Below are 70,455 nucleotides of genomic sequence, written 5' to 3'. Positions count from 1 at the left end.
GCTTTGTAAAACTGTTAAGAACCTATTGTTTGCTGGCATGAATCTCTGTTTAAAACAATGTGTGTAATGTAAACTGGACTTAAGCATGAACTGGGATGTACTAGGAGTGGGTTACAGTCTCCGGAAATCATGGCGTGAGGTAGCAGAGGCGTAAAAACGAAGATGGAGGGCGAAGAGACGAGACAGAGAGGGAGAGAGCCGGCTCTCCCTTGGAGGGAGCCGGCTCCCTTTTTAGGTGGAGCCGGCTCCAAGGTCTAAAGGAGGCGGCTCCACTTTTTGGAGACGTCTCCTTTGGTGAATTTTTTTTTTTTTTTTTTTTTTTCGTTCTCCAGTAAGTTTTGTATGCTGTAGTTGTTTCTGGAGTATTCAGTTGAGTGGAGGGTGATTATGGTGGGTCTAATTGATATATTTGGTTAGATTAAAGTTTCTGTTGTGGTGTTAATTAAGTCTACTTGCTTAGATTAGCTTGGACAGTAGGGACTTAATCAGGTATTTAAACTATGTTTAATTCTGTGAAGCTAGTAGTGTTTAACTCTCTCTGCAATTGAAATCTTGTGAGACAGATGTTATAACTGGAACTTATTAAACTCTATAACCTGAGCATGTATCTGGATTATACTTTTCTGGGATGTGTTAGAGTTGAATGAGATTAAGTCTTAAACTTGGCACTAAAGGGAATTTTGTAAAATAACTTAAATTAAGCATGTTATATAGATATTGTGGGTTCTGTTGTTGATGCTTATCTTACCACTGCTAGTATCACTTAGTGGAGGAATGGACATAGTTAATGGTTATCTTAAATGTCTGTGATATCAACTACTGGATGTGGACTCTACTGAGTCTGTGAAACATTAGAGATTAAGCATGCCTATGTATTTGCTAAAGTTTTGTTTTGATGCTTTCATTAGTACTGCTAGTATCAATTTTTGGAGCATGGACCTTGTTGATATTTAACCCAAATGTATGTGATATCAACTACTGGATGTGGAATACTATTAATATTTAAATTTAGTATTATATCAGATTTTGTGTAACCGTATGTACTGACTATGTTTACTCTACTTATTGATGCTCACATCACTACTGTTGTTATCAATTATTGGATGTATGGAATTAGTTGATATTTGCTTCAGTTGCCGATATTATCAACTGCTGGATGGTTGGATAGTATACACCGGTATGGGACGGTGGTATACTAGGGACAGTTTGGTTTCAAAATACCAAAACCTACCTATTCTGGATTAATGAATGGATTAACTAAAAGTTAAATCTTATGGATTTGTAGTGTCATGGCAACAACTAGTTGAGCGGCACTACTATCGATTTTGAATGGATTTTAAATATATTACTATTATGGTACCTTGATATGAGCTTGAGTCTCAGGATCGACAGTTAGGGAGCGTATATGCATTGGGATGCATAGCTGGATACGATGGTTAGAGGTGTACCCTGTTTAGGTTTAGGTACACATGCCCACTTCGTGTGTGTTTTTAGCATGTTACCTCTATTCAGGTTAAGACCGGTCTATAGTCCAGTGAGAGTCCTTTAGTGTGACTATATATATATACACTTACGGACTATTAACTATTGTTAAATTGTTTAGGATGTACATGCGTATCGGGCCTCTGTTTGGATTGTAGTAGTATAGAACTTGCGCGTAGGCCTGACCCACTTCTATTTTTTAGGTACACGACAGTTCCAGGCTTAGACGTGTTCATGCTGAGCAGAGGTCTCTATTCACTCTTCCGACGATGTAGGGTTCTCTCCATTGTTTTATTTCTGGACGTTTATTACAATTGTTTTATCTTCCATTTGGATGTTTAATAGTGGTCCACTAAAGATGGATTCCCGAGTTGTAAACTGAGGGAGTTTTGGAGTTTGGGGTTTGATGGATTTTAATAATTATAATATTTTTGTGGATTCTATTTTTAGTTCCTTTCAGCTTTAATTTCATTTCTTAATTCATTTTGTATTCCGTGTTCATTATAAAATATTAATTGTTTGATATTCCCTCGGGTTTGGGCCTGGGTCTGATCAACCCGTGTCTCGGATCCGAGGGGTATCACAGTTGGTATCAGAGCACTCCAGGTTTAAGTGTCTCTAGGATGTTTTCGTATTGAGTCTTCCGCGTAGCGTTCTCTTGAATAGAGCTTAAGTGAGGATTCATTATATTCCTTATAGTTTTTATAGAAATGGTACTGAAGTCTGTCTTTTCGTGTTAACAGATGGTTAACGCTAAAAATGGACAGAACATGCAAGGAACTAGGAAGGAAAGGAGAGCGGCACATAGGCAACAATATCTCCTACGGCGTCAGCAAATGGAGGAAGAGCAGCAAAGGTTTGGGTTTCAGGATAACATGGGTCAGTTTCAGGAGGAACAGGAGAATGTTCAACAGACTCTGGACCAGGTCAGAGATCCAGAGATTCTTTCTCACCTCAATGACCTCGTTGCTCGGGCTATAGAAGCTGGGGTAATAGCTGCACTTCAGAATCAACCTCAGGTACAGCCGGCACCACTACCAGCACCAGTGGTTCAGACGGATTCTTGGGGAAAGGTTAGGAGCTCTTTCACAAAGGGGAGTCCACCTGTGTTCTCAGGCTCAACCAATACGAGAGCAGCTCACCAGTGGAAACAGGACATTGAGTGTCATTTTCGTTTGGTTCAGTGCACGAAGGTTCAGAAGCAGATGCTTACTACTTTCAAGTTTGTTGGGGATGTACTACAGTGGTGGGAGTCAGTTACCACCTCAGAGGAGAGGATGACATTGTCTTATGATGAGTTCAGTGTTCGCTTTGATGAGAAATATTTTCCCTATGCAGTCAGGGCAGCTATGAAGACCGAGTTTCTAAGTCTGCAGCAGGGAAACATGACAGTGGCGGAGTATGAGCAGCAGTTCACCCGCTTGTCTCTCTTTACACCGGAGGAGGTGGATACAGAGGAGAAGAAGCGTAACAGTTTCGTCAAGGGACTGATGTGGTCTATCAAGAGAGCTATTACAGGTAGTCCAGCCTATACTACCTATGCTCAGGTGGTAGACGCCGCTCTACAACAGTATCAGTTGACTGTGGACATCAGACAGGCTCGTGGTGAGAAACAAGGTGATAAAGACTCTACTAATCAGTCAGCTGAAAAGGGGAACGGCAATGGTCAACGGTAGAATGACAAAGGCAAGTTCCAAAGACAACAGCCTTGGAAGAAGCACAAGGGTGGTTCAGATGCTCACCGGAATGGGGCACCTATTCAGAGGCAACAGAATGGGGGACCACAGGCAGGACAGGGTCAGCCACAGGCTAACCGACAGAGGAGGCCATTTGGTACTTTCCAGGGTAGTTGTTACACTTGTGGAGAGTATGGTCATACCACCAGGCAGTGTCCTAAAGCAGGACAGGGACAGTATGTGCAGCAGGGACAGAGGGTGCCAGTGCCTCTACCAACTCCACAGGTTCCACAGATTCAGGGACAGACACATCTGGCTTTACCGGCACCGCCGCAGACTCAGGGACAGGCACCACAGCAGTTGCACTATGGCAGGGTGTATAACCCCATGCCACAGAATGTTCAGGCACCTCAGACTATTGAGGGTAAGTTTCTTATTCATGGCTTACATGGACGTGTTTTATTTGGTACAGGTGCTACACACTCATTTGTAGCTAGGACTTTTGTTGCTTTATCTGGGATGAGGACGAGGGTATGCACTAGACCTCAGGGTATTTCTACACCATTGGGTGATACAGCTATTATACATGAGAGTGATGGGCCTGTGACACTAGATATTGGCAGACTCAGATTTTTAGCCAATCTATTGGTCCTGGACATGCACACTTATGATGTGATACTTGGGATGGATTGGTTGTCTCACTACCATGCCCAAGTTGATTGTTTTGATAGATCTATTTTTTTTACCATACCTGGTCAGGACATGTATGTAGTAGCTATGCTACGTTCTAAAGGGGGCGGTAGCACCTATTTGTTCCATGTGGAGGAGGAAAATAAGGAGGGGATTACTGTGCCATTGGATAACATACCGATTGTACAGGATTTCCCGGATGTATTTCAGGAGATTCCAGGGTTGCCACCTAGTCGCGAGATCAATTTTGTGATAGACTTAGCTCCAGGCACTGCGCCTATTACTAGGGCACCCTATAGGATGGCACCGGTAGAGATGAGAGAGCTGAGGGATCAGATTCAGCAGTTACTCAGCCAGGGTTTTATTCGTAGGAGTACATCACCTTGGGGAGCACCGGTTCTGTTTGTGAAGAAGAAGGATGGTTCGCTTCGTCTGTGTATAGATTACAGGGAGTTGAACAAGGTTATGATTCGTAACAAGTATCCTTTGCCCAGGATTGATGACTTGTTTGATCAGTTAAGGGGAGCCACATACTTCTCCAAGATTGATCTGCGTTCTGGGTATCATCAGCTGAGGGTTAGGGAGCAGGATGTTCCTAAGACAGCATTTCTCACGAGATATGGTTCTTATGAGTTTCGAGTTATTCCGTTTGGGACGACTAATGCACCTGCAGTATTCATGGACTTAATGAATAGAGTCTTACGGGCTTATTTAGATCAGTTTGTTATTGTCTTTATTGATGACATCTTGATTTATTCTCGGTCGGAGGACGATTATACTAGACATCTTCGCATAGTCTTGCAGACGCTTCGTGAGCACCAGTTATATGCCAAGTTCGAGAAGTGTGAATTTTGGCAGCGGGAGGTGAAATTTCTGGGTCACGTGGTGTCAGAAAAGGGGATAGCAGTGGATTCGGCCAAGGTTTCAGCGGTGGTTGAGTGGGGACAGCCTACATCACCTATTGAGATTCGGAGTTTTCTCGGTCTGGCAGGATATTACAGGAGATTCATCCAGGGGTTCTCCAAGATAGCAGGACCACTCACTCATCTGACCAAGAAGGGTGTACAGTTCGTGTGGGATGAACACTGTCAGCGAGCTTTTGATGAGCTGAAAAGGAAGCTGACTTCTGCACCTGTTCTGGCTACTCCGCAGAGCGGGATAGAGTATCTTGTTTACATGGATGCTTCGTTGCAGGGACTTGGATGTGTAATGATGCAGGAGGAGCGACCGATTTCTTATGGATCTCGGAAACTTAAGCCTCATGAGCTTAATTATCCAACACAAGATTTGGAGTTGGCAGCAGTAGTCTTTGCCTTGCGTATTTGGAGGCATTATCTGTTGGGTGAGTCCTTTAGATTATTCTGTGATCACAAGAGTCTGCAGTACTTGTTCACTCAGTGGGAGCTGAATATGAGACAGCGCAGATGGTTGGAGTTTGTAAAAGACTATCATTTTTCTATACAGTACCATCCAGGAAAAGCGAATGTAGTGGTGGATGCACTCAGTCGCCGACCTGTTGGTAGTCTTTCTGCTCTATTCACTACTGAGTGGTATGCTTTGAAGAGTGTGGATGAGTTATCGGATGCTTTTATGGCTTGCATGGTGGTTACACCTTCCATCATTCATAAGGTTTTACAAGCACAACTCGCCGATCAGCAGTGTGTCGACAAGGTCGCAGAGATAGCTTCCGGAGAGGTTCCATTCTATTATGTTGGGGCTGATGGAGGTTTAAGGTACAAAGGACGGTTAGTGGTACCTTCTGCTGATGGTTTGAGGAAGGATGTGATGACTGAGACTCACCACTCTGAGTTCTCTGTTCATCTAGGAGGCGATAAGATGTATCAAGATATGAAGCGGCAGTTTTGGTGGGCAGGTATGAAGAGGGACATTGCTCTTTTTGTTTCTCAGTATAGTACTTGTCAGATGGTTAAGATTGATCATCAGAGGCCGCCAGGAGCTCTACAGCCACTACCAATTCTGGAGTGGAAATGGGAGAGCATTTCTATGGATTTTGTGGAAGGATTGCCAAATTCTTTCAAGGGGCATAATTCCATATGGGTCATTGTGGATAGGTTGACCAAGTCAGCTCATTTTTTGCCTATTTGCACTGACTACACTTCGGAGCAATTGGCGAGGCTTTACATTTCAGAGATTGTGAAGCTACATGGCATTCCATTGTCTATTATATCGGACAGGGATTCGAGCTTTGTATCTGGATTTTGGAAGAGCTTTCAGTAGGCTTTAGGTACGGAGTTACACCTTAGTACTGCTTATCATCCTCAGCCTGACGGACAGACTAAAAGGGTGAATCAGATTATGGAAGATATGCTTCGGTCGTGTGTTCTGGATTTCAAGGGCCACTGGGATGAATATTTGCCACTTGTGGAGTTTGCTTATAACAATAGTTTCCAGAAGACTATTGGGATGGCACCTTTTGAGGCCTTATACGGTCGACCGTGTCAGTCACCTGTTTGTTGGATGGAGGTTGGAGAAAATTGATTCTTAGGTCATGAGTTTATCGCGGATACTTCTGAGAAGATAGCTCTTATTCGAGATCGCATGCGTACTGCCCAAAGTAGGCAGAAGAGCTATGCTGATCGTCGTACTCGGGCATTGGAGTTTCAGGTTGGGGATCAGGTTCTACTCAAAGTGTCTCCTATGAAGGGTGTTATGCGCTTTGGGAAGAAAGGGAAGTTGTCTCCGCGGTTTGTCGGTCTATTCATGATTACGGATCGAGTGGGAGCTGTGGCTTATCGGTTGGCACTTCCGGATACTTTGGATCGCGTTCACAACGTGTTTCATGTTTCCATATTGCGGAAATTTCTGCGAGATGAGGATCGGTATCAGCATATCGATGTTGGGGAGATTGAGTTACAGCCGGATGCAACTTATTTAGAGCCACCGTGTCGTATTGTCGATCGACGAGATCAGATTCTTCGTAATAAGGTTATTCCTTTGGTTCGTGTTCAGTGGAGTCATCACAATGAAGCTGAGTCTACTTGGGAACGGGAGGATGTCATTCGCTCGCAGTTTCCTGAAATATTGGAAGAAGGTAAGAGCGAATTCCGAGGACGAAATTCCTTTTGTTAGGGGGGAAGAATGTAATACCCCTAATTTTCAAAAGGATAGTCTCGGTATTTTGTTTAATTATTTTCTTTTCATTAATTGTTTTATTTAATGTTTTAATTGGTTTAATTATGTTCTGTAAATTCTTTGATTATTATTTTATTTTAATTTTCAATTTAAGGTTTTAATTGGTTTAATTGTGTTCTGTAAATTCTTTGATTATTGTTTTATTTTAATTTTCAAAAGGATAGTCCTGGAATTTCATTAATTATTTAGTTAAATTTTTAATGGTTAATTGTGATTATTTGCTTTATTTGAATTATTTGCTTTATTTGAATTAATTGCTTAAGTTAATTATTTAATTGTTTTACTTAAAGTTATTTAATTCAATTTCCTTCTTTATTCTATCTTAACGTGTCAGTATAGAAGGTTGCACACAGATAGTATTACATTAGGGTTATAGTTTATATAGCCGTCAATGTTTTAAACCTAGGTTGTTTAATGGGCCGAGTGATTTGTATTAGAGTTTAATTGAGCCTAGGGTTATAGTGGTTTATAAATACTCATCTAAGGGGTTTGTCTAAGGTTTTAGCATAATACTACGACATAGTAAGTCTGTGAGCAGTTCTAGAGACGGCAGGAAACAGAGAGCAAACGAAAGATTCGACGGCAAATTAAGGCGAACGTCGGCGTAAGGCAAGTTCTATCCTCACTCTCTCCCTTAGGTTTCGTGTTTTTTGCATTCTTGAACAATTTTAGGATTAATCAGATCAATTAAAACATTCTTTGTTTGTGCTTAAACCGAAACTGGTCTGTAAGTTTTCACGCTTTGTAAAACTGTTAAGAACCTATTGTTTGCTTGCATGAATCTCTGTTTAAAACAATGTGTATAATGTTAACTGGACTTAAGCACGAACTAGGATGTATTGGGAGTGGGTTACAGTCTCCGAAAATCATGGCGTGAGGTAGCAGAAGTGTAAAAACGAAGATGGAGGGCGAAGAGATGAGACAGAGAGGAAGAGAGCCGGCTCTCCCTTGGAGGGAGCCGGCTCCCTTTTTAGGTGGAGCCAGCTCCAAGGTCTAAAGGAGGTGGCTCCACTTTTTGGAGACGTCTCCTTTGGTGAAATTTTTTTTTTTTTTTTCATTCTCCAGCAAGTTTTGCATGCTGTAGTTGTTTCTGGAGTATTCAGTTGAGTGCAGGGTGATTATGGAGGGTCTAATTGATATATTTGGTTAGATTAATGTTTCTGTTGTGGTGTTAATTAAGTCTACTTGCTTAGATTAGCTTGGACAGTAGAGACTTAATCAGGTATTTAAACTATATTTAATTCTGTGAAGCTAGTAGTGTTTCTGTGAAGCTAGTAGTGTTTAACTCCCTCTGCAATTGAAAACTTGTGAGACAGATGTTATAACTGGAACTTGTTAAACTCTATAACCTGAGCATGTATCTGGATTATACTCTTCTGGGATGTGTTAGAGTTGAATGAGATTAAGTCTTAAACTTGGCACTAAAGGGAATTTTGTAAAATAACTTAAATTAAGTATGTTATATTGATACTGTGGGTTCTGTTGTTGATGCTTATCTTACCATTGCTAGTATCACTTAGTGGAGGAATGGACATAGTTAATGGTTATCTTAAATGTATGTGATATCAACTACTGGATGTGGACTCTACTGAGTCTGTGAAACACTAGAGATTAAGCATGCCTATGTATTTGCTAAAGTTTTGTTTTGATACTTTCATTAGCACTGCTAGTATCAATTTTTGGAGCATGGACCTTGTTGATATTTACCCCAAATGTATATGATATCAACTACTGGATGTGGAATACTATTAATATTTAAACTTAGTATTATATCGGATTTTGTGTAACCGTATGTACTGACTATGTTTACTCTACTTATTGATGCTCACATCACTACTGTTGTTATCAATTATTAGATGTATGGAATTAGTTGATATTCGCTTCAGTTGCCGATATTATCAACTGTTGGATGGTTGGATAGTATACACCGGTATGGGACGGTGGTATACTAGGGACAGTTTGGTTTCAAAATACCAAAACCTACCTATTCTGGATTAATGAATGGATTAACTAAAAGTTAAATCCTATGGATTTGTAATGTCATGACAACAACTAGTTGAGTGGCACTACTATGGATTTTGAATGGATTTTAAATATATTACTATTATGGTACCTCGATATGAGCTTGAGTCTCAGGATCGATGATTAGGGAGCGTATATGCATTGGGATGCATAGCTGGATACGATAGTTAGAGGTGTACCCTGTTTAGGTTTTGGTACACATGCCCACTTCGTGTGCGTTTTTAGCATGTTACCTCTATTCAGGTTGAGACCGGCCTGTAGTCCAGTGAGAGTCCTTTAGTGTGACTATATATATATACACTTACGGACTATTAGCTATTGTTAAATTGTTTAGGATGTACATGCTTATCGGGCCTCTGTTTGGATTGTAGTAGTGTAGAACTTGCGCGTGGGCCTGACCCACTTCTATTTTTCAGGTACACGACAGTTCCAGGCTTAGACGTGTTCGTGCTGAGCAGAGGTCTCTATTCACTCTTCCGACGATGTAGGGTTCTCTCCATAGTTTTATTTCTGGACGTTTATTACAATTATTTTATCTTCCGTTTGGATGTTTAATAGGGGTCCCCTAGAGATGGATTCCCGAGTTGTAAACTGAGGGAGTTTTGGAGTTTGGGGTTTGATGGATTTTAATAATTATAATATTTTTGCGGATTCTATTTTTAGTTCCTTTCAGCTTTAATTTCATTTCTTAATTCATTTTGTATTCTGTGTTCATTATAAAATATTAATTGTTTGATATTCCCTCGGGTTTGGGCCTAAGCCTGATCAATCCGTGTCTCGGATCTGAGGGGTATCACAAGCAGGCTCTAACCTGCCTAGAGCCGGCTCCCACAACCCTTGGAGCCGGCTCTAATTGAGTGGGAGCCGGATCTTTGCTCCCCGAGCCGGGTCTCCCTCTCTGAGAGCTTTCTCCGCTCACTTTTCTTGCTCTGTTGCTCCGTTTTGATTATTAGCTTCGTCTCCGGCTATTCCCAACCTTCGGTTTATCTTTAATACTGAGTTTAAGAATCCTATTTACACCCAATATCATCCCCATGACTTGTTCATAATAGTCCAATTCAATTACAGTGTTTAAAACCTTAACAGATCAAGCACGCTTCCACTCCAAACTGTAAACCAGAGGCACAAGAACTTTAACAGAATAATTCCACACATACAGACATCTGATTTAGCATATAACAAGCATGTATAATTTAATTAATGATCAATTAAAACCCTAGAGAAAGTATAAGGATGCACAGAACACAGGCAACGGGAGAGAGAAAGGAAAGAACTTGCCTCTGTAGTTTTGGTTTGAAACCTTTAATCGTCCTCTGTCCAGACTTTCCGGTGACCTCTCGACTGTCGTCCACTCCTTTGTTGCCCTAGGTTCAACCCACGAGCAACACCTCTTCTTCCTCTCCTTGGTTCAACCATGGTTCTTGGCCAAAACTGTGATACCCCTCGATTCTAGAGCCACTGGTGATCAAGTCCGAGCACAGATCCGAGGGATATCAAACAATTAATATTTAAACAAGCATTGGAATACAAGATGAATTAAAAATAAATAAATAATAAGCTGAAGGAAACTAAATAATAAATCACTATTTTAAAATTCTCAAATAAATAATAATTAAAAATCCAATAATAAAATCCTCCAATCATCGGATACTAGTAATTAATTAAACTACAACTCGGGAATCCATATTGTGGACCCCTAACAATATCCTAACTGAAATACTGAACTGAAATAAAACTAATAATTAAACCATGAAGAAGAGTCCTACGTAGAGTCGGAAGAGTGAATGACTGTCTCTGCTTGGCACGAACAATCTCTAAGACTGGAACTGACGAACACCTGAAAAATAATGGTGGGTCAGGCCCACATACAAGTTCTAATCTACTACATCCCAAACAGAGACCCGATACACGTACACATCCTAATTAATTCAACAATTACTAAATAGTCCATAAATAGATATATACACACTAAAGGAACCTCACTAGACTATAGAGTTGTCTCAACCTGAATAGTAGGTAACATGCAAAACGCACATATAGTGGGCATGAGTACCTAGACCTACCAGGGTACACAACTACGCTATATCTAGCTACACATCCCTGGCAATATACGCACCCTAACCACTGATCCTGAGACTTAAGCTCATATCATGGCGTATAATTATCTATATAAAATCCGTCCTATCCAATCATCAAAATAAACTATCCAATTATTATTTTAATAATATGTCATCCAACTATTCCGTTAACCTGACACGAATAAGTAGGACTTAACACTATGGTTACTCCGTTCCCTTATTTAAAATAGGTAGGACTTAACTCTTAAGTTAATCCGTCCCTAATATGCCCTCATCCCATAATGGTGCACTAATCCATATCATAATCAAATAAAAATTTCAAATCCAAGGATAATGTCAATAATGTTTCCATATAACAATCCAAATAAATATGATAAAAATCATATACACATCCTTTACATTTACTTGAGCAAAATATCAACTCTAAGTGGCATGCATTTAATTTACATCACAAGAAATTAACATGCAACTCCACTAAATTGTACATCTCCATGCCTTGTTTAAATTAATTTAAATCTAAACAATTGATTAACATAATTTAACCCAACCATGTTTAATTAATTTATCCTTTTACAATTAAACCCATACTTAACATGTAAACTTAAATTATGCACTTCAATTCTTAATGAATCTATTAAATAAATAAATATTTAATACAAAATTCCTTAATAACAAAACAATAGCCTCAGTTTAATATCCAACATTAATTAGTCTAACTTTTAAAATATTTAATGCATAACTGATTTTTGTAATATACCAGATTTCTTGTCTAACAATTTCTCACAATATCAAATTGTTCTAAGCTGACCTTTCCATCCTCGTGCCGCGTGTATGTATTAGAAAGGAAGTGAAATTTCAATTGCAAATACAATGAGATGAACTGAAACATTCCTAAACTGTTCTTCCTCGTTCGGCGTGCATGACAAAACACAAAGTCTCATTATCCTTTAAATCGTAGTCTGATTTTTTTATTTAAATCCCTTATCAATGGTTTCCTCGTTCGGCGCGCACAAATTATGCAAAAACACCTTATGACTTTACCTATATATGCATACACCGATTAATATATAAACTGGTTCATTAATTTTCCCTCGTTTCGTGTGCATTCTTTAAGCATGAACAAATTTTGATTTCATATATATATACACAATACTGACACATGCGAGTATTAATTCAAGTAAAATAAAATAAAATAAATTAAATTAAATTAAAAATCAAGGCCACCAATAATGCCAATTCGGCATAACAGATTAATTAAAACCCATTATTAAAACATGAAATACAATTTCCAAATAAATTCATGTAATTAGATTCAATTAATTTATTTAAAGAACTTAGAATTAATCTAGCATGCATAGGGTACGAATCAAAGGAGAAGAGAAGAATTAGAACTTGCCTTTAGGGATTTGATAAAAACCCTAACCTCCTTCTTCCTTTTCCTCTTCCTTCTTTCTCTCTCTAAAATATTGTACGTGATATATTTTCTAACCTCTTTCCCAATCCTATAGTTATATATTTATAGGCAACTAATATAACCCTAATCTTTTTCTCATTCCAAGACAAACTAAAATAAAATAAAAATAAAATAAAATAAAATTTAAATACTAAAAAGGTAACTTAAATATATGTTACGTATAATCTATGTGTAATCCTTTTTATATGTAATATATAAATATATATGACTTTCCTTATATATATATATATATTTATTTATTTATTTATTTATTAAATATACATATACATGGGTAATTATCCGTCCCCATTAAACCCCTTATCCAAGTAGTCCATGGAGCCCAATTGGTTGGTCCATTACTACTATTCATATCCAATTCCTTAAAAATATGAAAATAAAAATAAAATAAAACAATTAAATTCCTAAATAAATACACATCATCACACACAATTTCATTTAAACAATTAAATCAATTAACACATTTAACAAATAATTAAATCAATTAAACAAGTAAACAATTTGCCAAGAAATCAACAAAAAAATTAAATGCAATTAAATTAAATGCAATTAAAATAATTTTTTTTTTTTTAAATTACCGAGACTATCATTTTAAAATTAGGGGTATTACAAAAACCCTAATCCTCATTCTCTCTGTTTTCTCTCAAAAACTCACTGTTCGTGAAATAGAGTTCTACCACCCTCATACAGAATTATAAGAATATATATATAGGAAATACTAAAACCTAGGTCCAATTGTAATTAGAGACAGAAACCCTAATTAACCCCAGTCGGCCAAACCGTAATTCCTAAAAGAAAATAACCCTAAGTTCACATTACAATCAATAACTTCTAATTTAATCCAATTAAATCATTTTTAAAAAAAAACTAATAAACCAATAAACAATTTAAAACAATTAAAACAAGAAATTCAATTAAAATAAATAAAAATACTCTTAAATAACCTCACTAAACAAACCACCCAATTTAAATACAATAATTAAAACAAAATTTTAATTGAAACAAATTAGTTAAATATACCTTTAATTAAATTCAACACAAACCATAAAATCATCTAAACACATAACCACATAAGCACCTCAAATTCAAAAATATAAAAATTAAATCCCAATTATATCCTTTTGAAACTAGGGGTATTACATTCTTCCCCCCTAACAAAAAGGAATTCCATCCTCGGAATTCACAAAACTCTGAATTATTTTCATGAAAATTCATTTCCGTTCTCGTGTGGACTTAGATTTATCAGTATGAACAGATTGAGTCAGAACTTGGCAATTGACCCATGCCTTCCTAAGTATAGTTATTTATACTTTGGCAAATAAACCATGCCCTCTTGTTATATATTGTGATAACCATTGCAAACCAACCATGCCGACAATTCAACCATGTCGGTGGCAAATCACCCATACCACTTTAAGTATATTTAGTTATACTTGACAAATCAACCATGCCGACCATTCAACCATGCCTTTGGCAAATAAACCATGCCACCTTAAGTCTATTTAGTTAAACTTTAGCAAATCAACCATGCCTTAATTTAATCATATACCAATTTGAAACTAAACAAAGAACCAAATTACCCATAGTCCGAGCCTACATATCAAACGTATAACATTAATCTAAAACCAACCCATCCAGATAGACAAATTTTTTTATATATCCAACATTATCCGGTTCACTTAACCAGAAATTTGATATCCTGATGTACCTTATAATCATCCGAGTGCATTGAAAAGAAGTGCCGATTTTAAATCGCAACCCATCTTGACAGCACTAGCACAAACCACTAAACCCCCGTCAGCACCTTAAGCTCGAGTGGAGTAAAGTAACACTTCCACGAAGATCAACCCCAACATTTACAGTTGACTTCCTTATTTCTGTGATAAAAGCCAGTGTCAATATTATACAGGCTAAGCTTCAACTGCGAACTCAACAAAGAATCGCAATTTCTTAGCGGTTATTGAAAACGTCCACTTCCCATTTCCCTTCAACCGGACAGAACTTAATGCAAAATGTGAATCATCACATTGAGGCATCTAAGTCGTCTTGTAATCCCCTCTATTCATACGAACTGATGACCCACCAGTTCGCAATAAACCAGAATTTAACTGACTTAATAAAGAAACGAACCAACATCCTAACCAAATCCGAATCCAAATCCGTGAAAAGGGTCTATCAGTTGAACATAGAAAATGTCTACAAGGGTCTCGTAATCTCGAATGGTCCATCACGATCATATGAGAAATGGTATCCAAATCACCACGTCCCTCTACTTGCCAATCCGCCAAACAACTGCTTCATACCATGAAGCATTTTATGATGCACCGGGATGAATAAAGAACTAAGAGATTTGAATCTCAATTTTTATATCCTCCTTCCCGTTTGTCTATAGAAAGTACCAACTGGTCTGGTACCACCAGCTTCCGTATGCACCCATTGCTTACACCGAAGCATTGTCAAAAGCTAACCCAGAAACTGTATCTATGCATCACCAGTTAGTGATAAACTTTCCGATAATAAAATTAACCGGTAATTCCATTTATCGAAGGTCAACTCATTATGACTTTTTCACACACACCGTGCATCGCTTCCTTATATAGGTGTTCAGTCTCACCTTCCTATCCTTAACACACCCTACTTCTCTATTATGGGTAAGTGTCAAGTTAACTCCTTGTCTCGTTTTAATTGAATTTGAAACCTTTCACATCCTCCATTTAGTCATCAATGTCAGAGCAACAGCTAATTGTTGCGAAAGATAACCCTAAAAATTTTTTCCACTTTTTTGTACAGTGTAGAAACTTTGGTTCCTCCTCTAAGTGTAACACCAGCAACTCCTCCAAATGACACCCTCGTAAAATAATGTCTTAATTACGAATAGACTGCTAAAGATTTTATCAGCCCACTATCCTCTCTCAGCGTCATTCTAATAAGTACCTACCAGTACAAAATCCTCCGTCTGAACCATAGTGGCATTACAGTGATCTTTACCTACCACAACCTCACGAATCCCCAAGACACTAACAACCACCATTATTATAGCGTTGTAAAAACGAATCCCCACCTAGCATTGAGCATATCAAACTAATCATTTTTGATTATTTGACTCATTTTGATAGTTTAACTATCCCATCCTAACTAGCATACCATATTGATGCATACCCAGATCCATTAGATTGGCTAGAAGTTTGTATTTTTACCTATGACCATACTGTCACAAATCCTAGCGTACATAGCGCTATTATCCATGTCATCAACATAATAGTTGGTTGATCACGTACTTGTGTCCCCAACCACTCCATACTCCCAATCCGGACAAATTAACAAAAATGAAACACGTAACAACAAAACGAAACACATAATATCAAAATGCAACACATAGATACACACAATGCAACAAAACAACCAAAATATAATTCCACTTAAGACATATTCCATTCCAGAGAAGAAAACCTCCTTTGAACTCAAGTTCGCAAAAGTTCATTTGATAGTTTCATTGGTAATTATCCAACCTTGAAACTTATCCATTAACCGTAGCTTAACTGCACAATTGTTTGCTTAAACAAATATCCAAAGGCTTAACCCTCATCCTCATAATATGCGGAATATAAACTGTCTATCGTGGCTTTACAAAACAACATAGAATGTCACAACCTAATCCCCATACTCTCCGGAATGTGATATAAATCACGTCTTTGTTCTGGTAAGAACTCCATTCAATTCCCAAACTCCTAAAGAGTACTTTTCAATTGACTCTCTGAGAGACGACATGAAAATTCATCCATATATAGATTGGTTCACACCATCGTTACTAGTATCATGCACTGTATTACTGGTGAACGAGAGCACCCTCGTGCGATCCTTCATCTTCAAGCTTCAATATCCCCTTTCTTGGAGACGCTGATATCTCCTCCCTTAGGATCCTCTTCAGAATCCTACTCTTCATTTGTCTCCTTTTTGAGATCATCCGAAGTTATGTTGGCCCCGACATGCGGTGACCTAACACCTACATTCTGATCCGTTCATGGCGTATACTTCCTAATTAATGCCAACCTTGGAACTAAACTTCCGATCCCAAGTTCTACTTCTGGCAAAGAACTCGATAACCTACTCATTTACTCCTTTGGGTTTATATCGCTTTCGCCTTAAACCCCATCCTCCTCCTAATGTCAACCATTTATGGAATATAATTGACATCAACTTCTCCGAACGAACCGTAAAGAGAGTATAACGAATCCTAATATGGCTCTAAGTTTTAAGAGACGCAACGCGGAAGTCTTGTAACGAAAACACTCCTAAGGACACTAAAACCTGGAGTGCTCTGATACCAACTGTGATACCCCCGAATTTTCGGATGCGGGTTTGCCAGGCCCACACCCGACTATTCAAGGATATCAAAACAATTAGCAATAATCGAACACAGGATATAATTAAGATAAATATGAGTAAATAAAATTCGCTGGAAAGAAACTAAATGAAAATCCTTTATTGAAAACTTCAGAATAAATCTTATAAATAAGAACTAGTCTGTTACATCCAACTTCTCCAATTATAATACAACTTGGGAATCCATCTGGTGGACCCCTAATCAAAAGCCAATACTGGAAAGCGAACAACTAAAAAGAAGTCCACTGCTAAACCATGAAGAACCCCCTACATCGTCGGTAGAATGAGTAGTCGTCTCTACTCAGCACGAACAAGCTCTAAGACCTGGAACCGTCCGTTACCTGAAAAATAATAGTGGGTCAGGCCCACGAACAAGTTCTATCCTAACTACAATCCAAACAGAGACCCGATACGCAGATACCTCCTAGACGTCTCAATCATATCTATATAGTCCGTAATAGATAAATATATATCCACACTACAGGACTCTCACTGAACTATGCTGAGTGTCTCAACCTGAATAGAAGGCAATATACAATACGTACCAGAGTGGGCATGACTACCTAAGCCTAACAGGGTATACCTCAACCAACATAGCTAGCTACGCATCCTACTGCATATATGCTCCCTAACCGTCGACTATGAGACTCAAGCTCATGTCACGGTACCATAACAATATATATAAAATCCGTTCACATTCATCCATAAGAAATCCAGTAAGTCGTTCGGCGTATTCAACCGCACTGACTCATATATATAAGGAGGATTTTATTTAACAACCCGTACCCTTATTCCAAAATAGGTAGGACTGAGTATTTTGAATCAGTCTGTCCCTAGTATGCCACCGTCCCATACCGGTGCATACAATCCACAAAATCCATATAATTGGTTGAATAGGTAAAACTGTTCACCAATTAAAATCCATAAGGTAGGAATTAGCGTTTTGAGCTAAACCATACTTAGTATGTCACCGTCCCATACCGGTGCATACAATCCTCCATATCCGTGTAAATTACAACAATTAAATAATATTTTAGCAATTTACAGTCCATAACCATTCCAAATAATTGCACAAGAGTATTTCAGCAATTTAAATCCAAAACTATGTAAATTACAGACTATGAATAATAGTACAACAATTTTAATATCCAAAACTATAATCCAGATTAATTGCGGAATAATTTATATAATATTTCAGCAATTAAGGTTCGAAACCATACTCCAGTTAATTGTAGAATAATATATCAAATTTCAACAATGAACATCCAAAACATGATCTAGTTTAAAAACCATAATCCAAATAATTACAGAGTAGTGTTTAATGTTACGGCAATTAAAATCCCTAACTCAAATCCATGTATTGCAGGGAAATACTATATATTTCAACAACTAACATCTAGGAAATGTATAGATCACACTTGTTAATTAATTGATCCTAGCATGCACCTACAACCAAATTTATAAATATATACATACTCCATTAAATTGCTAAAACTAAATTAAGCAAATTAACCTCTTCCCTCCGTTAACAACCTACACTGCTGTATACATTCCTACAGTTAAATCCATGAGTTCAGAGACATTAATTTATCAAGTTTGGCTCTAATGTAGCATGGTACAATGATTAGAATCCATTTTCTATCCCTTTTTAATTTCTAAACACCGTTTGCACCATTAAATCCTTCCGGTCCGTCAAGTCCGTAAACTGTTGCGACTTGCCCTAGATTTTTCCTACAGTTTAAAACCTTAGCATATAAATAAGTTTATACACCCTAGGGCATTAACATTCCATGGTTTAGTGTTTAAAACCATCTCAGTAGCCTAAACACAGTTCTGAAACCCACAGTTGAACAAAACAAGCCCCAAACTGCTTTAGAACTCCTAAAGGACCATAGAGCCTTCTCCAAATAATTGGAGCAGGCTCTAACCTGCCTAGAGCCGGCTCTAATTGAGTGGGAGCCGGCTCTTTGCTCCCAGAGCCGGCTCTCCCTCTCTGAGAGCCTTCTCCGCTCACTTTTCTTGCTCTGTTGCTCCGTTTTGATTATTAGCTTCGTCTCCGGCTATTCCCAACCTTCGGTTCATCTTTAATACTGAGTTTAAGAATCCTATTTACACCCAATATCATCCCCATGACTTGTTCATAATAGTCCAATTCAATTACAGTGTTTAAAACCTTAACCGATCAAGCATGCTTCCACTCCAAACTGTAAACCAGAGGCACAAGAACTTTAACAGAATAATTCCACACATACAGACATCTGATTTAGCATATAACAAGCATGTATAATTTAATTAATGATCAATTAAAACCCTAGAGACAGTCTAAGGATGCACAGAACACAGGCAACGGGAGAGAGAAAGGAAAGAACTTGCCTCTGTAGTTTTGGTTTGAAACCTTTAATCGTCCTCTGTCCAGACTTTCCGGCGACCTCTCGACTGTCGTCCACTCCTTTGTTGCCCTAGGTTCAACCCACGAGCAACACCTCTTCTTCCTCTCCTTGGTTCAACCATGGTTCTTGGCCAAAACCCTAATGCTCATTCTCTCTGTTTTCTCTCAAAAACTCACTGTTCATGAAACAGAGTTCTACCACCCTCATACAGAATTATAACAGTATATATATAGGAAATACTAAAACCTAGGTCCAATTGTGATTAGAGACAGAAACCCTAATTAACCCCAGTCGGCCAAACCGTAATTCCTAAAAGAAAATAACCCTAAGTTCACATTACAATCAATAACTTCTAATTTAATCCAATTAAATCATTTAAAAAAAAACTAATAAACCAATAAACAATTTAAAACAATTAAAACAAGAAATTCAATTAAAATAAATAAAAATACTCTTAAATAACCTCACTAAACAAACCACCCAATTTAAATACAATAATTAACAAAATTTTAATTTAAACAAATTAGTTAAACACACCTTTAATTAAATTCAACACAAACCATAAAATCATCTAAACACATAACCACATAAGCACCTCAAATTCAAAAATATAAAAATTAAATCCCAATTATATCCTTTTGAAACTAGGGGTATTACAGATCATGGAGGATATGCTTTGGTCATGTGTTCTTGACTTCAAAGGCAATTGGGAGGATTATTTGCCACTTGTGGAGTTTGCATATAACAATAGTTTCCAGAAGACTATTGGGATGGCACCATTTGAGGCATTGTATGGCCGACCGTGTCGATCACCTGTTTGTTGGATAGAAGTTGGTGAGAGCAGGTTCTTGGGTCCTGAGTTCATAAAGGATACTTATGAGAATATAGCTCTTATTAGGGATCGCATGTGTACTGCCCAGAGTAGGCAGAGAGCTATACTGATCGTCGCACTAGTGTTTTGGAGTTTCAGGTTGGGGATCAGGTTCTACTCAAAGTGTCTCCTATGAAAGGAGTCATGCGCTTTGGGAAGAAAGGGAAGTTGTCACCATGATTTGTCGGTCCATTTATGATTACAGATCGAGTTGGAGCTGTTGCTTATCGGTTGGCACTTCCGGATAAATTGGATCGTGTACACAACGTATTCCACGTTTCTATGTTGTGAAAATTTCTGCGAGATGAGGATCGATATCAGCATATCGATGTTGGGGAGATTAAGTTGCAGCCAGATACAACTTATTTGGAGCCACCGTGTCGTATTGTCGATCGTCGGGATCAGATCCTTCGTAACAAGGTTATCCATTTAGTTCGTGTCCAGTGGAGTCATCACAATGAGGCTGAGTCTACTTGGGAACGGGAGGACGTCATTCGCTCGCAATTTCCTAAAATTTTGGAATAAGGTAAGAGCGAATTCCGAGGACGGAATTCCTTTTGTTAGGGGGAAAGAATGTAATACCCCTAATTTTAAAAGGATAGTCCTGGTATTTATTTAATTATTTAATTGTATTTTTAATTTATTTGATTGGTTATTTGTTTGTGTGTTTGGTTGCGTTAATTGTGTGTTTATTTAATGGTTATTTAAATTGGATTTTGTTTTGCTTTAATTAATTAATTATTTTATTTTAATTGATTAATTGTTTTAAGTTCATGGTTTATTTTAATTGGCTTAAGTTAAATGTTTTATTTGTTAAATTAGGTTATAGTTTGAGTTGTGTAATGGAATTCACGTGTGTAGCCGACACTGTTTTAAAACGTAAGTTTTGTTATGGGCCGACAAGGATTAAGATTAGGGCTCTGTCTCTACACATACGAGGAATAGGGTTTATTTACATCTCTCTATATATATAGAACAATGTGTTGATTTAGGGTTTTAGAATACAAAAGCTCAGTTCACGTTTCAAGGTTACAGAGTGAAAACAGAGAGGGGTTTTATAAGAACAGAGCATTGTAGGGTCTGTCAAGGGAAGAATAGGGAGGACCAAGGAGGTGTGGTGGTGGACTACCTAGAACTAGAGGAGGCTGGACAGTGGTTCGTGTTGCCGGAACAAGCAAGTTCTTTTCTTCCTCCTTCCCTTTACCTATGTTATATGCACCTGGATAGTCTCTAGGGTTTAATTAAGCATTTACTAAATTTCACATGTATAATAGATGCTATGTCGATGATCTATATGTGTTAAAATTTGTTCAATTACAGTTTGTGTATATTTGATCTCAGTGTGTTTCTTAAAGCATATAAAATCTGTAGAACTTGTAGCCTCTGTTTCTAGTTTCAATTGTTATAAACACATCTTAGGGATTATAACGGACATAGTTAGGACTCTTAGGGATAGTTTAAAGCCAAATAGACAGGTTGCGAATGGCTGAAAGCATTGCAGAAAGTCGCAGGAGTAACAAGGTTGAAGAAGGCTCTCGAAGGAGGAGAGAGCCGGCTCTGGAATGCAAAAAGCCGGCTCCCCCCATTATAGAGCCGGCTCTACCCTCCTAGGAGGCGGCTCAAAGTGTTTCTAGAGCCTGCTCCAAAATCTGGAGAAGGTTCTCTCTCACATATAGTTTCTGAACTTTGTTTTTACGAATAATTTTGAAACTATAGGAGTTGGGGACTGTTTGGACTGAGTCTGGGACTTCACATTATGATTAAAAAGTTAATCTTAGGTATTATTAATACCTTTAATTGATTAAAGTTTACTTCTAGTTAATGGGACAAACGGTATAAAATTACTAATTTTCTATACTGTTAACGGATGAAAGATGGATTAATTGCCTAACTAAATTTTAGCAATGTAATGGGATGTAGGAAGTTTATAAAAACCTATTTTAAATGCATGATAGGGTCCTCTATATGTATATTTTGATCATACATGCTTTGGGATGTTAATTGTCAAAATAGTAAACCTTTTCTACAATTACATGGATTACTGTTGAATTTCAATTACTAGAATAATGAAACCATTTATGAAATTATTTGGATACTAGTTGGGACTGTAAATTACTCAGTTATAATTTATATGTTGTAATTTACATGGATATGGAGGATTGTATGCACCGGTATGGGTCGGTGGCATACTGGGGACTGTTTAGCTCAAAACGCTAAGACCTAACCTACCGGATGGAAAGGATGGATTGTAAAATATTGAATCCATCAATGTGTTTACTTTAAATCAACTGACTAAGTTGAATGACTTCCTGAGTTAATTGGTTGTAGTTAAGTCAGATCAGCTGAATAAGTTGAGTGCTTATCTGGACGGTGTTTTGTATGTCTTCTCAATAAATAATTGAATGATATACTATGGTTTTGGACGGATTTTAGATATATGATTATGGTACCACGATATGAGCTTGAGTCTCAGAGTCATTGGTTAGGGTGCATATATGCAATGGATGCGTAGCTGGATATAGTAGGTAGGTGTATCTTATTAGGTCTAAGTACTCATGCCCACCTTTGCGTGCGTTTTCGCATGATGCCTTCTATTCAGGTTGAGACCCCTATTGTAGTCCAGTGAATGTCCTTAGTGTGGATATATATATACTTATGGACTAAATAGATATGTTGAGGGTATCTAGGGTGTATCTGCGTATCGAGTCACTGTATGGATTGTAGTTAGATTAGGACTTGCATGTGGGCTTGACCCACTCTCTTATTTTTCAGGTGCTCGCCAGTTCCAGGGTTAGAGCTTGGTCGTGTTGGTCGTGCAAAGCAGATACAGACTTCCATTCCACCGACTACGTAGGACTCTCTCCGTAACTTGTTGCTGGATGTTTTTTTCAATTGTTTTTATTTCAGTTTGGATTATTATTAGGGGTCCACTAGAAATGGATTCCCAAGTTGTTTAATCTATTGGAGGTTTTGAATTATTGGGATTTTATTAAGTTTTATCAGTTGAGGATTCTATATTAGTATTCATTTCAGCTTTTAATATTTACTTTTATTTCATTTTGTTATCTGTGTTCATTTGAAAATATTAATTATTTGATATTCCCTCGGGTTTGGGCCTGGGCCTGATCAACCCGTGTCTCGGATCCAAGGGGTATCACACAAACATAATCTCAACAACCAATATGATTAGTGTGAGTCGTACGTAGCGGAATGTATTTAGGAAAGTTTTACATTTTGTAAAACAGATCTGTGCCGTTTCCAACTTTACTTATTTTAGCAATTAAACAGTTAATTACAAGCAGATAAAATAAAACAAAGTATAAAGTTAGAGATGACACAAGGATTTTAGCGAGGAAATCCCAATTGATAAAATACGTCAACTGTTATAGGAAAAACCTCGTGGACTGTACAGTCCAAAGTAAACTAATCCACTATGCTTAAAACAAAGTATACCGAATTTTTAACTCTGTCTCATGCCCTATCGTTCTACCCAACATCAACTGCTGACAATCCTCTCGCTTTGCGACTCTCCGTCCAATAGCAACTTAACCTCAGGCTTATGCTTGATATTTATAGAAAAGTAGCAAGTAGATCAGGTTACATTCCACGAATGCTCCAATCCTTTCAAAGTGTGATTGCTTTTACTTTTGTTCTTCAATCGTCTGAATAATATAGAAGAAGATCTGCTTTTATCTGATCAATGTAGATACAACTGTATGATCACGATCAGGATTCGAATTCCACAACTCTAACTTAACTAGGTGAATATGTGTATGTTCTAGGAAGACAACAAAAAAATCAACTTTGATTTTCTGAGAGGGATAAACTTCCTAAGGCTTTATATGATATATGAATATTTAATAAAAGCTATAAATAAACCAATGTATATGACATAGTTTATATAGAGGCTTACAAAGTCCTATTCCTTTTGAAAATAAAGGAAATTTTGTGCATAGGACTTGAAAGGAAAGTTGGATCAAAAAGGTAATCAACAGAACAAGGTAACTAGAAAACCTGTTGCATTCAGGACTTGTGGAACAGGTTCCCAAACTTGGTACCGGCCGTTTCCCAAAGGACAAAGAGTTATTCTCAAAGTTTAGCTTTTGGAACCGGTTCCCAAATCTTGGTACCGGTTCCCACATGACAAAATTCATCCTGAACTTGAAAATTCTGTATATTTGGAACTCTGAAAATATACCATGTATATCATTGTGTCCTAAAAGGAAAACGATGTCTTAATGTATTGTTCTTTCCTTTTCGAATCAATAGTACTTTTCTCTTCTGATCAACCTCTGAATTCCGCAGTCGACGTCAAGTCTGATATGGTAACTGAAATTACAACTCGACTAGGACTTGTTTTGTTACAGAAATTTGCCAATTAAAAAAATATATCTCACAATTAGGACAACACATACCCTATCACAATCACCACCACTTTTATCAATTTAGTGCAAAACACCGTTTTACACTACTCATCTACAGAGCACTCTCTTTCTATGCTCTTACTCTGTACGCTCTCATTATTCGGCAGTGGATGATTTCGCCGACCAACCGCAACCTCCAGCAATTGACTTTGCCGATTATCACCAAGCGACAATCAAATTACCTGATTAAATTAATCACGTTCTTGTTTTGACAATTCAAAAGTTGGAGAAGGTTTTTTTTATATAAAAAAAAAAAAGAAAAAAAAGAAAAGAAAAGAAAAGAAAAAAAATCAACATCAATTAAATCACTGAAGAAATCGACTGCTCGTTGAGAAAGAAGACATTAAAGCGAGCGAGTTTAAGCATGCAGTTGGTTGCTCATTATAGTGGAGTCTAACTGATCATTTTGTGTGTTGCGCCATCTGGAGTTGGTCAATTTTGAGTGGGTTGCAGAGAATGAGAATGGTGAGATATGGAGACGACGATGATGATTTGTGAAGAAAAATTAGGGTTAATGACGGTGGCCATTTTGTTAACAAAAATTAAGGTTAACAACAAACGAAAATTTGGGGTTTAATCTAGAGCTTTTATTCATTTATTTTCCTAACATTTATATAGGTAATTTGTCATTTGAAATTATATCCTATGGAACGTGATAATCTTTTAGGGGTTTACCGTAAAAATAAAAGTTCAAAAAAATGGAATAGTTTAGAAAATTTATTGTAAAAATAAATATTCAGGAAATTTGTTGGTAAAGAAAGTAAAGTTTCGTTTTTGTTTTTTTTTTTAGCACTTTACTTTATATTATATTATTTTTATATAGATTGTAAGTTTCTAGCACAAATAACCATTCCAAACTGAAGCAATAAAAACAGTTAACTTTCATAATTAATCCTTTTAACCAGGATGCAATATCAATACATATATAATATGAACAAGATTTGCAACCTAATGCTGGAGGAGAAACTCCCCGTCATGATATGATTGGACAATAATATTAATATATTATAAAAGGGCACGATGATCTAGTAATATCATGACACATCATTCGCAGCAGTAAGAACGATGTCCCCCTCTCCATACAACTAGGAAAATTATACTATCACACTTTCTTAATGTAAAGGTGTAGCATAGGGATTCACCATGACTTGTGTCTTCTGTTTTGGTGCCACAGACATGAATGCCCTAATAGCAGGCTTAACCTTCTCAGCCATCTTCACCATAATGAAGAAAATCAACCTATAGAGAACCAGCATTCCTAACAAAATGGCAAGGTCAATCCACTTGGAGTAACCTATTTCCACTTGAAATCTCTCTCTCAGAATATATTCACCAGTGATTTTATGTGTCGCTCCGGTTTCACTACTATGAAATTTGAGTCCTTCAAACTCGTTTTTATACAATCCTTGATATGCATACTTGTGGAAGGCAATGTAGTATAAAGGGTATCTCCAGAATGTGTTAGGAAGATCATTTGGTAACCTAAAAAACCCTCCACCCAATATTAGTAGCCCTTGTAACCCTGCACCAGTTATTATGCCCATAAGGAAATTAGGCACTACACTTGCCACAATCATCATTAGGCTCTCTACCAACATCATACAAGCGAAAATCACCAAAGCAAAGTAGGTGAATTGTTCGTATCCTCTTTGAAGTCCGGTGAGGAAATAAGCAATAGATCCGGGAATCAGTGATATAAGTAACAAGTATGGCATAGAAGAAAGTGTGTTGCCGATAGCAAATGCACCTGAACCATAATGCCCATTTAATCTTTCTCTTTCAAATACCTGTAGGTTAGTGTCAAATAGATTTTAGGCATATATTCAACTAGTTTGAAGCATTTCACAAAGCTGAAATTAAAAGTTTTTAGGATTAAAGGATTTTGATGATTTTCACCTTCATATCCTCCACAAATGAAGGGAATCCACCAATGGCCATGAAAGTTAAGAATGAAGCACAAAACATAAGCATTGCACCTCTAGCCTGTAACAATGGAAACCATATACAATGATTAATTCAATGTAAAATTGATGATTAAATTGCATTGTGATCATCTAATGTTTTTACCTGTATTGAACTATAATTTAAGCCAACATTGTAGTAGATGGTGCCAAGACCTGCGGCCACTATGACATAGATACCAAGTCGAAGCCAGTAGTAGCCAATATCACGAAACATGTTCACGAAAGACCTCCTTGTAAGAACCAGGCATTGGGTAAGGAAATTAGCATGACTTCTTTTCATCAAAGCTCCACCTCCCTGAAAATGAATAATGTTTAATTAATTTAGTTAAGTACTTTTCTATTTATTTGTAAAATTGAAAAAATAAGATGTAATATGATTTGTGAATTGTTTGCTGACCTGTTTGCATATTTCAGCTACTTGCCTTCTAACTTCTGGATAACTATTTGATGATTTATATGAGTTTATAAGAGCATTAATTGCTTCCTCAGTCCATATCTTCCCGGCGGAACCTTGTTCAATGTCCTGTGTCAAAATTGTAGGTCATTGAAGCTTAAAACTTATGAAATAAACTATTAAGACTTATTATAGCGTGCTAAAAAAATACAAAATATATAATTACCTTATCGAAATCCTTGTTGATTGTTTTAAGAAAGTGATCGGCTGGATTCACAAGCGTTGGGCAAGGGAAGCCATTCAATGCAAAGAACTACATCACAAAGAATGCAAGAGGGATTAGTTGCATATGCATGCAAATTATACAGCAATGCATTATTGGACGGTCCAGATAATTTCACACACTACTGTATGTGAAATGATTATAAAACGCGTGCTATACTGCAGAGGATTCTGATTCATATAAATAAACGCTTGCAATTACCTCATTTGCTGCGCTAGCAGGGCCAAAGTAGACGGTTTTGCCGGAAGAGAGAAGACACAGATTGTGGAAGAAAGCGAAGACTTCACTGCTCGGCTGATGAATGGAAGTGATGACAGTCCTTCCATCCTGCTGATCGAGCTCTGCAATTCGTTTCATGACATAGTATGACGCGGCGCTGTCAAGCCCGCTCGTTGGTTCATCAAGGAAGAGAAGCTTAGGGTGTGTTAGGATCTCTATGCATATGCTAACTCTCCTCTTTTGCCCACCACTAATACCCTTAGCACCCCATCCTCCAATCCTTGTGTTTACACAGTCTTGCAATCCCATCTCTCTTATGGTCATTTCTGCTCTGTCCCTCTTCTCAGATTTGGACATGGAGTTTGGTAGTTGGAGCTGAGCAGAGTAGTACACTGCTTCTCTAACGGTTAAGGTTGTTATTAAGGTATCATCTTGTGTAACATAAGCCTGTATGGGTAAAAAGCAAATGAAAAATAATTAGTCTAGATATTTAGGGGAGTTATTCATAAACAATTTGTGATCGATTTGTGGAAAGACGGTCTCCAGTGGATCAAAATATTCATAAATATAGACTTGTCTATTAATACGAGTCAAGTTTGTGCTATGTTTTTCAAGCTAGTAACGACAAATGAGCCAAGCCTAAGTTCATTTGCCACACTGTTAAGATTTGTATAACCATATTGATTATTCTTTATGGTCTACAAATCAATCAAGAAAATGTTTAGATCTTAATCTTTTTCCTTACCGAGGTTCCATAAGCCAATGCTTGTTTGCAACCATTAATCAAAATCTGGCCAGCTTGCCTTATGTTCGAGCCTAATCTCCCTGCAATATGAGTTAAAGTCATGGTGTTTTTAGATACCGTAGAACCATCAACATACTGTAACACTTGTCTAAAAATAGCTCATAATTTTATTTTATTAGGTAAATACATTTCACACCCACTAATGTCTATTATGGACTCGAATATCTCACTATTTCTTTGTAGAATGAGAAATTACACTAAGTTGAATTAATGACCTATTGAGAAAAATATCTCATAACTGGTAGATCAAAGTTATATATTTTTAACAAATACACATGTTTACTCATATATTACATCATATGACTGTTTATAAATCAGTAAATCACTGTCTCTTTCGGTCTATATTCGAAGTAACAAAAAAACAAGTCATTTGTAAAGAAAAACTAGAGATAAAATTCGTCAAAACACCAAAAAAGTAATATACTAATCAATCTCTGATGATGAAAGTTTTTTGTTTTCATAGAATGTAAATTTGTGGCTATCATTGGATACGTTGGTGATTTTTCTTTTTTTCCAATTTCGTCATGTTAGCATGAAGCGCTCAATAATTTTATTGAAGCTCGATAGCAAGTCAATTTTTTTTTAAAAAAAAAAAAAACCTTGAAGTGATTATGAAACAAAATGTATGAGTGAGAGAAAAAGTTGGTCCATTTGAATTTAAAATTGATCAACAATACCTGCTTTAACCTAAAGTGCCATGTTTTTAAAACTGTGACACATGTCTATTAGTATAATATTAAAAACTAATAAACAAAAATAGCAAAGCTTATTTAATTTTTGATCGTCATGCTGGTAAATCAACCATAAAAATTTTAAAGTTGAAGCGTTTGAATGAAATAAAAAATTTATATCTTCCATTCCATAGTGTATCCATTTATCCATTGAATGTAAAATCTACGGTTTTTCATTTTGTTCAAACTCTTACTCATGCAAAAATACTAAAAATAGAAGAAAATTGGAATGTATACCAGCTAAGGCATCAAGAAGGGTTGATTTGCCACAGCCAGATGGACCCATGATAGCCAAGACCTCCCCGGGGCGAGCGTAGCCGGTGAGACCTTGAAGGATGGATCTGCTGCCATTTTTTCCGTCGGCAACCGTAACCCACAAGTCCTCCCATGTCAAGAAAACCCCATCATCCTCCATCTTGGTTTCAACTCTAGGGTTTTGCACTAAAACAGTACTACTGCTTTCTACCTCCAGTGGGTTCCTCCTAATTTCTGAGCTAGTTTTCATAGATCTCGAGCTCATGCACTGCAGTTCACTGTTGCTAACATGAGCCTGCATGGTGATATATATTTTTTGTATTTTGGCTGTAGAGAGAGAGAGAGAGGGGTAAATATTTTGGGCATGCTGCTTGTGAAGATTGGCAAGTGCATGTATATATAGACTTTCTGAGTTCAATTTGAAAAGTGAAGTGTCACAAAAATAAAAAATAAGAGTGCAACATGTGAATCAACAGGACGCAGTTAAGAGTAATGTGTATGGACAAGAAATTAACTAAACTGATGGGGATACGAAGCCAATTACATAGTGACACATTGAAGAAGATGACTGGTATATATCATCTTGGTCTAATGGGGCTCAAACGTGATTCACGTTGTTTAGGTACGATATTTAATACGTTCGGTACTAGGCAGATTCAACTCATTTCACATCAGTGTGACCGAGGAAACATTTTTCACACATACATACACACACATAATTAATTTACATATTGCATTTTTACAATATTTGCGGTTTACATGCATGCAAGTGTCATATCAAATCCTCTTCACTATATTTGAAGTGATTAAAATTGTCAATGCAGAGAATCCAAACTCAATCGGTTTAGTGTAGTATGACAATTTCTATAATTATTAAGCACAATACATATTGTTGGGTATGATTGGTCACAATTAAGAAAGTTTAAATTACATAATTGCCAAGGACAAATGTATTAATAGTTACAAACAAGCATTTTGATAACTCAAACTTGAGCTAACAATTAAAGTTAAATTGAATTTCAAACTTAATGAGAAAATTTTGAGTTGACAACTTTAAATTTGATGAATAATTGTTTAAATTCGTTAATTAAAATACTTTTATCTGGGTTCAAATGGAGCTCAATGTCTTGTTCAACAAATTTCAAGCTTGAAAAATAATGATAATAATAATAATAATAATAATCTTGTACGAAGAACTAAAAAATAAATAAATAAAGGGTTCGATATCAATGAATTTCATCAAAATTAAGGATCAGTTATTCGAAAAAAGAAGTATGATGGAATTGCAATATTTATTTGATTTTAAATTTTCTTTGAAAATTCTATAACTTCCATAGTTATAATACAATTAATTATTTTCTTTTTCTTTTTCTTTTTTTTAATTTTATTTTACCACATTAACTATTTCAAAGCCTTCCCTTTGCTAGGCCTTTTGAAATAAATGCGTGCCGCACTTTCACTAAAATGCGTATAGTCTTTTGCTATTCCGTATAAGTTTAATGTTATTTTTGAGCCATCACAAAGTATCACAAATTCTACTATGATGACGACAATAGGAGCCATTAGTTTACACAGTTGAATATTAAAATTTAAAACCTACTTTCACCGAATGCATGCATTAGTTGGTGGAAGTTAAGAATACATGAGTTTCTTGTTTTAAATTTAAACATTTTTTTTTTAAGAAAAATGTTTTGCAAAACATGACTAAGAACATTTAAAAAAAGAGGTATATTGTCAACATTGAATGTAGACTTAGATGAATAAATTTTTCTATATTACTTTTCAAAATTAACAAAGATTTGCATATTTAATTATTAATTTGTCTTTGTTAGTAAATATTCATTCCGTCTTAAATTAAGTGTCGTTTTTTAGAACGGTTGTGAGTCACAGTTCCCAAAAATAATACTTAATTTGAGACGGAGGGAGTAACACTTATTGTCCTTGTCTAGTGGTTAGGATGAATAAATTTTTCTATACTATCTCCGTCTCATATTAGTTGTCCATTTAAAAAATTTTGACTCACTATCACTTTTTATTTTGGTTATTTTTAATCATATTTTTTATATATACTTATATACTATCTATATTTCATATTAGGTGTCTATTTCGATAACCTTGACTTAAAAAAATTATGAATCAAAATTTTTGAAGTAGACAATTAATATGAGACTGAGATAATATTACTTTTCAAAATTAATAAAGATTTTCATATCTATTAATTTGTCTTTGTTAGTAAATAGCACTTATTGTCCTTGTCCAATAATTGGGTCTTACAAGCATGACTGTACATAATAACTGCAATCGTACTATACACAGTATTTGTGATGTGTCCTTCTGTAACAACTTATGGGCCTAAGCTTAAATGCACCATTTTGACTTCATCCAGATGCCCACCCACCAAAAAATAGAAAATAAAAATTAATAATATTCGTGTTTGAATTCTCTTTCTTTAATTTGTTAGAAAAAAATTAGCCTATTTGATCAAATAAGTAAATTAAAAAATAATAATAATAATTACGAACACATTTATTGAGAAAGCTGAACGCTCAACTTACGTTACCAAATAATGCCTACTAACCATTATCATACTGAAAATGTGATGTATAAGAACTTGAGACCTACAGGCACAAGATTCATGACATGATTGTAATACTAGAATAAATTTATATTGAACTTTGCAACCCTTGAAAGGTCGTGGCCCCTACTGAATGTGGACTAAATACCTTTTTTTTGTACATACATGATTTTCTATTTTTTAAATTAAACTCCCTCGACTGCTACCAAGTATGAATAATTTTCCTTATCTCAAACGCTTCATTGACACATTTTGAACATTTGACTAATGTATTTGAAATATTTGATCAACATATTCTACACACTTTACATAGAGAGCAACAAAGTAGTTTGGACTGGTGAATACCTTCTCCATACTATCCTTTTTTAAAATAACTATTCTCATCCTAGTCGAAAACCAATTTATTAAATGAGACGGAGGTGGGACACGACATAATGAGTTTTGTAAAGTTTTTTCCTAATTGTACTATAAATTTAACGAAAGTAAATAATGAAAATAAAATTTTAACTATGGTAATAATTCTTTTTGTGCTATATGAATAAAAACAAGGGAAAATTACATATAAATGGAGTCAAAGTTTCATATTTACTTAGAGACTGAGTCAAAGTTCCATATTTCTCTAAAATGGATTGCTGAGGTGGCACATGGTTTTTTACTGTTTAAAAAATTGTGATGCCTAAAATGCCCTTCCCTAATAAAAAAGTAGTACCTTCAGTTCAAAAAAGTAGTACCTTCGGAGAAAAAATAGTACCTTCGCGAGTGTTTAAAAAACATGGAACCTGGACGCCAAAAAGTAGTACCTTCAGTTCAAAAAAGTAGTACCTTCGAAGAAAAAGTAGTACCTTCGCGGAAGGGTATTTTAGGCATCACAATTTCTAAACAGTAAAAAACCATGTGCCACCTCAGCAATCCATTTTAGAGAAATATGGAATTTTGACTCAGCCTCTAAGTAAATATGGAACTTTAACTCCATTTATATGTAATTTTCCCTAAAAACAAGATCTAACTTTTTAAATAGAACTTGAGACTTAATATTATTATCCCAACATCAATATAATACATGAAAGATTTCAAATAATAATAATATTTCGTATAAAAGAATATTTAGTGATTGGAATATAAAAAACTAGAACTTGTTTAATATGTAACTAATATTATTGAATATAATATATATATATATAAAGATAAAATTATAATTTATTATTATAAATAAGATGAGAACTGTATAATCTTTTCTCGTTCTTACAAGTTTTTAATCCTACCTACACCAAGACCATTTTAATTACCACCCTACCAACCATTTAATTACACCGAAATTATTTATTTATTTTATGCGACATGGAAAAGATGTACCATGTCATATAGTGGTTGGACTTTCCTCAATAAGTTAAATAGTATGGAAAAAATGTTTGTGGTCCTTAAAGAGTTGTTGGTCTTCAATCGGTGTGTCCTTGCGTTGATGTGTTCCGACTTTACCAATACGTCTACGTCCTACAATATTAGAGACCTTGTTACCATTATACTCCGAATGCGTGGCATACAAGGGTTTAAGGCCCACCTGCCCATATTCATGGAGATCATCACCCATATTAGTGTAATTGTGTGGTGGCGTTGCTCGTTATAAAAGGCCACACCTTTAGAGCAATAGACTTTTCAAATTTATTATATTAGTATTTTTTAATAGTTACTCTAATATTTTTTATAATCACGTCAATATTTTATAGTTTTCAAATTTTAGTTATCGGGTATACTTCAATGGTACATTTTCGCTTTTCAAAAATATTAATATTTTAATATTTTTTAAATTATTAACAAAATTAATTTTTTAACTTTTTCGTAACGACTATATCATACAAAAAATTTAAACAATATAATATTTATTATTAAAAATAATACTATACAACATGAATTTAAACAATACAATAAAAATAAAAAAAACAATACAATACGACATGAATTTAAAAATAATAATAATAATACAATACCATTATTAAAATCAAGTAGGAAAAACATAACAACTAGGAAAAATAGAACAATCATATGGAATGCTTAAGATAATCCTATGGAAAGCTTGAGTTATCGCGTGAGTGTATAGATGTTAATATTTCATTTTGGCGTTCAATTAGCCATACCTTCCCGACTTGTGTTGGCATCGATTCTGGATCTTTTTGCATGATTAACATCTCTTCAGCAGTTTGTATGTTTTCAATCTCTCTTAGTTTGCTTTGAAGTTCGAGTTGTCTGATCTTTTCTTTATCTGCTTTGCGCGCCTCTCGTGCTATTTGAGCGGTTTCATGACTTTTAGATTTAGATTGATCAAAGGCTATTACATGATCAAATTTGCTAATAAAATCATTTTGAATTTGATTAGAAGATGGGTTGGATATGAGGTGAATAATAGTAGGGGTTGATATATTTATAAAGGAAAAATGAAAGGTTTTTTTTTTTTTTAAAATAAAAATAAAAATATATATATATAATTATTTTAAAAAATTCAAAAAATAGGCTTTTGTGCCAATATAGTTGTTAAGGCACTGTTTGGGTCAGCCAAACAGTGCTTAAAACGGCTACATGTAATATTTTAAAAAGTAATTTTTTTATAAAAAAAAAAAAAAAAAAGGCACTTTTCTCTATTTTTTTAAACATTTTTTGCCCAAAAAAGTCTTTAAAGTACTATTTGTGTCAGGCAAACAGTGACTTAATGGCTCTTTAGTTCAATTATTTTGAGGAAAAAGTTAAAATTTATTTATTTTATTTTTTTCTCAAGGCAAACATACCCTTCGAAATAGTATTCTGAACTAAAACACAGTTATAGACCAGAATAAAAAAATAGAAACAAAATTGATGTAGGCCCAAGAGGGTCGCGATTTTCAACGACCCATTCCACAACCCATTGTGAGGCCTAATTTTTGACAATGCTTTTGGAGAAGTCAAATATAGAAATTCGGCCCAAAATCACTGAATTTGAGGGCATTAGACCTGCTCTTAGTGATCTTCCACCTTGTTTGATTCCGAACTAGTAACGTACTAACCATTGGCAGAATAAGACAATTTTTGCTTTCTTTTTTAATGCACTGTAAGAAAAAAATTTACATTACTTATTAAACATTTGGATAGTCCAAATATCAGTGCTTTTCAAGATTTTTCTACTTCTTAAATTAAATAACATACATTATTTTCTCATTGGCCCTATAATAGTCACAATTTTTCTCCCACCAGAGATTGGTGCCATTTTTCTTTACCGTGACTCAAACTTTCAACCTCCAACCTTTATGTCAGATTTAAACCTAAATAAAATTCTGACCATTTGTCAAAAAAGAAAGAATGTTGTAAGATATCTTATAGTTATAGTAAATAATTCACTAGCTGTAAAAGAGACACACTAGCTTTTTCTCGGTAACTATATAAATAAATATTAAAGAAGGGATCATACTATTGAACTACTGGACCTTTGGTGATTGATGACATGTTCTTCTTTAAACTTAATAAAAAATGAATTTATTGAAAAAAAAAAAAATGGATTTATTTTCTTCGATCAACAAAATGGTGGGATGTTTGATCCTTTGAATAACTTTGTAATAATTGAGAATGTTCCTAAAACAAATGTCACAGCTTCCATGAAATCAAATTTGCATGCTCAGGTCACATGGATTTAACAACTAGTTAGCCACCAAATCTGACTTAAAAACTCATTCATGGTAAACAAGAGTTATTCAAAAGTTTCACTAGTAACCTATGTAGTACGGATACGGGCATGATATGACACGAATACATCACGATAAATTTTAAAAAAGTAAGACACGGCATAGATACGACTACATAATAATATATTTTTATTTTTATTTTTATACATTTATTCTAGTATTATAAAACTTTAATAATTTATCATTTCTATACTAAGAGTTGCTATGAAATGAATTAGAAAATGAAATTATATCAATATTGTAATGATTTTCATATCATATATACCATTATTTCACTACTTTGTCATGATAGTATTCATATTATTTTCAATATTATTGGGTAAGCTTGTGTTAAAAATGTCCAAAAAGTGTAAGTAAAGTATCGAAAAAGTGTCCGGAAAATGTCGACGAGGTGTCTGAAATAATAAAATTAATTTTTATTTATAGACACGTATATGAAGTGTCAGACACGTATTCGAAGAGTGTCCAAAAAGTATCGGTGTCTAACACAAGTACGACTCTTTCGTAAAAATGTCCATACTTTCTAATTAGCAACACATTGAATTCATATAAACACGAGTTATAAGATAATTAATTGAAATAGAAACAAAAAAAAAAAAAAAATCACACAATATCAAAGTTTAGCTAATTCTAACCCATACATATTAACAATTCAATAACAAAAAAAAAAAAAATTAATTAATTACATTATAATTCAACTATTTTGCTTCATGTAGAGGTGTGGAATGTGGATTCACCACCACTAGTTCTGTTTTGTGAGAAAAACAGGCATCACATTTCAATGACCTTTTCAACATGATTAATTTAGGAGCCACACGCTCCACAATCACGCCATACTATATATCCTCTAACACGTCTCTTCAGGGGTGTCTCTGATACTGTCATAATTACCCCACAAGTATTTAACTTTTTCTTTTTTTAGTCCCTCCACGTGGGTATGTGTTATCATTATATTGAGAGCATTTAAATTATACAAATAATAAAACTAATGACTCGAAAATTATACTAGAGACTTCCTTCATGTAGAGGGTTGAGGTGTAGTTGTAGGATTCACCATGACTTGTTTCTTCTGTTTTGGTGCCATAGACATGAATGCCCTAATAATAGGCTTAACCTTCTCCACCATAATGAAAAAAACCAACCTATAGAGAACCAACATCCCAAACAAAACAGCAAGGTCAATCCACTTGGAGTAACCTATTTTCACTTGAAATGTCTTTCTCAGAATATATTCACTAGTGATGGTGTGTGTTGCTCTGCCTTCACTACTACGAAATTTGAGTCCTTCAGACTCATTTTTTTACAATCCTTGATATGCATACTTATGGTACGCAATGTAGTATAAAAGGTATCTCCAGAATATGTTAAGAAAATCATTTGGTAACCTAAAGAACCCTCCACCTAAAATAAGTAGCCCTTGTAACCCTGCACCAATTATTATACCCATTAGGAAATTGGGCACTACACTTGCCACAATCATCATTAGGCTCTCAACCAACATCATAAAAGCGAAAAACACCAAAGCAAAGTAGGTGAATTGTTCGTATCCTCTTTTAAGTCCGGTGAGGAAATAAGTAATTGATCCGGGAATCAGTAATATAAGCAACAAGTATGGGGTAGAAGAAAGTGTTTTGCCAATAGCAAATGCACCTGAACCATAATGCCCATTTAATCTATCTCGTTCGAATACCTGCAGGTTATTATCAAATAGATTTTAGGCATTGCATCTAACTAGTTTGAAGCATTTCACTAAAAATTAAAAGTTTTTAGGATTAAAGAATTATGACGATTTTCACCTTCGTATCCTCCACACAAATGAAGGAAATCCACCAATTGCCATGAATGTTAAGAATGAAGCACAAAACATAAGCATTGCACCTCTAGCCTGAAACAATGGAAATCATATACAATGATTAATTTAGGCTTATGTTACTATACAATTAATAATCAAATTACATTGTGATCATCTCATGTTCTTACCTGTATTGAAGCATAACTTGAGCCAACATTGTAGTAGATTGTGCCAAGACATAAGGGTATTATGACATAGATACCAAGTTGCAGCCAGTAGTAGCCAAGATCGCAATACATGTTCACAAAAGACCTTCTCGTGAGAACGAGACATTGGATAAGGAAATTAGCATGGCTTCTTTTCATCAAAGCTCCACCTCCCTGAAAATGCACTTATATATACTATAATTCTATGGCAGTGGTATGTACACTTGAACATAAGCAATGTTTGATTAATTTAGTTATGTAATTGTCTATGTATTTGACAATTTGAAAGAAATAATAATATCTTATGATCAATGAATTGTTTGCTGACCTGTTTGTATATTTCAACTACCTGCCTTTGAATTTCTGGAAAACTATTAGATGATTTATATGAGTTTATAAGAGCAATAATTGCTTCCTCTGTGCATATGTTTCCTACTGAACCTTGTTCAATGTCCTGTATCAATGATAACTAACAATTTATCAAAATTCTTGGTCATTGAAGTTTTAAACTTAAATAATTTAGTATCAAGACTCGTTAAATTGTGCTAAGAAAATACAAAATATATAATTACCTCATCAAAATCCTTGTTGATTGTTTTAAGAAAGTGATCAGCAGGGTTCACAAAGGTCGGGCAAGGGAAGCCATTCAATGCAAAAAACTACCTCATGAAGAATGCAAGTGTGATTAATTAGTTGTGTGTGTGTGTGTGTGTGTGTGTGTGTGTGTGTATATATATATATATATATATATATATATATATATATATATATGCAAACTATACAATACTGCATTGGACAGTCTAGATAATTTCACACACTACTATGTCTGAAACGATTATAACACGCCTGTCTGTTGTACAGCAGAGGATCCTGACTCAGCTACTAAACGCTTACAATTACCTCATTTGCCTCGCTAGCAAGGCCAAAGTATACTGTTCTGCCTGAAGAAAGAAGACACAAATTGTGGAAGAGTGCGAAGATTTCGCTGTTTGGCTGATGAATGGAAGTGATGACAGTCATTCCAACCTTCTAATCGAGCTCTGCAATTTGTTTCATGACATAATATGACGCGGCGCTGTCAAGGCCACTTGTTGGTTCATCAAGGAAGAGAAGCTTTGGGCGTGTTAGGATCTCTATGCATATGTTAACTCTTCTCTTTTGTCCACCACAAATGCCCTTAGCACCCCATCCTCCGATCCTTATGCTTCCACAGTCCTGCAAGCCCATCTTTCTAATGGTCATTTCTGCCTTCTCCCTCTTCTCAGATTTGGACACGGAGTTTGGTAATTGGAGCTGATCAGAGTAGTATACTGCTTCTCTAACCGTTAGGGTTGTTATTAAAATATCATCTTGTGTTACATAAGCCTGTTTGAATAAAAGGCAAATGAAAAATAAATTCAGTATAAATAAGTAATCTAGACATTTAGGGCTGAAAATGAAACGAGTTGTTACAGTTTGGGATCGACTAGTTTGAAGACTGATTGGAATTCATTCGTTTAAGTAAACAAGTTTTTGAGCTCCATTTGTAAACGAGCCGATCTAAACATTCATAAATATAGGTTTGTTGTATATAATTATGAACTTTTTGAGCTAATGACAATCCCAAACGGAATCACAAACAAACGAGTCTGAGCTTGAATAGACTAAAACTCGACTTAACTTGATTCATTTACAACTTTATGAAGACATTTATAACCATATTGATTACTCTTTATGCTATGTTTGGTGTACAGGAATGGAATGGAATAGAATGCCCATTCCAACCATTTATTCGTTTGGTATGCAATTTAAAGTGGGAATGCCATTACATTGGAATGAAAATTCATTCCACAACTAAACCTATGGAATGGCCATTCCATTCCCAAGTAATTTTTTTTAAAAAAAATCAACTTTCCAAAAAACCCTCATGTTCCAAGTTCAAAAACCACCATTACCTTCCACTATTGTAATACTCTTAATTTTAAAAGGATAGTCTCGATATTTATTTATTTGTTTTAATTACATTTTTAATTGTTTAATTGATTATTTGACTATTTGCTTATGTGTTTAATTGAATCAAGTGTTACTTGATTAATTAACTATTTGTCTAGGTGTTATTTGTTTTATTTGTTTATTTGATTGTGTGCTTAAATGTTGTGCTTGATTAATTGTAAATTAAATGATTAAATGTTTTGTTTTATTTTATTTTATGGTTATGGTTGGTAGTAATGGGCCAACCAATTAGGTCTCATGGACAACTTGGATAGGAGGTTTGATGGGAATGGATAATTACCCATGGATTGTTGTATATGTATATATATAGATATATATGTATATACATATATAAAAAAGGGAAAGTAATTTATTAATTACTTTTATATATTTTATATATTTATATAATAAGGATATACATAGATTTTATACATATCATGTTCTAAGTTACCATTTAATATTATGGTAACTTAAGTGTTATTAAATAATTTGTTAATAAATAATGGGATGTATATAATTTATTTATTTAATAAAGATATACATAAATTATATACATAACATATTTTACATTACCTTTTTAATATTTTATTTTCTTTATTAAGTTGACTTGGATTGGGAAAAGGAATAGGGTTATTATTTAGCCTATAAATATATAACTATAGGTTGAAAAAAGGGGTTAAAATATATCACGTAATATATTTTAGAGAAAGAGAGTTAGAGAGAGAAGGAGGAAGAGAAATGAATGAGGGGAAGAATCTTTAGAGAAGAAAATCAAGGAAGAAGAAGTTTAACTTTTGATCTGAAAATTTAAGGCAAGTTCTTCTTCTATCTCTTTCTTTTTGATTCGTGTTTCTATACATACCTAGGAAATTTCAGGATGCTTAAATATTAAAACTAAATAATTATTCATGTTTAATTGGATTAGAATATAGGTTTTATGAATTTGTTTCTTAGTTGCTCTTATTGCATGAATTGATAAATTTATAAATTTGATCTAGTTTCTTTATGAATTTTTTTTTTCATATCTGTGTATTGATGGAATTTAGAAACATGCCTTAAAATCCTAAAACTAATAAAGAATAAGTTCACAGTAGAATTCTGGGTTGATTCGCGTAACAGTGCTCGAACCGCTGTTACAGTGCTCGAGCTTTGGGATCAAAGCTCGAGCCATGGATGAAAAGCTCGAGCAATTGGATGAAAAGCTCGAGCTATGGTTAGAAAGCTCGAGCCTGGAAGGAAAAGCTCGAGCAATTAGATGAAAAGCTCGAGTTATGGTTAGGAAGCTCGAGCCTTGGATGTAAAGCTCGAGCCTTGGGATATAAAGCTTGAGCCTGAAATAGGATGCTCGAGCCTTACTTGAGAAATTTTCGTAAACAGCGTTAAATAGATCTTATTTGACTTTGAAGGGTCCTGAACATAAAATAGGGACTAGGTATGAGTTTAAATAAATTTTAAATAAACTTGATCATAACGATGCTTGCTATTTGAATGTTTTAAACAAACAAATGGATTTAATCTTTTAAATTGTTCTAACAATTGAAATTAAATGTGTAGGATGAATTGGATATGAAGAATGCTTACTTGACTGTATAATAAAATATCAGCATGTTTAAGATTCAGTATGTGTAGGATATGTGATGTAGGAGGTTTAAATAATTTATAAGTCATTCCTATTTTGTGATAACATGATATTATATTATTATATTTATTCTGGATTATTTGAGGTATTTTCTTAATTGTTATATCAACTATTGAATTGTGTGGATATAGTGCACCAGTATGGGATGGTGGCATTCTAGGGATGGATTAACTTATCAGTTAAGTCCTACCTATTTTGTATAAGGGAATGGATTAACTAAAATGTTAAGTCATACTTATATTCAAGTCAGGTCAGCTAAACAAGTTGAATGACTTATAGAGGATTACTTGTAGAAGATTAATTTATACTGTTGAATGCAATTAGCATATGTCTCTATCCTTGTGTTGTATTTGGATTGTGAGCTTAATGAAAGGATTAATGACTTGTTTTGATTTATTGTGCCTTTCACATGTTGTTTAGATAATATATGCTTGATTGCTTAGATATATTGTGCCTTTCACATTATGTTTAAACAATACATGCTTAACTAGTCATCCTTACTTATTGAATCAATCAAACACACACACACACCATTTGCCCTCATTAATCACTTGTCAATGATATAGAAATGCATTGCTTGGTGGTGATCTCTAAACCCCAAGATCTCTCTCTTTCTTACTTACTCTTAATTGCATTTCTTTTGCTATCATTTTGTTTAATTTAGTTGTTCTTTAATCAACCAACCAACCAATTATTTGATCACTCGACCTACTAGCCCTAATTGTGATTCCACGACATTACTCGATCCTCATAATCCCTTGGGCCGATCCTTTCTCACTCATACTACATAGTATAGGTGTTAAGCGGTTTATAAATTTAAGTATGATACTCACTTGATACTAATTTCCAAACTCAAAGTGTTGTGCATTATTTTGTGCACACGTTCGAGTCGCATCACAGCTTTTGGCGCCGTTGCTGGGGATTTGTTGATTAGATTTGGCAACGTCGGATTTGTGAAATTGGTTAGGATTAGTACTCTTTTGATCGTGTCTTTACTTTATTTTTATTTTTCTTTTTGGTTACTTATTGTGTTGATTACTTAACTAGGTACATTGTTGGAGAAGAAGCAAGCAAAGGAGCAACCAAGCATTCAAGCAAGCAAAGAAAGTAAAAAGATAAAAATTCTAAAATTGCTATGCTAAGCTTTAAAATTTGGAGTTGAAGTGCTAAAAGACCTTTGTGAAACTTTCTTTACTCAATCCCTTAGTTAAATCGTCGACCCGCGTGGAGGCTTATTTTTTATTGTCTTGCATCATTGTTGTTAAAGCATGGGAGTATAAATTAAATGTTTGTGGAAGAAGTCTAATTGCATTATTGTGAAGGCATAGTGTTTGTCATTCTTTATGTTTCTTTGTGTTTTGCATTGTGCATGCATGGACGTAGTTCATTGAGACCAACTCTTGTCCCTCTTGATTTGCATCTTGAATCTATCGTTAGAAATCCTAGGGGAAGAGGAAGTTCAAATAGAGCCAATCTTTCAATGGACGACCATAATGATAATCATGTTGAGGACCTTGGTCACATAAACCAATAAGGTATCCTTCATCCCAATGTGCACAATGAGAACATATAAGTACCATTAGGCATGCCTAGGCCATTCATTCACCAACCACCACAACAACAAGGCCAAATTCCATATGGAATGCCAAGGCCAATGTATGCTCCACAACCTCCCATCAACAATCAAGGGATTCAAAACCAAGGTGTTCATGTTGCACCTCAAGTAGCTAATCCACCTCTTGCTTTAAGAGACCATTATGTGCCTAATGAGTATAATGCACCTACATGCATACAATTGCTTCCATTTAGAGCACATCATTATGAAATTAAGCCACAAACCATTCAAATGCTTCCTAACTATCATGGACTTCCAAGTGAAGAACCAAACAAGCATTTGGATGAGTTTCTTGAAGTATGTTCCACCGTAAAATATACGGACATTCCGGAAGAGGTTTTAAGACTTAAACTTTTTCCATTCACCTTAAAAGATAAGGCAAAGTATTGGTTTAACAATCTTAGGCCTTTTTCAATCACTTCTTGGGCAGAAATACAACAAGAGTTCTTGAAGAAGTACTATCCAGTTTCTAAAACCAATGCCATGAGAACCTCAATTCGAGAATTTTCACATGGGGATGGAGAAACGTTTCATGAGGCATGGGAACGCTTCAATGAATTGCTTAAGAAGTGTTCACATCATGACATGCCCAAATGGCAATTAGTTCAATACTTCTTTGAGAGCTTATCGGACAACTATAAGGGTATGGTTGATGCTTCCATGGGTGGCTCATACATTGATAGGCATGAGGATGACGTGTGGCGTCTCTATGAGAGCATGAGTGAAAATTCTTTGTATAGAACACTATCATCCAAGAATGGTAGAAATTCATAAGGTAGGAAGAGTGTTGGCTTACATCAAGTCGACCATTCAAATGAAATAGCCGCCGAAATGAAGTCTTTATCTCAAAGGTTTGATCAATTTTTGATTAACCAAAACTCGGCGAACCAGGTGTCTTCCTTCCCTAACCATTCTCATCGTGCATCAAATGAAACATGTATGACTTGTTTTAGTGTTCTTCATTGTACTTCTCATTGTCCTCACGGACAAGTGCAAAGTGAACCTAATGAACAAGTCAATGCGACTTTTATGAATCAAGAGAACAATCCTTATGGTACTCATTATAATCCAAGTTGGAGGAATCATCCAAATTTCTCTTGGAAAAATCAAGGAGAGAATTTAAACCCTTCCCAAGGCGGTTTTCAAATCATTAATCCCATTCTTATATCAAAAAAGGAACTTCAGAGTTTGGAAAAACATAGTTACTAATTTTTTTGACTTACGATGAACCCATATTTGAATGTGCAACAACTAGATTCATTGGTTACACAAAAAGATGTGAGTTCTATTCATGAAAAGGATATCATTAAGATTTACACACGCACACACACAAAAATAATAATAATAATAATAAGAAGAAGAAGAAATGAAATGTAAAGTAAAGTAGGGGATAAGCTAAAAAGTTGTCATAGCAATCTATGTATAACAAGTTAGACAAATTGATAATGGAAAAATATTGTTTCTTGATACCGTTGAGAACAAAAAAGGATTGAAATCAAATTAGCAAAGACCAAAATTCATTCCATTCCATCTCTTGCCAGCCTCCTGGTCAGTATAAGCTTAAGCAGCCAATTGTTGTAAGTTGTAACTTGTAAGCAACCTTGTAGATGTCCACAGAAGTAGCAAGCAACAATTAGTGATGTTAAATGGGTATAGAGATGCCCATTTAATATTTTGGTCCAAAGTGTCAAGCTGTTGTTTTAAAAAAATCTCAGATCTTTGATAAAAATAAAGCTCCACCATCAAAACATATATACAATAAACATACTGTGATTCCCTTGATTAATGGCCTAAGAGGCATAAAAGTGTCAGCTTGTATAGCACCCATTGTATAATTTATTCAATTGCATCAATCAAGTGCTCATAAAAACTATATCTGCCAATGCTTTTAAAGTGGAAATACGATTGCAAAAAATAGGGAAGAAAGAAAACAAATTGCAAATTTCTATTTCTATTTCTAAGATATCAAAATGTTTTAAATTTTTTTTTTCCATTTGCCAAAAGAAAAGAAAATGAAAAAATTTGTTTAAAGCAAATTGTAATTTATTAAACACTGAATCAACTAGTGTTATATCATATATTATAGTATATATTATAACATATATATTTGACAAAAGTATTGATTTGCTTTAAATCCTTTTAACGGGGCTTCTCATTTTCCTCCGATATCTATGATACTCTACCATTGACTTAAGGTTCTATTCCTGGATTAATTTTAATACGAGATTAAATTAAACAAGGTATCTGTCTCTGAAGATTAATTTGCATCTTAAGACTCTCATCTGAATCGAGTTCTCAAAATCCTCAAGATCTCCATTTATATGCAAACCTCAATATACTCGTCTGAATCGAAATCAATTACATGTTCTCTCACAGGTGAAATATGTTCTGAAGATCAGACAAATTATTGTCTTTGAACTGCACATTTGTTGTTGGATTTTAGAAATACATCATTATCCAAAAATCTTAATTTATTTTTGTTGAATAACCAGCTAGTGCTAAATTCGTGTGCTGGAAAGTGGAACTGTACGAATTGGGCTGGGATGAGTTGTAAAACCTGGAAATTGGAATTGGATTTTGAAATTAAGCACAAAATGATTGTAAACTGTTATGCATGTATTGATTTCCTAATTATTTAATACATAATTATTTGCTTCGCTTCAAGCTTATAAAATTTTTCCTTAGAAGTGATTGGATTGGAACAAGCTGTACCAAAATTGTAATCTAAATTTGATTCTAGCTTGATCACAAACTTTAATCCACATATATAAGCAAGTAGCCAATTACTAATTTAATCACCCCAAACCTAGCCCTACAAGAATCTCTCTCTATCTGGGCTCCACCATTTATTCTTCTTAATTAAACGCTTCCAAACTCACAATCCTCTCTCTTAAAGCGATCTTCTTCATTTATTCTCTTCCACTTACGCTCACAGTGCTCTTTCTCTCCCTCAAATTATTCAGCTTCATTCCTTAATCTATCTATGGCAGCAGCAGCAACAACAACATCAACAGAGGGAGAAGCATCCACAGAACCCCTCAAATACAAGGTAATATTAATGGAAACCCAACTTCTCTCTTCAACTAATATATATATATATATAATTATATATAGATGTCACACACACATATATGTATATATATATTAACCTCTTAATTCTCTCTTCTGTTTCTCAGACGTGGGTCTTGAAAGTCTCCGTCCACTGCCAAGGCTGCAAAAGAAAAGTCAAAAAAATACTTCACAACATTGAAGGTAACAACGCGCGTGTATTTATATATGTATATATATATATATATACATACACGCATACATATATGTGATTATATATGAGTATGTCTGTACTATCCATATAGTAATCCCTTTTTTTTCCTCACTTGGCGTAATGATAAAATTGCTCCATGTAGAGCATTCAAATTGAATGACTCTAAATAAAATAATATTTTCACATCTCTAATTTTTTTTTCCTGAGAATCACCCACTTAGCTTTCAATTCGTCTCTAACCAAGTGAAATGTGAACTTATGTCTTTTTAAAACATGGAACGCTTCTCTAGACCCGCAAGAAGCCTTGCTCGGCTAAAAACAAAGACAATAAATGGGAAAACAATTGGTTTTTTTTTTTTATTATTATTATTTTTTCATTTCTTTCTATTTTCACTCATTCATCTAGTTTTCCTCTATCTTCGTCAGGTGTTTATACTGAAAATATCGATATCAAGCAACAAAAAGTTACGGTAATTGGTAACGTGGAATCAGATGTTTTGATCAAGAAATTGATAAAGTCCGGTAAACATGCCGAGCTATGGCCGGTAAAGGTTGATAAAAAAGAGAAAGAAGCAAAGAATAAAAAAGAGAAACAAGAACAAGAAAGCAGTAGTGAAGAAGATGATGAAGAGGGTGATAGTGATAGCGGATCGAAGGACCCCAAATCGGAGGTGAAAAAACCGGATACCGGACAGGCGGGTAATCAAGCTCCGGCGGGGGCGGGTGGTGGCGGTAAGAAGAAGAAGAAGAAGAAAAAGAAAAAGAAAGTGCAATTTGGTAATACCACGGCTGTCGAGGGTGCACCATTAGCTGGTGCACATGCAGGCACAGGATTACCTACTCATAATCATGGCCCACATCCTGGTGCGCTTCCGGTTGATCACAGCCCTCCGCGCCAGTGTGGGTATTACTGTCCATCACATTACTATGTAGCACCTCCTGTATACACTACTGCAAGTTACAATACGGCGTATCCTACTACCATCTATACAGCATCGTACCAGACCTCTCAAATACCGTATAGATACGCGTACTCGGATCCAATGTATCCACCGTCTGATTTGGGCTCAAATTCAGGGCAGCCGTCGGATTCTCTTGAGGTTTTTAGTGATGAAAATCCAAATGGGTGCTCCATCGTGTGATGTTAAAAGCTAATTGGTTTTAGTATGTGTGTGTGTGTGTGTGTGTGTAAGGTTTACTTTTGTAATGGACGTATTTTTGATCGATTAGGAATGAAATATTACTAACAATTTTGTGGGTGCTTTTTTGCAGTTTTATAGCGATTTTACTTTTTACTTTGGTCAAAAAAGATTTTTTTTTTTCTTCTTCTTCTGCTTCATATGTTCAAGGTTTCAATTTAGACTAATGCCGGTATAGTTTTTACATGAGAAAAGTCATAAATTTTCATTATTTAATCATTGGATTTAAATAAATATTAAATGAATAATTTCACCTTTTACATATCTCAAAAAGAGTAATATCGTGGTAAAATAGTTGTCTTACTTTTCTTTAAATTAGCACATTTTGAATATGAAAAATAATATATAAATAATATCGTTACGTAGATCGATATTAAAGTGGTTTATCAATAAAATAAAAATAAAAAAATAATTTAAAATACCATAAATTGAAAAGGATGATAGTTTAATTTAATCAAAAGAAAGATAATATAAAATTTTGACTGAATCTCGTGATCTAGTATGAATGTTTTATTGTATAATTCTTATATAAACTTATTTTTAACGGTTAAATGCACACCTCTATATTGAAATTACTCTTAAAAAAATGAAAATTCAATATGTTGTTAGTAAAGAGAAGTTATGTCATTCTTGATAGCATTACTTTTTGACTTTACCACAAAAAAATCTACACTCACACTATGTGTCTTTCCTCTTTCACACCAGCTTTCACCTTGTTTAAAGATAAAATCATATTCATAATTGTTTAAAGAGGAATAGCATTCCAAAGCAATCCTCTACTAAAGTTTTCTGTTTTACTATTTGATTATTTTTCTAATTAGTTTATGTTGAAAGTAGATTTCAAGGAAGGGGTATCATTAGTCAAAATTTAGTTAGATTAATAATCTTCTAGGCACACTTGGATCAAAGTCACTTCATTATATATGTAAAAACACTATTTATTTGTTGAGTCGTGATTAAGATAAACACTAGTTAGGTCTATTTATTAAAATAAAATAATTAAGATCGATGGCTTGAAGTAGGATCCCATTTGAAATAATTAATGATCATAATTATTTCACTTTAACAAATAAATCAAATACCATTTTCCATATTTGACCCGAGAATATATGGGCTAAAATTATATGTCCCATACAGAAGCACACTTCTCTTTTGAGGTGATAACCCATTTCCTTCTTCTTGAATCTTGAAAAGAATATATGAGCTCTTCTTTTTTCTTCAACTACTATTAGAATTAGAACAATACCTCACACACTAAACCACCACAATTGCCTCTTTATGGTTCACCTTTTTCAACATCTAGAAAAGTTCTCTTTTTGGGGTTTTTATTCCCTTGCCTAGCTACTTCAACTTCATTTGACATCAATTCCAAGCTTCATGTTGAAGGGAACCATAGTACCATATTATATATATATGTTTTATTCTTATTCTCGATTGAGTTTGTCCACAGATTAACAAATTCAATAATTTTATGATTAATCATAATTAACAATAAAGTATATGATAAAAAAAATGTTTTTTTGACCTTGGCAGTGACCATTTGGGATTTTAGAAGGGTAACCTTTTTTATCATCGGCTTCAATTAGACAGATTTGCTTCTGCAAAACTAGCAAAATAGAGATTTGTGTCACGCGATCTGCACGAAAAATTAGTAACAAAATATTATCTTAATGCATAAGGACCTCCGAGTTTTACGACTAATGTGGTATATCGCATCACTTATTCATTATAATATTAATAAATAAATAACCTATATAATTTTTTTTAAGTGAAAATAATTGACACCAAATCAAATTATACAACACAACCATACCACACGTTAGCTTTAATAAGAAAACCCTTAGGTTTCTTATTCAGAAACTTGTAAATACATGAATTTGTTGACAGATATTTGACCAAATGGATCTTGCAATTCCTATAAAATGTATTCCTAAAGTACCCTCGTAAGGATAAAGCTGAAAGTAGAGAAAAAAAATATCTCTGCGTCAAGAGACAAGTATTGTTCTTTTCAAAAATAATCAATCAACCATGTTGTAACGTTGGCATTGACACGTAACTATTAATCATATTGTGACCTATTTCGGATCATCAAGAACCAGATTATCAGGAGCGGAGCCAGGATTTTGAGGTTGGGGAAGCTAACATTACGTTACCTAGCTAGAATTTTGGAAAAAAAAAAATATTACGTAGGCAAAAATATATTACTATTTATTATATTCATACAAAAATATATATATTTAAACTTTTTTCAATTTATTTAAATAAAAAAAACTAGTGATTTAAAGAAATTTTTTATCAAACTTTCTGAACAAACACAAATAAGATTTATGGCAAAATTATAAAAAAAATTCAATTAAATAACTCTCTTTATTTACCGAAAAGGAAAAAAAAAAAAAACAAAAATAACTTTAAAAAAAATGTAACAATTGAAAATTTAACAAAAAAATAACAAAGAAAAAAAAAAAAAAAAAAAAAAAAAAAAAAAAAAAAAAAAAAAAAACACAAACAAATTAATAAAATAAAAATTTAGATTCTTAAATCATCAATTTTTGTTAATATTCAAAACTTCAAATGAAATTTTTGCTCTTGATTTTGTAAAAATTAATTTCTTAAAGAATTCTTATAAAAGCATTTCAATCAAAATGAATAAAAAGAAGAAAAAAAAAAGTGATGGAAAGAATCATGTATGAGATAGAATTTTAGAATAATAAGGTTATGGAAAGAATGGTACTTGTAGTCACATTATGGAAAAAACGGTATTTGAGTTGAAATTTTAATAAAGTCACATTAAATTTTTATGTGAATTAATTTTTATCAAGATTCTATAGTCGTTAATTAAATCACTATATAAACGATCTTTTGTTAAATTCTAATTAAAGAAATAATTTTTTTTTCTTAGAAGAGCCAAGTATAGATTTTATACTATATATACTATATTATTTTATTTTTAACTATACTAAAAAAAAATTCCAAAAAATTAGATGTCTCGTATTTCTCGAAAAAGTGATTTGGTTGTCATATATTCAATGGTGGCCTTCCCAGGCTTTATCTTTGGAATTCTCGCACCCATCTTGTTTAAGTAATCAGAAATTTCTTTAGGCATGTTGGCCCAGCACAAATACACATACGGAGGAGTTTGTAATTCCTCAACCCAATTAGAAGAAACATGTAGTTAATATAGATAATTTATTTAAGCCCAACCCAATAGTAACCTCTTGTAATAAATAATTACCCAATATAATTACCCATTATAATTGCCCAATATAATTACCCAATAAATCACCATCACACCACGCGGTAGTTATAAATTGCGAGTATAGAGAAAGCTGACTCACATGATTAATCTTAAACTCTCTAATTAGTGGATTTAATTATTGACAAGATCGCCTCACTTTCTCTGATTCTTGAATTTTTTTTATTTTTTATTTTTTTATTTCTATCTGTTGAATCATATTATGTCACTCTCATTCTCGATTGAGATGTCGACGGATTAACAAATACACTAATTATATGAGTAATCATAACAATAAAGAAGTATATAATAGAAAATGTCTACTTGACCTTGACAAATGACTAATAAAATATTGGAACAGAGACTTTTGGCTAAAGGGATATTGTTTTTTTATATAAAATTATTGATTCAATTTTAAAAAAATAATAAGCATCTTAACTAAATAAAAACGTAAAACAAACACGTGTTAATATAATTTGTTTGCAAATATATGCGTGTATATAGTATACACACTTTAAATTTGTAAACTATCATATTCTTTTATATAAAGGAGGGAAAGAGCTTATACGAAACAAAGTAAATTTTTGTTGATTCAGTAAGATAGTGTTAATTGAAGTGTCAAAATGAGTCCGTTGGAATTGTAATATACATTTTATTTTTGAGTTTTGATGTTAAAAATGTGACTACAAGTGCAATTAATTTTAGAAGGGCATGTTAAGCATGTTAAGTAAGGACACTAAATCGCACTTGTCGCACTTGTTCAGTTTCAAAAAGAAAAATGTTATTTTAGTTAAATTCAATTATCTTTTTTTATCAAATTTTAGATGGACATCCTTGTACGACTTTAATCTATATTTCAACATAGAAAAGAATTCTCCAACAAATATAAATACTCTTCTTATCCCTTACTATTTACAAGCTTAGAGATTATTATTTTTACAAGAGAACTTTTTTAGAGTATTTTTTAAATAAAATCATCCTAAATTTCTTTCTTTGAGAGACATATTACTTACACATAAGTGATCTTATGATGGTGCTCTCAATCTCACTGATGAGAATAGGGCTCTTTTTTTAATTATCTTGATTGATCAGAGAGTAGGGGTATTGTTTTATTTTATTGTATTTTATTTTTTTATTTTTTATGGTGTCGTTTCAACCTTTCAACTTCGCCATCGTAAGAAAGGGAGATCAATTGCACTAGGAAGGGAACATGGTATTCGAGGAACATTCTTAGTCAGCCAGAAGTTTGCAGCAGTTGGATGAGGAGTCCCAAATGTAACCCTGGAGACACATGATCTATTGTAATGCTTATTTTTCCAATTGGATTTTCAAGCTAAAATCCTAGTGTAAAATTAAAATAAACAAAAATTGGATAAAAGTGTAATTTGAACCTATTCACATCTTTAGGTTATTATTTTAAATTAAACTTTCAAAATCATTCCGCATAACACACCTCACATAATCCTATCTGCTGTAAATGTCAATATGATGAACACTTGTAAATACAGACGCCGAACATTTGTAGTGAATTGTCTAATTGAATAATTTTTAATTGGTTATTTATACCAAATATTACAATTAAGTGGAGGACTCCACTTGCTTATTTGTTACATAATTACCAATTAAAAGAATAGGTCTAACAATTTACTCAACTATTTGGTGTAAGAATCATTTCCCTTAAATAAATAAGAAAATTCGTAAATTGGAAAAGAATTAGACGCCTGACACCCATTAAAAAGATCATGTGGTAGTTCAATAATTGAACCTAGCTTGTCTAGGTTTAAATTGTTTCCGACTTTCATTATTTATTTTTTATAGTAAACTAAAAAAAAAAAATCCTATCTATCTCTGTCCTATTTAAGTGCACTATCTCATTTTTAGATGTTTCAAATTAGTTATCCACTTTGAAAAGTCAAAGCAAATAAGCCTTAGTCTTATTTTTCTATCATTATCCTTTATATTTTCAAAAAATTTCAAACCTGGTAACGACTCCCTCTTTTTCAAAAAAAATGTTCTTTTTGGGGAGTATAAATTTTTAAGGGGACATGTGGGTCATGTATTGTCTCTTGAAAAATTACTAACTTGCCATTTTAAGTTTTAAATATTTAAGTTTAAAATTTTAAACTCAAAAAACATATACGGAAAGATGTAAAATATATTATTTGAAAAAAAAAAAAAAAAAAAAAAAAAAAAAAAAAAAAAAAAAGTGGACAATTATTTTATGACAACCCAAAAAGGAAAATTGGACATTCTTTTTTGGGACAAAGAGAGTATAGTATAGATATCTAAACTAAAAAGAATAAGTTAATAATTTTAAAAAGGGACAATGCGTCCCCTTAAAAATTCCAATTTTTAAATATGGATATCTAATATGAGATGGAGGGAGTATATAAGTACTGAAAATAAAATGTTCCATTAGTATGTACCAACAGAAAGAAAGCATGGGTGATTTTGATTTGAAGCTTCTGGGCTCAATAGTAAGCCCCTTTGTTAGGGGTGGCAAATTCCCCATCTTCGGTCGCCAAGGCCCGGCCCCACCCTGCCCCGCCCCGTCCCGTTTATAGCAGGGATGGGGATCCTTTTAGCTAAATGGGGATGGGGATGTGGCTAATTTATGAATTCCCGCCGGAGCCGGGACCAGGGGCGGAGATAGGGTAAACCCGCCCGGCTCCGCCCCGATTAAGTAAGAAGTTACTAATATACCCTTACATATAATAATTTATTACTACATTAGATTTATTATTATATATAACAATAAGAAAAATATGTTTTTTTTTTAATAAAAATAATTATAAGGCCGGGGCTGGGGGGGGGGGGGGGGGTGGGGTGGGGTGGGGCGGGGCGAGGATGGGGATAAGGTGGCGGGGGCGGGTATGAGGATTCTGGCAAAATTTTAAGCGGGGATGGGGGCGGGGATAGGGAATGAAAAATGCGGCGGGGATGGGGATGGGGAATGGAATCCCCACCCCACCCCACCCCACCCCGTTGCCATTCCTACCCTTCGTCTACAGAATTGTGTCGGCACTAAAATTGAAAGGCATTGAATATGAATTTGTAGAAGAAGATCTCTTCAACAAGAGTCCATTGCTTCTGCAATCCAACCCAATCTACAAGATGGTTCCAGTGCTCATCCATGGTGGAAAACCCATCTCCGAATCACTTATCATTCTTGAGTACATAGATGAAACATGGAAAAACAATCCTATCTTTCCCAAACATCCTCAAGAAAGAGCTTATGCACATTTTTGGGCTAAATTTGTAGATGAAAAGGTAACACTTTTTCCTTCTTTCTTTTTTTAGTTAATCTTAATAATATATGTGTTGAATAGCATGCATGTGTAAACTTTAGCACTACAAATTTGTTTTAAGGTTTCTCAAAAAGGTTTATTTATTTACTTTTTTAAAAAAAAAAAAAAAACAAAAAAAACTTGGGTGCTATTATTTATTTATATCATATTAGTACTCGTATACACACTGTCTACGATCGGACTCGAACCATTCCCCTCTTTTTTGAGGATATGTAATTTTTACACTACAAATTTGAATTAGTTTTCTCCAAAATGTGTCTATATATATATGGGAGTACAATCAATTCACTAATTGGGAATTTGGGAGCTGTTATTGATCAAAATTTCTTCATTTTTGGACAAACATTATCACAGATCTGACCTACAATTGACTTTGTTTTAGATGACAAAAGTTTTAGGGGAAACTATTGACTTTATGATGATAATCATCTCCAAATTATTGAACATTAATTGTTTTTTTTAATATATATATATAAGCTTATGCAAAAGCTATTTTTCGAAGCATGCATTTTCAGAATGTTTTCGGGCAACCATGTCACTTCATCAAAGCCAACATTTCTTTGAAGTGTATAATTTTGATTATTTAAATCATATAAAATTCAGAAAATGTATATAAATATAAAAGTCTATTGACATTTTATTTAGTGTATAGATTTGTGGTGTGTTTGTCTGTTCACTTTTTTTTCCTTGAATCTCTTTTGCGACGATAAGTTGTTATGTTTTTCAGTTCCCTTTGATATATATAAATATGTAATGTATGCATCTGTATGCCTACACAAACACATACACATACACTAGAGGAAGCGATGCAGTTGGTGAAATCTTTATTTTCTTTCTTTCCTCGGTTGAAAATTTCAACTTTATTTATTTATTTATGTTAAAATTGACAAACATGAATAAATGAACAAATGAATCGTGATCCTTCTAAACATTAATGTGTAAAAATTAGTTGATAATGTATACTTTTTTGTAAATACCATCGTTAGGTAATCTAATACTTCATCATCATCATCCTTACCTTTATCGCGTACAAACATGATTGGGCACATAGATTGTTTTTTTCACTCTTTTGGTAATCCCATTGTTAGATCAAATATCTTTCTTCTTTCATTGAATGTCTTGTAGTTTTGACATTTGAATATCCTATCATGCATGAGAATCAATAACAAACTGATAGAAGAATTAAAATTGTTTTATCTTCATTCTTCTAATTAATGTTTTATACTCAGAGAAATATATATATATAAATATATATATACATATGAGTTCATAAATCAGAAACTTATTCTAATAAAGCAAGTAGTGTACTTATCATCCTCGGTGCAGTTCAATCAAGCTTCAAAAAAGGCATTTTTTTCAAGTGGAGAAGATCAAACAAAGGGAGTTGAATCGATGGAGGAGGCATTGCGATTTCTTGAAGGAGAGATAGCTAGGAAGAAGTTCTTCGGAGGAAAAGATAGCACAGGGTTTCTTGATATTGTTGTTGGCTGGATTGCACACTGGTTCCAGTTTGTGGAAGAAGTAGGTCGTTTCAAGGTAATGGACAAAGTGAAATTTCCTGCATTTGATGCATGGATCGAGAACTTTCTAGACGTTCCAGTTATCAAGGAGAACCTTCCATCGAGCAAAGATCTGTGCGGCGCCTTCCAAGGGTTCAAACAGATGGAGCTTGCCATAGCAGATGATAGAGGTTAGGAAACAACCAGACCATTATTTTGCATGGCTTTTCTGTCTGAAACTTCAATGCAGTATTTTTTTTTTGGTAAATTACTGTGACCTCTCCCAAAATTTGTCTAAATTATTTATAGATGATAATATTTGAAAACACGTATAATAAGATGGATAGACAAAATGACATAGACAAGCACACTGCGTGATCGAGTTGACCCATGATTGTAAAAATAAAAAATAAAAAATAAAAAATTCGCTCAAAACTAGGTAGAGTAGCTTCCCAACATTTTTTTTCTTTGAATTATAATACTTAAAAGAGGTGTCACACTAATAGCCAAGTAGAAAATATAAATATATGCCCCACTATAGGATACTAGGAAGTCTTGTTTAGGAATTAATGTAAGTCTATGGTTTTGAGCCAATTTTTAATTAGGTAGGTAATTGGAGTTGTTAGGTTCCAAACCTGGAATATATAGATTAATCATTAATATGTAACTTGACTTTTTGTTGATATGGTTCTAAATTTTTAATTTTCAATTTCAGCATAACCATAGTTTTTATAATAATTTAGTGGCTATTGTAAACCGTGTTATTTTACAAGACACATGAGGTTAAGAACACATAAGAATGCTTTTGACCTTTTTATCAACAAGAGAAAGCTGATAGGAGTAGCTTTTTTCATCAAATGCCTTCCAAAATTTCAATACTGCTTAAAGATTCACATAATTGATCGTACAACTCTCTTATTGGTGGGTTTGTTGATAGGGATAGGGCCTATTCAGTTGTTGGGCCCAACCATTGGCCCAAAAATACATGCAACCAAAGATTTTGGGTCCAAAGGTCATCATTTAAAGACAGGAGTCGGTAAGTGTATGTTTGGTTTTTCATTTAAAACAGAAACAACGTTTTTGTTATAGAGTGTGCTCATTAGTGATTAGAAGTAGGTTTGATAACATAAAAATTGTTGCAAGATTTTTGGAAGCAAAATATGAAAACATGTCCGGTAAAAAACTACTACAAATTTTAAAAATATAATGGCTAATTTTAAAATATCATTTAAGAGCTTTTCAATTTTTTTTTTGGGTACTGTTCATTTCTATAATGTTATTGTTATAACTTACAATGCTTAAGCGTGTAAAAATACCAAATTGATGTTTCAACTTTAGACCACTATTTATGAAGCATTTTGGTATTTTACAAAACAAATCATTATTTACCAACCAACACGCCAATGGTCCAGCTATATCAGGCCCTATTAGTTGGTCTTTTTTTTTTTTTTTTTTTCTCTCTTATTTGATCTCTCTAGGACTCTTTCAAATAAAATTCACTGTAGTTTCCATCTATTTTCTTTCTATCTTTGTTGTTTATCCTTTTTACTCCATCTCAATCACAAAGGCCTTCCATTTTTTTATTTTTTTTTGTATGCTTCTTTTTGTCTTTTTCTATCTGGATCGAGAAGAAGCTATCAAAGTTGGAAAAATCTATACTTACTACACAAGAAAACGAAAGTTGAAAAGCTATCGAAAAAGAATACGACTTTTAAAGAGTATAAAATGCTACGTGGTTTATGATCATAACTGTTGAGATTTTATTAGGTTATGTCTTGTTATAACTTGTTCTCATCTTCATTGTCAATATTGTCAAAATTATTATGAGTTCTTTTTCAACTTCTCCCTGTATTCCTTTGATTAATCTCCTTTTTATTTCAAGTTGATAGTATCGAAAATAATTTGTGTTTTAATATATTGAGGACAATCTAAACACTAGTAAAAGAGGAAAGATGGTAGGGAGATGTGACAGAAAAATGTGAAAGAGAAACAAAATAGACTGAATGTATAAAAAGTGAGTTGAGAGTTGTATTAAAACAATTCAGGTTATTTTTGTCATCTAATTTATACAAATATTGAAGTGGAGGCCTTAATATAATTTTGGAGTCAGAAAAAAATGATAATAATAAAATAAAAACGATTATATATTGAAATTTTCAAAAACTCCCATTCCAAGTCCTTTCTTGGGCTTCTTTATTTTCTGTGTGTCCCAACAAGCATCCTCTTAGTTAGGTCCCTACATTTGTCTTCTACTCCCTTTCCTCCACCACCACCAACCCCTCTTTGTCTCTTCTGTTTGTTAAGTTGTCGTGGTGGTGGTGGTCTTTATTTATTTTTTAATGTAGAACCATTACTATATCATTCTTATTCTCGATCGAGTTGTCCACGGACTAAAAAATACAATAGTTTTATGATTAATCATAACAATAAATAAAGTATATGATATAAAATGTCCCCGTGAGTCGTGACCTTGGCAAATGCCTGCTAAAATATTGGAACAGAGACAAGTTGAAGGTGTATTGTTTGATTTTTTTTATATAAATAAAGTAAAATTAACAGTGTCTCTAAGTTTTTTTGCCCTTACTATATGTGTATATTTTTTTTATATATACACAAACTTATTATTTTTAGGTTACTATATTCTTTTAAAATCTTGTTTGAAAATCTATTATAATTAGGACTTTAACCGAGTAAATAACAAAAATAAAAGTAATCAATACGAGGTGGATGACAACATGATAATAATTTGTTATCCTATCTTAACATTGTAGGTTGATTTTTAGTTTAATTTACACTTTTTTTTTTTATTTTTTATCTAGAGTTAGGAGGATGGGAATTTAATCCTAGAATCGTAGGGTGAGAAACTTTTAAGATCTAACCCTTTGTTATTCGAATAACACCGCAACACCTTTTTACCTGTACTAATTCGGTATTTGGTACATTAAATTCAAGAAATATTTACAAATTGAAAATATTATAAATTTAATATCAAACACGGACAAAATTGAATTCATGAATTGAAAAAATAAACTGGTTCAAAGCAGCCAATTCATAATCAGTGTATGAGTGCATGACTTACGGCATCATAGATTCATAGTTCAATAATTGAACCTTCTTGGATTTAAATTGTTTCCTCTTTTCATTATTTATTTTTGCATATTAAAATTTTAAATAATACTAATAATAATCAAATTATTGTCTGTATTCTAGCTGGGGTACAGCGAATAAAAGAGAATGGAGATCACTCTACACGTAATCAGTTCTGGAATTTTTAAGTCCTAAATTACACAATTTTTTTTAAGGATGTTATTCTCACGTTCCGAGCGTGTGCTTTCGCTTTGATTTTTATTCTGCTTCACTTAAATTTTGTCACTTCCACACCCACGCTCTTGAATTTGCTCTTACTCACACTCACTTAAATCGAGTCCACTAACTTATTCTTTATATTTCCATTCTCCCTCTGCACAGGAGAAAAGGATCCAAATTCAAAAACAACATAAATAGAAGTAGCAGAAATAGAATTCTCCAGAAAGAAAGCATGGGTGAGTCTGATCTGAAGCTTGTGTGCACAAAAGAGAGCCTCTTCACCCATAGAGTTATATGGGCACTGAAACTGAAAGGCATTGAGTATGAATTTGTAGAAGAAGATCTCTTCAACAGGAGCCCATTGCTTCTGCAGTCCAACCCAATCTACAAGAAGCTTCCAATGCTCATCCATGGTGGAAAACCCATCTCCGAATCACTTGACATTCTTGAATACATAGATGACACGTGGAAACACAATCCCATCTTGCCCAAACATCCTCAACAAAGAGCTTATGCACGTTTCTGGGCTAAATTTGTAGATGAAAAGGTAACACTTTCATTTCATTTCTATTTTTTGGTATATATATATATATATATATATATATATTGAATAGCATGTTTTATGATCTAATCTTGAAGTGTAATCTTTAAGCATTACGATTCCTTGAAGGAGAAGATCAAGCGAAGGAGTTGAATCAATGGAGGAGGCATTGCGATTCCTTGAAGGAGAGATAGCTGGGAAGAAGTTCTTCGGGGGAGAAGATGGCATAGGGTTTCTTGATATTGTGGTCGGATGGATTGCATACTGGTTCCAATTCGTGGAGGAAGTAGGTGGTTTCAAAGTAACGGACTCGGTGAAATATCCTGCATCTGATGCATGGATCAAGAACTTTCTAGACGTTCCGGTCATCAAGGAGAACCTTCCATCACAGGAAGACCTGCGCCGCGTCTTCCAAGGATTCAAACAGATGGGGCTTGCCACAGCAGATGCTCGAGAGGCCGTTGCTTTGCATGGATAGAAAACAACCACACCATCGCTTAATTTGCATGGCTTTTCTGTCTGATCCTAGAATGCATTGTGTTTTCAATAATAGGTCTGCAGAATATTGCTGTATTCAGCAATGGAATTATGGAACGCGTGTTTAATTTTCAGTCTCCTAAACCCTCCTCTCAATTTAGAAGACAAAATTGGGTAAATTGCACTAAATCATGAGCAAATATATATATTCATTGGATTCTATTTATTTAATTATAAACATAAATATACCAATATGCCAGTAACTTAGTGGTACCAAATTCATACTTTAAAAAAAAAAAGGGATAAGATTCAAGTCTCAGTAGAGGCTTGTAGGTACCTTAAAACATTCCTAAAAAAGAGAATAAAAGTTTCATTAGTATCTTCTTAAGATTAAGTTCCACTCTTCCGCTTAGCCCAATGTAATATTGATCCCTCCCTCCCTCCCATGTTGTCCATGTTTAGTTTTTGAAGTTTTTAAATGCATTGTCTCCTTTTTAAAGTTACCAATTTATGTTTTTTTAGTTTAAATGTATATATTACCAAGTTTGGAATTTTTTGAAATTATAAAGGGCAATAATGAAATATGATATTTATTTGCTTTGATTTTTTTAAGAGGATAATTAATTTGGGACATTCAAAAATAAAATAGTGAATTACTAATATAGGACAGTAATTTATTTATAAATATAATTTGGTTAACCTTTCAAGAAAGAAAAAAAAATCATATAAGAATGCTTTTTATCATCAAGAGACAGCTAATAAGTAGCCTTTCAATACTGCTTTATAAATCTATAATTGATCCAAGTACTCTGTGTTGATAAGGATAGGGCTACTCATTTACTGGGCCCAACCATTGGCCCAAAAAGCATGCAACCAAAAGATTTTTGTGTCAAAAGGTCATCATTTAAAAGCACGAGTACCTAATTAAAAATGAAACCATCAACCTAGTGGTTTAGTGGTAACAATCGTAATTTGTATATTACACACCTTTATACCAGATTCTTTTACAACATTAATATCTTGTTTGAAAGTCAACTATAATTACAATATTTATATAGTAAAGATTTGTTGTTCTTGATGCTTATGGACAAAATCCAATCCACCATTTGAAGAAAAATATTCGAAAATATGAGAGGGAAACCCATTTAAAAGCATTGTATTACTTAGGAGTTAGGATCTCATGGTTCAATAATTCAACCTTTTTGGATTTAAATTGTTTTCACTTTTCATTATTTATTTTTGTATATTACAAATTTAAAAACAAAAAACAAAAACATAATTCGAACACTCCACGCTCTCCCATTGAGAGCTATGAAGTCCATTGCGGACTGGGACGGAGTCAGGAGAGGATTGGGGGGCACACTGTGATACCCCTCGATTCTAGAGTCACGGGTGATCAAGTCCGAACATAGATCCGAGGGATACCAAACAATTAATATGTAAACAAGCAAGAATACAAAAGATTTAAAAATAGAATAATAAGCTGAAAATAATTCTAAATACAAGAATCCTCCAAATACAAATATTAATATAATTTAATTTTCCCAATCTATACAATTCGGGAATCCATCCAGTGGACCTCTAATAATTCCAAATGAAAATAAATTACATAACCAAAATCCCATCACTAAATACGAAAGAAAATCCTATGTAATCGGAAGAGTGAATGTCTGTATCTGCATCATCACGATCAAGCTCAAAGCCTGCTACTGACGAACACCTGAAAAATAAGAGTGGGTCAGGCCCACATGCAAGTTCCATCCTACTACAATCTATACATAAACCCGATACGCAGATACATCCTAGATAACTTGGCAATAACTAAAATAGTCCAAATATATATATATATATATACACACTATAGGATGCTCACTAGCCTATAGTGTAGTTCAACTTGCATAGAAGGAAATATGTAAGTCACACTTTCCAGTGACCATGTGCATCTCCTGTCAGGGAACATCAGGTATATCTAGTTACTCAACCTTTGCGATATACGCATCCTAACCATGATTCTAAGACTGAAGCTCATATCATAGTACCATAAGTATATATATAAATCATTCCTAATGCAGAAAAGAAAAACAAACATCCGTTATGTCGTTCAACTGTTTTAGTTGACAGGACATGCATCCATGTAGGATTTAACTGTTTTAGTTAATCCATTCCGTATGTATGAAGAGGTAGGACTTAGCTTTTTGATCTAATCCATCTCCAATATGCCACCGTCCCATACTGGTGCATGTAATGCATATGATCCATAAATGATGCACACTCAAATGAACATCAAGTATATCCAGAAACAAACATAATAGAAGTCAAATATATGCAAGGTTTTATTATGTATCCGGTATATAATTCTAACCATATATTCTCCATTTAAAGCGCTAAGTACAATAAACAATTTAAATCATCCATATCCATATAATTGACAGAACAGAAATTATAACAGTTCATCGATTAACATCCATAGCACGATATAATAATAAACAGAATTATAACTGAACACATTATACTAGAATGCCAAAAATACCTCCATATTAGTCCATTTGATTTGCTAAATTAAACCAGAAATCAAATCCTCCTCAATTTTTGACGGCATGCAGATTACTATTCAAATCTCACGACGTCCATTCAATCCTTAACTATAAATCCTGTGCATGATCTAATGACACTTAGAAGTCTAAACTGCACATTATGAAACCCCAATAGTATTTTGATACTAGTCCATTTAAATTAGTTAAAACACAACCAGCGAGTAAAACTTCCTCAAGACTGTTTCCCCTTCTCTGACCACTATTCTCTTCCTGTGTTACTTCTTGGTTCAACCCACGAGCAACTCCCCTTTACAAATCCCTTGCCCCTTTGTTTAACTATCAAGACATTCTCTGTTTTGCCTCCCCAAAACCCTCTCTGTTTCTCCTTCTATGTTTTTACCTCAAACCCTCTGTGTGTTATGGAAAAAAGGGTTCTAAAACCCTTGCAGACATATAGCTTATATATATATATAGGCTCCTGTAAAATCTTAATCTTAATTCCAGCCTAATTATATGTCGGCTACTTCCTAACTCAACATGATTACAAGAACATAAAACCCTAACATCATTAATAATACAGCATACTATAATACACGTTATTTAATACCGATAAATCAAATCATTAAATTAAATCACAATTAAATAATTAAAGCAAAACAAATAAATAAATACAATTAACCACTTAAGTTAAATAATTACACAAATACAATTTAACAATAAATTTCATAACACACAATTAAATCACAATTAAACAAGTCACTTAATTAAATAAAAATACAAATAAAAAAATATTAAATTCTCATTTTATACTTTTGAAAACTAGGGGTATTACACATGCCCTAAGTTACACAATCATTTTCGCTCTCACGTTCCGAGCGCGCTCTGGCTCAAATTCTCATTATTTATGACTTAATTATGCCGCTCTCATACTCCAATTCTTGAATTTGGTCTCACTCCCACTTTATGTGACTTACTGCACGCCTCCTCCCTCCCGAAATTTCTCATTCCCTTATATATTATATATGTTTCCTTAAACATTTTTTCTTAAATACCTATATATAAACACTAATTTATATGTATTTAGTGTACAATGTGGCACTGAAAAAACAGTTCTACCCCCGGGAAGACCGTCAAGTCAATTCTGCCTGTAAAGTCCACTCACTGGCTCTCTATCTCTCCCTTCTCCCTCTAGAAAAAGATCAAAATTCAAAACGAACATATATAAATAAGAAGTAGCTGCAGAAATATAATGGTCCAGAAAGAAAGCATGGGTGAGTCCTCTGATCTGAAGCTTCTTGGTACAAAAGAAAGCATGTTCACCTACAGAGTTATATGGGCACTGAAATTGAAAGGCATTGAATATGAATTTGTGGAAGAAGATCTGTTCAACAAGAGCCCATTGCTTCTGCAATCAAATCCAATCTACAAGAAGGTTCCTGTGCTCATCCATGGTGGGAAACCCGTCTCCGAATCACTTGTCATTCTTGACTACATAGACGACACGTGGAAACACAATCCTATCTTGCCCAAACATCCTCAACAAAGAGCTTATGCACATTTCTGGGCTAAATTTGTAGATGAAAAGGTAACACCTTTTTTTTTTCTATTCTTTTTTGTATGTAAGCTTACTTACCACACACACACACACACACACATATATAGTGTAATCTTTAGCTCTAAAAAATTGTTTTGAGTTTTCTCAACATGGGTATTATTACCTTGGGAGCTGTTATTGATCTCAATATATATATTTTTATTATTATTATTTTTTTTTACACTACAAATTTGTATGAGTTTTATCACAATTTCTTCATTTTTGGACATAGATCTGACCTCAGATTGACTCTGTTTAAGATGATAAATTTTTTAGGCCTTGACTACAGTCTCAGAACAACCCATTAGGCTTACCAGAATTATCTCGAAATGATTGAACATTTACATTATGCAAAGGTTTTCACTTTGATATATATAAAATATTTTTCGAAGCTAACATTTTCAGGCAAACATTCAACATCTACTATGTCAAGCTTGCGATCACATCATTAAAGCCAACATTTCTTTGAAGTATATAATTCTAATTAGTTAATTTATATTAAATACAGAATATGTAAAAAAAAACCTATTAAGATTTTCTACAGTGTTTAGATTTGTGGTGTACTGTTTGTCTGTTCTTTTTTTATTTTTTTATTTTTTATTTTTTTATTTTTTTTTCTTTTTACCTGAATCTTTTTTATGACCATTAGTTTTGCTATTTTTTTGTCCCTTTGATATATGTAACGTATGTATCTGTGTGTCTACACACACACACATATAGATTAAAGAACAAGCTGTTTGTTCTGTTGTGAAGTGTGAATTAGCTCTTAATTTCTGTCTTGCTTCTGTTGTGAATTAAGTGTGAATTAGCCAGCAAGCTGTGGGGTTATTTTTACTTTGTCCTTCCAGCTTCAACCTCTGTTAATAGCAGTCCAATTGTATCTTGAAAAATACAACTTTTTTGGTTAAAATTGACCACCATGAACAAATGGATCTCTTTCCATGTCTCTGTATTCATATACACAATGATTCTTATACACATGGTGTAAGAATTAGTTGATCTTAGCCCATTAATATATACCCTTTTCAAAGTTCTATCTTTCGACAATTTTTATTATAGAGTAGAATATCCTATTATATCTATTATCCTTCTTCTTTCATTAAATATCATGTAGTTTTTAAATTTTAACTAATAATTATATTCTTGAAGGTCCTCTTTATTTTTTTTTTCATGAGCAAATCAAATAACAAACTGGTAGAAGATTTAAAATTGTCTGATCTTCATGCTTTTAATTAATGCTGAGAAATACAAGAATTCATAGATCAGAAACTGATTCAAATATGTAACACACACACACACACTTGATAGCATGCAGAACACCCCTCTTTGAAATAAAATGTTTAAGCATATATTTGGAAGAAGTAACAAAATTCATTGTATTGCCTTGTAAAAAAAAAAAAAATTTGTATTGCTTACTTAAATGCAATTTTTCATTGAATTTGCCTTCATTTCTATATTTGTTTTTGGAGTTATTCTAATCAAGCAAGGTACTTATCATCCTTGGTGCAGTTCTATGAAGCTGCAATCAAGGCATTTTTTTCAGGGGGAGAAGATCGAGCAAAGGGAGTTGAATCGATAGAGGAGGCATTGCGATTTCTCGATGGAGAGATAGCTGGGAAGAAGTTCTTCGGAGGAGAAGATAGCATAGGGTTTCTTGATATCGTGGTTGGATGGATTGCATACTGGTTCCAATTTGTGGAGGAAGTAGGTGGTTTCAAGGTAATGAACTCAGTGAAATTTCCGGCATTTGATGCATGGATCAAGAACTTTCTAGAAGTTCCTGTTATCAAGGAGAATCTTCCATTGCGCGAAGATCTGTACCGCGTTTTCCAAGGGTTCAAACAGATGGGGCTTGCCACAGCAGATCCCAGAGGATAGAGAACAGCCAGACTTTTACTTTGTGTGGCTTTTCTGATTGATCCTATAATGCAGTGTGTTTTAACAATAGGTATGCAGAATATTGTTATATTAAGCAATTATGGAAGGCATGTTTAATTTTCATCTCTCTTGACTGAACCCTCCTCTCAGTTCAGAAGACAAAGTTGGGTAACTTGCATTAAATCATGAGCAAATATATATATTCATTGAATTTGACTACTTATTTGGTTCTAAAAAATATATATTTGTAACCAGTCCTTGGCTAATAATAGCAGTTCTGTCTAACAAGGTTAAGTTAACAGGCAAGGAACACTAAAACACTATCAGTGTGACACACAGGAGTTCATTGAATTATTGGTTTGTAGGGAACAATGCATTTGTGTTACACAAGTTGGCTAGAGATGATTCCGTGAGTATCCGATTGAATGGTAATTTTTTATTTATTTTTGATTCTCGATGTTGGAAGCAGAACAAGTGCAAACATACTTTGATTCGACGAGAATATCATTTAGAACAAGTATGTGAGTGAGGAACACTTGTGCATATTTTTAAAGTTGGGTGGAAGAGCAAATGTTGGAAATAGCATTCAGCATGGTCTTACCGGTTGCATTTTCTTCTTTTATGATTGTCTAAACACCTATAAATATATCGTATAATATTCAAGTTTTCAAGCCCTAGGAGAGAGCCTTAGAGAGATTTTGCAAAAATTTCTTATTTTTCAATCCGAGAACAAACTTATTATACACACGAGTGGTTTAGAAAGTGTTTCTCCCTGTGAAAGAAGTCTGTTCTCATCAAAAAAACACTTTTGCTACCGGTCATAAAAGCAGTTTTGGTTTTCTACTTCAAAATTCAGAATTTAAAGAAAGAAGGAATTGATCACATTACGAATGGATCAAAGCATTCACGGAATGTTTGTGATCTTCCAATAACCCTTCTACAAGGATTGAGGAGTAAACCTAAAGTCTGCAACAATTGGACGTGAAGTCACAAGAGTCAGCCTCAGATGTTCAACAATTAGTTCTCGGTAGAGCAGAGTGGATGTGAGCCTAAGTCAGATTTTATTATATTTTGCTTCAAAAGATAGTAGATCATTTCGATAAAGACTGCAAAAGTTTCCGTAGTTTTCATTCCGGTTGATCGAATTTCTTCCAACTAGGATTTCCACGCACAAAAACTCCAGTGTCATCTCTCAAACTTTATTTTACTTTATTTGCAGTTTATTTTTACTTTGTGTGTTTAATTTTACTTTTATTTTGGTAAAATTAAAATAAATAAAAATTAGATAAAGGAGTAAGTAAAACATATTCACCCCTCTAAGTTATTTTTACATGAAACTCTCATATTCATTCGCATTGTGCAACTCACAATTTAGATTATTTTTTAAAAATAGGGTGTTTTTTTACATTTCATGTGTTTTCTTTAAGGTAATTAGGATGGTAGCACTTCCTACAAAAATTGCATTACCTTACTGAATATTTGGGTCATTCCCTAAAGTTGGGGGACACATAACCTCATGTGAGGGGCAATACTGAATTTTTTTAATAATTTAAGGGGAGGCAAAGATAATATTTCAAAATGACAAAAACAAGGAACATGATAAAAATAAATAAATAAATAATAAAAAATCAGGGGCCTGTCAAAAGTCAAATTTTCTTATATATATATATATATACAGTAGTGTTCAATTGCTCTCTGGTGAGTAAGGAGCAATATACTCACTTTTACTCATAGCCTTTGGATCTAATCCAACGGCAACTAGACCTGTAATGGATCGGATTTTGATCCGAATCCGATCCGGTTAGTCGGATATGGATTGAACAAAAAATCCGATAACCCGTTTATGATCCGAATCCGATAACCCGTTATCTTAACAAATCGAATATGGATTTTACTGATCCGACCCGATAATAATCCGATCCGAATTTAAATTTTATATATATATATATAAGTCCAGCCCAAAACCCATCTCCAAGCCCACTATTTATTTGCAAGCCCACTTCTTATTCCCAAGCCCATTCCGCCTTTAATCTATCAAAACCCTAACCCATATCGCACAGCAACATTATCTCTTCTCTCACTCACAGTACCCTTGCCGCAAAACCACAATTTCCCCAAACACTCCCACGTAGTAAAGTTGCAACACAAATCAGAAAAATGAACCCATCAATCGACGACCAGCTGCAAAATATTACTCCTTTCAGGTTAGTGTTCTTCTTTTCTCTCTCGTCCGATCTCACTTCTCTCCTCTTCATACTTTTTTATTTTATTTTATTTTTGAAAGTTAAAAAAAGAAGAGGTATTTTGAAATTTGGGGTGTAATGAAATTTTCCATCTGAATCATTATATATATATATATATATATATATATATATATATATATATATATATATATATTATATGTTGAATTACACCAATTCGTATTTGTGATGTTGAAATTTCGTACTATATGACCTCTATTGTTTACAAATAGGACTTGATAGACATTATTCAGTTTTTTGGTTTCTATGTTTACAAGATGCCCTAATTTGTGTGGTTTGTTTGTTGATTTGTGCAAGTGTGTATCGGATCGGACATCCGATAATCAAACAAATCGGATACGGATTGACTCAGTAAAAATCCGTCGGATTATCGGGCCGGATCAAATCACTCATTATGCTTATCGGATTCGGATCGGATTGACCATAATCCGGTTCAAATCCGATCTTTAACAGGTCTAACGGCTACTAGAAAGAATCATTATTTTAGGAAATTAACATTATTTTAATTAGTCATTAATTATGAAATGATTATATTAAATACATTGTTAAAGAAAAAAAAAAAATTTAACCATGAACTACCATCACCCCACCATTATTGTCACCTTTACCCCACCACCACCTCCCTCACCACCACTACCCCGCCACCACCACTGCTACACAACCACCACCACCTACACCACACCACCTCTACCTAGTGATGGGTGGCAGCATGGTGGTGGTAGAGGTGGCAGTATGTGGTGGTGGTGGGTGGCAATATGGTGGTGATGGAGGTGGCAGTGTTGTGGTGTGGTTGAGGGATATGGTCGTGGCAGTAGGGGAGGAGGTGGGTGGTAGTGACGGACCGACAGTGGTGGAAAGGGGTATAGTTAAAGTTTAATTAGATTAGAAAAATTATTATATATTTTTAAAAAAAAGTATCCAATATAGTCATTTCATAATTAATGACTAATTAAAAGATAGACAATTATCTAAAATAACTATTATTTCAATTAGCCATTGAATTAGATCCTAAAGTTATGAGTAAAAGTGAGTATATTGCTTCCTACTCACCAATGAGCAATTGAACACTACTCTGTGTGTGTGTGTGTGTGCGTGTGTATATATATTTTGTGCGTCGCACTGAACAACTCCATTGTTTGTCTGTTTCTTCTATGGGTTTTTGTGCTGCTCTTTCATTTTTTGTTCCTTCCTTTTAGATTATCATGGCCTTAGAGCATCTCCAATGCCCTCTCAAATGACCTCTCAAACTCAAAATATGGCAAGTGGATGAAAATAAGACACTCCAATGGCCTCTCAAATAGCCTCTCATATTTTGAGATTGTCAAAAGTATTGCCAAATATAACAGCTCTCAAATGACCACTCAAACTCAAAATATAGTAAGTGGATGAAAATAAGTCACACCAATAGGTTCTCAAATGATATCTAATATTTTGAGATTGTTAAAAGTTGTTAAAATGAAAATAAGGCACTCCAATGAGCTCTCAAAATATAGAATAGTTGTTGTATTAAAAAATATCATTTTGAATGAAATGCACCATTGGAACAGAATTGTAAAAATATAACATTTTGATACTGTAACTCTTCTTAAAATATAAATTTAACATAAAAATATAATATTTTGCATTGAAAATGCTCTTATATTATAGTACCATACTATATCATTTTTATTCTCGATTGAGGTGTCCACAGCTGAACAAATACAGTTCATAACAATCAAGAAGTACAATTTAATATGGAACTTGACCTTGGCAAGTGGACTAATAAAAATATTGGAAGAGACATTGGGTAAAAGACAGATTGTCTAAATTTTTGTACATAAAAACATTAATTTAAGAAATTTTAAAACAATAACTATCTTAACTTAATAAAGTAAAGCTAACATGTGACAACTTGTTGGTTTTATTTTATTTTATACATCCATTCATGAGAAACAGAGAAAGTATATAACACCTACTGTTATTTTTATGTGGCACTCTCTCAATACACAGTTATAAAAACTCTTAATTTACATGATAAATAGATAATTTTTAAAACAAGCTGAATTATGCATCGAGTCAGAATATGATAAAATATCTATATAGTATGGTATATTTTTTTCATTCACAAAAATTCTGACAATAGAGCTCAAATCCCTCACCACTCCTCTGAATGAGGGGAATTAGTTGGGCTCTGACGGTCTCACCACGTACTCCTTTCAGTGAAGGAAGTTATTGTTAGGATATGTGTGCCCTAGCATAGCAAATTCTAATTTTGGATTGTAAAAGTCATGGTTTCTTATCTGGATATTATTATTAAAGCATTATACAATTGGTGAATGGAATGTATTATTTTTCGATTCATTATGGAATTGATTGTGTCCACTTGATTACAAAATATTTTTATATATGTATGTAATGGCAATTAATACTATGTTATAAATTAGTAATCATAAATGGTTTAAAGTCAGTAATTATGGATAGACATTTAATTAGTTAAGACTTAAACCGAGTCCACGATAGATTGAGATATATTACGAGAGTTGTCGTATGCAATTGCTGTCTATCACAGTCATGGCTTTTGACTCTCAAGCA

The 70,455-nt window shown here is 34.0% G+C and overlaps 4 protein-coding genes and 3 pseudogenes across 4 annotated transcripts; 4 read left to right on the top strand and 3 right to left on the bottom strand.

Moving 5' to 3' along the window:
• Positions 1-25,498: 25,498 nt before the first annotated feature.
• Positions 25,499-29,686, bottom strand: LOC132294594 (ABC transporter G family member 1-like). Its single transcript, XM_059792503.1, has 8 exons — positions 29,274-29,686; positions 28,246-28,325; positions 27,483-27,947; positions 27,225-27,311; positions 27,002-27,127; positions 26,708-26,899; positions 26,537-26,623; positions 25,499-26,427 (listed from the first exon to the last, which is right to left on the bottom strand). Exons 1-8 carry the CDS (start codon positions 29,590-29,592, stop codon positions 25,753-25,755), a joined length of 2,031 nt encoding a protein of 676 aa, XP_059648486.1. The 5' UTR covers positions 29,593-29,686; the 3' UTR covers positions 25,499-25,752.
• Positions 29,687-36,588: 6,902 nt separating this feature from the next.
• LOC132296009 (ABC transporter G family member 1-like) lies at positions 36,589-44,621 on the bottom strand (annotated as a pseudogene).
• LOC132297942 (small nucleolar RNA R71) lies at positions 43,282-43,380 on the bottom strand (annotated as a pseudogene).
• A 1,045-nt stretch (positions 44,622-45,666) lies between the features above and the next one.
• On the top strand, positions 45,667-47,305 carry LOC132294593 (heavy metal-associated isoprenylated plant protein 36). Its single transcript, XM_059792502.1, has 3 exons — positions 45,667-45,842; positions 45,970-46,045; positions 46,482-47,305. The coding sequence occupies exons 1-3, from the start codon at positions 45,777-45,779 to the stop codon at positions 47,195-47,197; spliced, it is 858 nt and encodes a 285-aa protein (XP_059648485.1). The 5' UTR covers positions 45,667-45,776; the 3' UTR covers positions 47,198-47,305.
• Positions 47,306-53,480: 6,175 nt separating this feature from the next.
• Positions 53,481-55,549, top strand: LOC132296008 (glutathione S-transferase U7-like; the record flags this gene model as incomplete). The annotated part of the gene is made up of 2 exons (XM_059794261.1): positions 53,481-53,756; positions 55,121-55,549. Coding segments are annotated over 2 exons (645 nt in total), but the record flags the coding sequence as incomplete, so codon positions are not given.
• Positions 55,550-58,831: 3,282 nt separating this feature from the next.
• On the top strand, positions 58,832-59,618 carry LOC132296007 (glutathione S-transferase U7-like; annotated as a pseudogene).
• Positions 59,619-63,309: 3,691 nt separating this feature from the next.
• Positions 63,310-65,746, top strand: LOC132294592 (probable glutathione S-transferase). The gene is made up of 2 exons (XM_059792501.1): positions 63,310-63,736; positions 65,255-65,746. Exons 1-2 carry the CDS (start codon positions 63,401-63,403, stop codon positions 65,621-65,623), a joined length of 705 nt encoding a protein of 234 aa, XP_059648484.1. The 5' UTR covers positions 63,310-63,400; the 3' UTR covers positions 65,624-65,746.
• The last annotated feature ends 4,709 nt before the right edge of the window (positions 65,747-70,455 follow it).

The sequence above is a fragment of the Cornus florida genome, unplaced genomic scaffold (genome assembly GCF_030987335.1).
Source record: "Cornus florida cultivar Cherokee Brave unplaced genomic scaffold, ASM3098733v1 CherokeeBrave_3.0.0_Hap2_Chr02, whole genome shotgun sequence".
Lineage (NCBI taxonomy): Eukaryota > Viridiplantae > Streptophyta > Magnoliopsida > Cornales > Cornaceae > Cornus > Cornus florida.
The sequence above is the reverse complement of the archived record's forward strand: the minus strand, read 5'-3'. Positions and strand labels throughout refer to the sequence as shown.

Coding starts and splice junctions, on each gene's coding strand:
- LOC132294593 (XM_059792502.1), top strand. CDS start 45,777: ATGGCAGCAGCAGCAACAACAACATCAACAGAGGGAGAAGCATCCACA. Junction 45,843..45,969: donor CAGAACCCCTCAAATACAAG/GTAATATTAATG, acceptor TCTGTTTCTCAG/ACGTGGGTCTTGAAAGTCTC. Junction 46,046..46,481: donor AATACTTCACAACATTGAAG/GTAACAACGCGC, acceptor TATCTTCGTCAG/GTGTTTATACTGAAAATATC.
- LOC132294592 (XM_059792501.1), top strand. CDS start 63,401: ATGGTCCAGAAAGAAAGCATGGGTGAGTCCTCTGATCTGAAGCTTCTT. Junction 63,737..65,254: donor CTAAATTTGTAGATGAAAAG/GTAACACCTTTT, acceptor TCCTTGGTGCAG/TTCTATGAAGCTGCAATCAA.
- LOC132294594 (XM_059792503.1), bottom strand. CDS start 29,592: ATGCAGGCTCATGTTAGCAACAGTGAACTGCAGTGCATGAGCTCGAGA. Junction 28,326..29,273: donor CCTTCTTGATGCCTTAGCTG/GTATACATTCCA, acceptor CTCATATTGCAG/GGAGATTAGGCTCGAACATA. Junction 26,624..26,707: donor TAAATTATAGTTCAATACAG/GTAAAAACATTA, acceptor CCATTGTTACAG/GCTAGAGGTGCAATGCTTAT.